This window comes from Gymnoscopelus braueri (assembly GCF_963280865.1).
Source record: "Gymnoscopelus braueri genome assembly, chromosome: 12".
Lineage (NCBI taxonomy): Eukaryota > Metazoa > Chordata > Actinopteri > Myctophiformes > Myctophidae > Gymnoscopelus > Gymnoscopelus braueri.
In genome coordinates, this window is record NC_137614.1 from 5,508,808 (window position 1) to 5,569,107 (window position 60,300).

The 60,300-nt window shown below is 41.4% G+C and overlaps 1 protein-coding gene across 4 annotated transcripts; it reads right to left on the reverse strand.

Moving 5' to 3' along the window:
* Window positions 1-15,262: 15,262 nt before the first annotated feature.
* Window positions 15,263-43,764, reverse strand: LOC308097463 (dystroglycan 1-like). 4 transcript variants are annotated; one of them, XM_080445222.1, is made up of 4 exons: window positions 43,473-43,764; window positions 28,526-28,681; window positions 27,450-27,916; window positions 15,263-17,987 (listed from the first exon to the last, which is right to left on the reverse strand). In XM_080445222.1, the coding sequence occupies exons 3-4, from the start codon at window positions 27,858-27,860 to the stop codon at window positions 15,732-15,734; spliced, it is 2,667 nt and encodes an 888-aa protein (XP_080301348.1). In that variant the 5' UTR covers window positions 27,861-27,916; window positions 28,526-28,681; window positions 43,473-43,764; the 3' UTR covers window positions 15,263-15,731. The 4 variants fall into 4 exon arrangements, with proteins under 4 accessions (XP_080301348.1, XP_080301351.1, XP_080301349.1 ...); XM_080445225.1 differs by having other exon boundaries at window positions 43,657-43,743; XM_080445223.1 differs by lacking the exon at window positions 43,473-43,764 and adding an exon at window positions 43,312-43,378.
* Between the last annotated feature and the right edge of the window lie 16,536 nt (window positions 43,765-60,300).

Genomic DNA, 60,300 nt, shown 5'->3' on the forward strand with positions numbered 1-60,300 from the left:
GTCATAGCAAGCAGAACCCAACTCCAAAGCAGACACACACAGGAATAATAATTTGACTAAAGAGCCACACTTTAACGCACGCACTCAAGGGGAAATATTTCATTATCAAGGGCACTATAACATGCACAACCAAACATGTTATATAAATGCTTAAGTGCCCTTGTGGTCTAGGATATTTTGGTAAGACCAACAGGGCACTAAAGACACGCATTTATGAACATAGAAGCAGCATTCGCAACCAAGATCTAAAGAGCCCAGTTGCAATGCACTTCATGTCCACCAAGCACAGTGTGGCCTCTCTCTGATATCAGGGGATTGAACATGTTAAATGCCCTAGACGAGTGGCTACCCAGCCCCTGGTGGACTGTAAATATCTGACCATTCACAGAGCTCCCGGCTTCAATTTCATTCCTTTTCCAGCCAACCAAAAAAATCCCCCTTCTTTTCCCTTCATTTTCTTTCCGCATTTCTAGCCAATGAAATCTTCCCCTCGTTTCCCTTTCGCATTTCTAGCCAATGAAATCTTCCTCTCGGCTCATTTACCTGTTAGCCAATGAAAACCCGACCCTCACCCCTTTCCCCAGCCAATCAATTTGATGTTTACCCGCCCCCTCCCTGCACTCTGAGCTCCTCAACGGCGGCCATTGTTGTTTACATGGAGGCTGAAACTCTAATATGCCACTAAATTAATTATAGGCACGGCAAGAAAATAATGACTCTTGGTGCCCGTTAGACCCCAATAACATTTAGATTTTATCTTTTAGATGACATTAAAGGTTTCATGACGTTCAGTTTTACCACACATTAAAAGTCTTTGTCATGGTCCTTCAAACGTGTATAGAAAGTTCTAACAAAAAATTCCGCTTCATTGATCCATGGCAGGTGTTTTTCTCTTACATTTCTAAAGCCTTTTCAACTGCAATGAAAAAAGAATTCTTTGCCTGCGGGTGTCGCTGGTGAGGGATTTTGCCTGTCAATCATCGCCTCTGCTCCGCCCCCCCTAAAGGAAAGGATAGGGGAGGGGAGGGGCGAGGAGGAGAGTGGGCGGGATTAATCGGCTGTGACCTCACTGTCGAAGGGCCAAGCTCAGATTACTTTTCAGCCTAATTATTCAGAAAACCCCAGACCACAGAAAATCCACTGAATGTTCAAAGTTCAGATTTTTTGGGTGTAATTGAGGTCATAAAACCCCCCAAAAAACATAAAAGATAAAAAAAAAGTGAAAATGAATGTCATAGAACCTTTAAGACCTGGATTTTTATCTGTCTCACTGACTGTGACAGCATAGGCCATTATGCTACAGTGGTCACACTGCAGCAGCAGCATAGGGGTAAAAGTGCCTTTTATTTTCCACATAAACGCCACTAAACACATGTAACATTGTGTGTTAAAACTACCTGATTTTTTTTTTGGTCAGCTTTGATCAAGGGAGGACCATGCTAACAAAATTTTGCGCGTTAGCATCGTCTATTTAAATAAGGGTTTAAAGGCTCTGTGAGGCAGTTTATAACATGGTAAAGCAAACGATGTTATGCTCAAATAACCTGGTGAGTTGGTGAATACAGTGGATTCGTTTTTAGATCGATCTGGGATTGTATAATTGTGTACTGGGCTGTCTGCAGCTTGGGCTTAAAGCTAACAACAGTCCATGTTAGACAAATGTAATGATTCATAAATATACTCACTGATCACTATCATGCTCCTTAGAGTGTTTAGCTTAGTTTAAGGGTCTGATTTGTTGAAAATAGCTGATCAACAAGCTTGTAGATCAGCTATTTTCAAATGGCTGATGTATAGGGTTTATAGTGGCTAGTTGATGCTATATAAAAAAGTCTGGGGCCCAGTCAGAGAATCACTGTGCTATTGTATAGTCTAGTGTGATTACAGGTCAATCAGTAAACACCGATGGAGAGCTGTGTTGATAAAGCCAGGTTATTCATATCTTTTCATACATTTCCATGCAAGTATGGACATAATGGTGTCAACATGGCAAAAAAAGCACTGGTAGTCGGTACTCCTGGTTTCTGCTGGGAACAGTGTTCGATTCCCTGCAGCTCTGTGCTTACTGTTTCACCTTTGTCCTGTTGTGTATGTTTACATTAAATGTTAGCACTCAATTAATTGATTCATAATACCTGAATGTACTTTTATTATAATATATCAAGCAGATAGCCCTGTGATTACCTGTGATTACATCTTTAGCACATGCTCCTATGTCATGGTGTATTAGTCGGCACAGTGGATTAATATTACGATCGATCTGGGATGTTAAAATTGTGCAAAACTGTGGTCAATGAATTGCCTCTTCAGCTAAATTAAACGGTAGTCACTTATAACTGTTCAGACTCCTAGAGCTTAAAGACGTGTTGACATGGATAGCTTAGTGTCTAATAACATCTCTGTGTTATAATGAATGGAGTATGAGAGTTATTATTTCTGAATGTACCGGTCGGGATTCGAACCCCAGTCTCCCGCATGGTAAGGGACACCTAAGGCCAAACCACTATTATATAGCCTCTCCCTTGAACAGGGGAGATATTTGAAGATGTAGTAGTACTTTGGACTGTCTTTGACACTGTAATGGGCTTTGGACTGATATAGACAGAGACAAAGCTGTTCATGTGAAAGATGGTTGCATACTGAGCAACACAGAATATTCACCACATGCTGACTGCATGTTTTAATTTCATTGTGGTTCAAGCTAGGCATAGGATGTTGCTGTGCATTTGATCGCTTGGATCTGGGTGTGCATGCTTTGTTTATTATATATTTTTATTTCTTGATGGAATAATAACCTCCTATCCGTGGCAGCAGACCAAAATGATGGCGATTTATAAAATACTTTGAATTAGATTCATTGTGTACATTTCACTGTAAATGATGTCCCACAGAAAGTAATGCTCACTCATGCACTTTGATGTCATTATTGAATGCACGTCATTCTGGCTTGAAACCTTGAAATGTAGGAACATTATTTCGTTTTTATTTATCATGTACAATTATTTCATTAATTTAGACCTATTTGTGTTTGCTATTAGCCTACAGCCTATATTATGTGTGCAGTGTGCTTGAGAGATACATAGGGTGTTAATTTTGTAATAACCTCATAACACAATATTTCTACAGCTGTAGCCTATTGACTTGTTCCTACTAAAACGATCTGTAAGAATAATGGAGTCAAGCAAAATGAAATGATGAGAAATGTGCATCAACAGAAGTAGCTATTACATGCAAGCAATCAAACTCATCTGTGTCACATATTAAGTGATATTTGAAAGATGTGTTAGGACTCATAACAATGAATTGGCACATCTAATGACGAGTTACCAAGAATGATAACTAACTAGAAAAAGTGCTCCTCGGAGCACAGGTCTCCGCCAGGTCAGGTAGGTTATTGTGGGGCAGCGATGTTCGGAATTAGCCAATCAGGATGGAATATGAAAAATTGGACGGAACCATCTTGATCACTTGACTATATGTGTACCGATTTGCATGATGTTTGAATTTGTAGGAGTAATACAAAAAAGAAAAGTGTTGCAAAATTGGCCTCCTGGTGGCGCTATAATAGGGCAATGTTAAAAGGGTGGTATTAGTTCTTCAATGTAGTGCGAATGTGCGTGCAAAGTGTCACCACAATCGGACGCTGCATTCATGATTTGTGGCATTTTGTTCAAAACGGGCCACTCCTGCAAACTTTAGATGTCAATGTTAGCCAATCAGGATGGAATATGAAAATTTTAAAAGATCCATCGTGATCACATGACTATAGAGATGTGCATGAAATTTGGATAAATTCTGAAATTCTGAATATCAAAAAAAATGTTTTACATAAGTCGGCCTCCTGGTGGCGCTATGAAAGGCAAATGTGAAAAATGCAGGGCAGTTGTTTTTCCTTGGCCTCTAGGGAGTGTGCGTGCAAAGTTTCATGCAGATCGGTGCAGTTATAGTTAAAAACACAAATCGTCCATTTATAGCGCCACCATGAGGCTGATTTGAACATTTTCAAGTGGCATTTCTTCCTCGGCCTAGTGGGAATGTGCGTGTGAAATCTCACGGAAATTGCAAGCTGCGTTCATGATTTGAGGCATTTTGTTGAAAACGGAGCAATCCTGCAAACTTTGGAAGCCAACCTTAGCCAATCAGGATGAAATATGGAAAATTGGACAGATCCGTGTTGATCACATGACTATAGAGATACTGTGTACTGATTTGCGTGATGTTTGGATAAAATCTGTAGGAGTACTGTCAAGAAATGTGTTTTGCAAAAAGCGGCCTCCTGGTGGCGCTATAAAAGGCTAATTTGAAAAATTTGGGGCAGAGGTTCTGCTTTGGCATCCAGGGAGTGTGTGTGCACAGTTTCGCTGCGATCAAGCCAACGGTGCCGGAGATTAGCTGTACACAAAATGACAGAATGACGGACACACGGACACACGGACACACGGACGGACACACGGACGGACGGACAGGGCGCAAAACATACACTCTCGCCATGCCTTTCGGCCTGGCGGGGGACAATGATGTGAGCAGGATGAATGATGACCTTCTGTAAACACATGGTGGTAGCCTATACTGATGCCCTGAAAATGCAGAAGGATTTTGATTGGCCATTTGCTTTTGCATTATTCATCAAATTACTCTGAAACTGATGCCAACAATTGTCGTTCACCACTGTCATTGTCTACTGTCATTACCATTAGTTGTGGTATAGACTCTATAGCCGTAGAACCCTTTACAGTTATCATTCTTGGTGTGGAGGGACAGCCCTCTACACTTATTTACATTTCACATCACATTTCTCATTGTGTAAAATGATCTAAAACACAGCATGAGCACTTGTTAGTTTCAGGTTACTTTTGGTCAAAGCGGGGATCGAACTGACGACCTTGGGATCCAGGCTCCCCCTTCTTAGAAATGCTAGTTTTAACATTTCAGTGCTTCTTGAAAATATTCGGATACATAATTGCTTGCAGTAGGATTTTGCATGAAGCTGAGTTAGAATTGCATCCATTCCCTTCCTTTTTCTCAAAATTTCTCTCCTTTTCCCTGCTTTCTTCTCTTTTTCTTCATCCCCCTTACAGTCCAAGGAAGAGCTCTTGACTTCAGACCTCAAGTTCATGGGATCGAATCCCAGCACAGGAAACACGGCATCTGAGCAATCTGGCTCCCATGGGTCTACTAACTTTTTTCGCCTTTATGGCCATTGCCATTGCCAATGCATTGGGCGCTTAAAGTTAAATATTTCAAAAACTACAAATTATTTCAAAGTAAAAAATCTCAAGCATACTGTAGCAGCAAACAGGAAACACTCAGACATCACTACAAAACAAAAGGTACACAAGTGTAAATTAAAACCAGAACTGAGAAGATATATTTCTAAAATATGTAAAGAAACACAACTGTATTGTAAAACACCAAGTATAAGAAACAAGGAACACAACAAGAAAAAACAACAGTTATTGTTAAAAAACATCTGTTGGAACATTTTTCTCTGCACCCAGATTTACTCTTTCATTGAGAGCAAACAGAGGGATGTTTAATGTCATCAAAATACAAATCCGTTATTGTCATATCTTATAGTCATTAAATAGAGTTGCATATCAGTGTGGCTCAGGAGATATACCAGGGATTTATAAGCTGAAGGTTTAGAGTTTGAAACTCCTTAATATAATTTTTCACTCTCAATCTAAAATCGAAGAGGTTGGTTAAGTATTGCATTCTTACGTGAGTATTCCATGTTAGTGTGGCTCGAGGTATTATTCAGGGTTTTATAAATAAAAGGTTCAGGGATCAAACCTCGTGAAGAACATTTTCATAATTTAGATAGATCTATCTAAATTCTAAAAGGTGGGTTAAATATTACATACTCGGTTGCATCTTCAATGCCAGTGTGGCTCAAACGTTAAATCAGTGGTTTATAAACAGAAAGTTTAAGGGCCAAAACTCCAGAAGGAAAAGCTTCACTCTCCGTCTAAATTCTCAAAGGTGGGTGAAGTATTACATTCTCAGCATGTTGCATGCTAGCATGGCACATGAGTCAGGAGTACAAACCATGGCTCAAATGATAAATCAGGGGTTCATAATCAGAATATTCTGGGTTCAAAACTCCCAAAGAACATTTTTCACTGTCCATCTGAATTGTGAAAGGTGATTTAAGTATTACATTTCCAATTTCATCTCCTATGTCAGTGTGGCTCAATAGATGAATCAGGGGTTTATAATCCAAAGGTTCTGTGTTCAAAGCTCTCAAAGAGCATTTTTCCCTTTCCATCTAAATTGTGAAAGGTGAGTTACTGTAACTATTACATTCCCGATTGCTTCTCCCATGCTAGCATGGCTCGAATGATGAATCAGGGTTTTAAAATCCAAAGGTTCTGGGTTCAAAACTCCCAAAGAGCATTTTTCACTTTCCATCTAAATTGTAAAAGGTAAGTTAAGTATTACATTCACAGTTCTATCTCCTATGTCAGTGTGGCTCAATAGATGAACCGGGGGTTTATAATCCAAAGATTGTGGATTCAAAGCTCCCAAAGAACAATTTTCACTTTCCATCTAAATTGTGAAAGGTGAGTTAACTATTACATTCCCAAATGCTTCTCCTATGTCAGTGTGGCTCAATAGATGAATCAGGGGTTTAAAATCCAAAGGTTCTGGGTTCAAAACTCCCAAAGAGCATTTTTCACTTTCCATCTAAATTGTAAAAGGTGAGTTAACTATTAGATTCCCGGTTGTATCTCCTATGTCAGTGTGGCTCAATAGATGAATCAGGGGTTTATAAACCAAAGGTTCAGGGATCAAAGCTCCCGAAGATCATTTTTCACTTTGCATTTAAATTGTAAAAGGTGAGTTAAGTATTACATTCCCGATTTCATCTTCTATGCCAGCGTGGCTCAATAGATGAATCAGGGGTTTATAAACTAAAGGTTCAGGGTTCAAAGCTCGATTAATACAAAAGACAACTCCAACAACTAATACAAAATATCTCACACAACCAAAACAACAATCAATACAGAACTTCAATAAAAAAACATAAAACAGTGGTCAAATAAGTCATCTATAATACCAATACTGTCAATGACATTCAACAAAAATTCCTTTGCTTAGTATGTAAATGTATTAAGCTCCTCCCACTGGAGGTGGGCTTTACCCATACTCCTCCCCCTCCTACCGGAGCTAAAAGAGGGCGTGAGGAGTGAGGCGCGCTGATTCCACGCTCCTCGCCTTAAAAAGAGCAAAGATAGAGATTTACCAGGACCAAGATTCAAACCCCCAACCTTCCACCTGCGAGGCCTCTCCTTTTCTCTTGCACCACCAGGCTTTTCACACAAGTTAAAAACTTGAGGTAATATTTGAAGTTTAAGGGAGAGGTGGCAGGTGAAAAGTTGAAAGTCTACAGCTAACACCTCTCCCCCTGACAGAATGACTGAATCTACTAGATTCACTGATGATCAGGGTTCATTATGACACAACCTTTTTGAGTTTTAGGTTATTGTTAAAAACCATCTGTTGAAAAAGAAAATGCAACAGATGGTTGGAGAGCACACAGAGGGATGTTTAATGTTATCAAAACACATATTCGTTAGTCATATCTTTAAGTCATTTATCAATTTCAGAAGACCAAAACTAGCAGTTTTAATCAAGAGTGTGAACCTGGCTCAGAGTTCAAACAAAATAAGAGCAATACACTTAAACACACAATTGATTAGGAATATAAAGACAAAGGCTAATTAACTCATTGTTTAGGGAGTGAGTTAGTCTGCAGAATTAGTGGATGTGTGTAAAGCAGTGGTTTTCAAAGTGGGGTCCAGGGGACCCTCATGGTTTCTTGAGGGGGGTTCTGAATGTCCCCTTACATTTCTGTAACTCCCGAGAGTGTACAAAATGGAACCAAATGGACCCCTAATGGTCCATTTGTACACTCTTAGAGATATGGGGGTCATTGAAATTAAAATGTCTTAGAAGTAAGGAGTTGGATGATGGGTGCAAACCAAAAGACAAACAAGCCAAAATGTGAGAGGGGAGAATGAGAGACTCCAAAAGTAATGAAGACTGCTGTCACTATGCGAGTCAGGAGGGAGTGCAGGACAGAAAGACCAAGGCAGACTAGTTCAGATACAAGGGGTTTTCTTTTTTTTATTATGACAAAAACCAGGGAACACAAGGAGCACGAGAAGGACTAGGAGGGCACTTGCAAGTTTCACTTGTAAAAGCACAAGAAGAAAGCCTACATACACCGAATCAAGGAGACAAGATCAAACCCTATGATACTCACAGACAACTACATACAACAAACAGACTGGCAGTGAAGGGCAAACAGAAACTCATTGGAGACACAGGTGCGTATGTATGGACAATCAACACACGATTGGCTAGGGCTAAACAAGACACAGGTGAACAACATTTGGAAATGACAGGGTGATACAAGACAGGTAGGTACAGTACATGTCCATAGTAAGGTGGAATTTTTAAATTTTGAATCAAGTTTATAGGTTAAAGTATGAAGGAACAGCGAGGTGCCAAAGTTTTCAGATGTACGTTTTAAAAGTGAAATATCTCAAAAACTACAAAATATTTCAAAGTAAAAAGTTCAAGCATTTGTGTCCACAGTAAGATGAATTATAAAAAGTGTGAATGGAGTTTCTAGGTGAAAGTGTTTCTTGAGGTGCCAAAACTTTTAAAGGAGTATATTTCTAAAACTATGAAACATTTCAAAGATTCGTTTTCAGGCAAACATGTTCACAGTAAGATGAACATTTTAAAGTTTGAATGGGCTTTCTAGGTCTAAGTATGTAGGACTAGTAGGTCAGGGGATCTAGAACCCCCATTCAAACTTTAAAATGTTCATCTTAATGTGGACATGTTTGCCTGAAAAGGAATCTTTGAAATGTTTCATAGTTTTAGAATTGAACTCCTTTAAAAGTTCAGAGATTTATAATGGAGGCCGATGGAAGATTTTGGGACCTAAAAAAAAACACTTTCACCTAGAAACTCCATTCACAGTTAAAAAATTCCACCTTACTGTGGACATGCATCCTTGAGATGTTTTACTTTGAAATGATGTGTAGTTTTTTGAAATATTTAACTTTAAGCGCCCAATGCATTGTCAATGGCAATTATTATAGTATATTTTTACTACATTATATAGTTATACTCTAAATTATAGTAGTTATACTCTATTATCTTTCCTCTCCCCTTATCTAACTCCACCCCTTCCTTCACCTAGCCTTCCCCTATCTAGCCCCACCCCTTTCTCCACATAGCCCCTCCCCTTCCTTCCTCCCTCTCACAATCTTTCTGTAATATTTCAGCTGCCCGTTTATATCTTCTCTATAACCCTTCTGCTTTATTGTCTGGAAACCACGGGGGACACAGCCCCCCGCGCCCACCCACACACACTTACTTATGGATGAGATGATCTTCTGTAGGCTACCTTGGGCTTCACTGGGATTTGAACCAGGTGCTGATGCCTGAGCTACAATTTACCAGGTATTCCTGCGCCACTAATCCTGTGACTAGTTCACTTTGCTTCTGAGGGAACGTACATAATCCTCATTGCTTTCCGGGCGGTGTAGTTCTTCTGAAAGCCAGTCTGTAAAGGAAAGTTGCAGGGTAAAGACTGAGTGGGGTTTGAACACACAACCTGGATCTTTAAACAGTTTCTCTACTCACTGAGCTACAGGCTGCCTTGCTATGACTAGGTCTTCAGTCCATCTTGACGAACAACACACAACAACACAACCGAAATAACACAAAAATGTAACAGCATATTCTTTTATTTATGGTTTGTTGTGCTGTGCTTGTCTAGATGTTTGAATGTTAATGAACCTCAATGGAAACAAGCCTTTGGCTTTTCTGTCATTATCTATTTGCCCTTCAATCCACAGTGGGATCCAGTGATGTGGCCCACTGCGTTTTTAAGCCTGCCTGAGAAACAGAATGTTATGTGTTGATTCTTAACCCTGACATTGTGTGAAATTCCAATACATTTGGAATAAATATATAGATATATTCTTTTTAAGTTTTGAATATAAATATTTTTCATGGGGGGCCCTGACACTACATATTTTCACATTGGGGTTCACTGTCAAATACATGTCAATTTGGGGGGTCCTTGACAACAAAAGGTTTTAGAACCACAGATTCCAAGGTGGCAGCTGTAGCTGAATGGATAGAGTGACTGACTAGTGAGCCAAAGGTAACAGGTTCTAGGTTCAACCACAGCAGAAAGTCAGGATTTCCCTGAGCAAGACATTTCTGAGGGCAGACATCAACTGGGTAAAAAAAGCTGCATTCAAATATGTAATATTAGGAGTGAAAAGTTTTTTCACTCCAACTGCACAGGACAGCAGTTTTATGTCTGTTTACATGTATGTTATTTTCAGCGATGGAGACAAACCGCACAGACATTCACTGTACTTTAGTACATTTTGTAAACATCTTCAGGAGCACGCATAATCCAAAACTGTTACTTTTCACGAAATGGAAGAAGAAATAAAAACTACCCGTGTTCCAATGGGTTCAATGTACCGTAGTTACTTAATCACAAACTTGTGTTAATACCTTTCATTGGTTAGAGCGGCACTATGTACCTATTTTTTATGAATAAAATGTAATTTTGTCCAATCTGTATGGTAGAGTATGTTAATACAATTGTGGTGGTTGTATTTTGTCTCCCTGCTATTCTATTGAGACATTTAGATCGTGTCAAAGGTCATGTCTCACCTAAACAAAAATGTCAGGACTTGCGCAGGAAACCGGGTTCAAGTCCAGGTTGGAAGAGGAAAGTTACATAGTGCAGCTTTAAATGATTTATAAAACCCACGAATAGACTTGATCAACTTGATAATAGAATAGATTTTTTTGTTTGCTATAAAAAAAAATAGATATACAAGCTCAAAGCACGAGCTTGTAGATCTGCTATTTTTCTCTTGAAAGTGATTTAGAAGGCATTTGTAGAAATCGGCCTCAGGTCTTCTAGTTCATGTCCCAGTTCACCAAATCCCTTTTGTAGAAAGAAAACACCAAGGAATATGCAAGCGATTTGAGGCTTTACAAATAGTAGTACATCTTTATTAATATATTTTCATAAAACAATTTAAGACTGTATCAAAAACTCAGTAAAAACATTAGATTTAACCATTTTTTCTTCTTATGGTGATATTATCAGATATGAAACGTACATTATTCACGTCCATTATTGTGGCCCCCCCCTGCCCACCCACCCCCCTCCTCAATCCCATCATATTCTTAACATGATGCATTGTTTTCAGTGATGGGCAAGTAAACGTTTTTATTTTTATTTTAATATCCCCCCCGCCCCCCGCCGACAAACTATATCAAGTTGTTTATTCCCCCCCATTACGTGAGATCAATAAATCTAGACAGACGATTTAAAAAATAAAATGATTTCCCCGCCCCTTTTTAACCACCTAACTAAGTGATGAGATCCTCGGGTTCCACAGGCAACGCCATTATGTACACACACACTGGTAGCATACAGTACAACTACGCCATCTGGAGGCAGAGCAGTGGTAATGAAATAGTACAGCTCCACACATACAGCCCCGATTTTCAACCACTTTCAATCAAGTCCCTACGTTGTGCATGTCGTTATAGACATTTTCAAAAACTTTTTGAATAGGACTTAAGGCAGGGGTCTTCAACAGGGGGTCCTCAGAGTTACTACAGGGAGTCCGCCAAATCTTTGTGTGATATGATTTTTTTTTTTTACATTCACCACTTGAACCCTAGCATCCTCTTTTGTGAGGAGAACTGGCAAAGAGTTATAGGTGTAGAGGGTAAAAAGAGCAGCAAATGTTTATCTGAAACACAATTTTATACAATATAGAGGGGGTCCCTGTTTCATCTCTCTCTCAGCTAGGGGGTCCTTGGCCTGAAAACGTTGAAGACCCCTGACTTAAGGGGTAAATCCAGTGTGTTTATTTCCTCTCTATCAAATGTAATGGTTGCTAGTTGAATGTTCTCAGATACAAACTTTAATTAAAAAAAAATTGATTAAAAGATTTTGCTCCAGACATCAGTAATCAGCTCTAGGACAATGTGGCATTGTTCAGCCTCTAGTACGCCATCTGGAGGCAGAGCAGTGCTAATGCAGCACTGTACCCAAAGTAAATGCAAAGAAATCTGTGCAAAATCAAATTAACTAAATTAGTATTTTTTTTAAAGAAAAAAAATCAGAATCAGAACACATTGTGAGCTTGTAGATCTGCTAGTTTTGAAAATTTTAGTACAATGGACCACAATGGAGCCTTTTGGGTCATCCTTTTTAAGCATAAACTGTGACTGTACTGCCTGTACTGTTAACAAATAAAGTATCTAATCAATCAAAAACTATTGAAAACAGTCACCTATAATGACAAGCAGAAAAATAGGGACGCCAGCCAGTTGAAAGTGGTTAAAAATCAAGGACACATAATTGCCAATATCGACGTAAAAGCAGAAATAAAACATGACATCGGTCTGGTTCCATACCGTACGTACCCCCACATCAAAACACAAACCGTGTGAATGTTAAGTTGATTGGTTTGGTCGTTGCCGCCCCTCCCCCCCCCCCTCATGACGCCTTTTCACAGCAGACATTTTGACAGGTAAAACACAGCCCAAGGCAGTAAGCGTTAATTGTGGAATGTGTTCTCATTCAGGGCAGCAGTGGGTACTCACAACATTTTCACGTCAAAAGGACTCAAATTGATATGCATTTGGCCGTTTTACTAAAGAGCTGGAGAGACAGAGAGACCCCCCCCCTGTTACTGAACAGTCTATAGCAGGGATCTTCAACGTTTTTTCAAGCCAAGGACCCCCTAGTTGATGAAAAAAGCCATATATGAGAGATGAAGCAGGGACCCCCACTAAATATTGTACAGAATTGTGTTGCAGACACATAGATAACATTCATGTTAATGTATTTTTGGACAGTTAACCACTTAAACCCTCAATATTTAGAAATACTTGGTCTGTTCTCCCCCCCCCCCCTCCGTCTACACCAAGCCTCTTTGCCGAAAATAGCAGATCCACCACCTCTCAACGCCTCGCAGTGCGAGGCGCTTGTAAATCTGCTATTTTCGCCTAATGTTCCCCTCAGAATAGGGATGCTAGGGGTCCAAGCGGTTAATGTAAAAAAAAAAAAAAAAATCCTATCACACAAAGATTTGCCCCCCCCTGTAGGGGGGGCAAATCCTAGGGGTTCCCGGTCCCGGACCCCCTGTTGAAGACCCCTGGTCTATAGCAATGACTATCAGAATAATATGAATTGTGGGCGTGTTTCATGTAGGGCTCACTGAGCGACAGCATGGACAGCTCCGGTGCAAGTTAACCCCTTGAACCCCAGCATCCATATTCTTGGGGGGGGGGGGGACATTCACCCCCAAAAAATGGCCGATTTACAAGGTTGAAGCTTGTAGCTTTTTTCCTAGAGACTAGAGGGTTTTAGTGGCACACGGAAACACCTAAATCGCACCCCGCAAATCAACAACCGTCGCCTTCAGCCGCTGTGGTGCGTTTCTTTTTTTTACCTTTCAAAATGGCCGCCGTGAAAAGGGTTCCACTGCGTGTCCCCTGCTGTGTTAAACCACGGCCGAGCCATCGACCCGACCCTCTCCCTCTCTCTCATTATGGCCGGTGTGTGTGTGTGTCACCCCACAATGTTTGTCTCGAACGCAACACTGATCGCCATGGTAACACCGCGGGCCACTCATATCGTTTCAAAGGCAGGATCAGTGGTACACACACGCACACGCACGCACACATAAAATAATGGGTCGTTATTATCTGTTTTGTAACTTAATTAGACTACATCTACAGGCATGATCAGTGTAACTTTTCTTTTTTTCGTTTTGATCAAGTAAAAGAGGAAACCTGTCAGTTGAGCAATGTTAAAAGGAAACCAACAAAAAAAAATTAGAAAATGATATCCTCCTCCTCCTTATTTGACTACCAGTTAATTTTCTCCCAAGACACTACTTAAATGTGCGAGGTTTAGCAAGAGTTTGCATACGTTATGTGCGCAAAGGTTTTGCAGGTGTTATCCAGAAGGGAGCAAAGCGTTGGAGAAACCAGAGAAAAACAACAAGATTGAAAGGTGAAAGAATGCGAGTAAAACATGGGTTTCATGCTTTTAGTTTGGCTTTTTGTGTATTCCATTCCCCCGCTAGTCTCTCGAGCCAGGCAGCTCCTTTCACAATCTTCAAATCGCTGTTGTCGGGCAGAAACCTCTTATCTCCATATTTTTCTTGATCATACTACAGCGTCACACAAAAGCATCAAAAGTAGCAGATCTAAAAGCGACGCAACACGTTTTGACCTCGTTGATTTACTACTTTTGCCATTTTTGAATAAGAATCCTGAAAAGTTACCGTTTTGGACATCATGAGGTTTCTACCCGACGAAATGCTGCACAGAAGTCCGTAACTACGCCTCCTGAACCGAGAACGGAAGCCGTCATCTGTTCCGTCTTCTCCCTTCACGAAAATATACTTTTAAAATATATTTTAGAATTTCCATTTCTGCTTATGGATAATGCCATTTGGTTTTACAGGAGAACACATTTACGTAACGGTGAGTGGGAGGGGAAGCGGTACTTCCGCCGGGTAGTTTATCGCATTTTCAGCGCTTCCGCTTGTACGACAGAAAGCGTTTGAAAACTGTGTGAAGCCAACGAGTCTGCCTCGAGAGACTGTACGTCCCCTCTAGAAATAACAGGTGCAAAGTAAGTCTTGGTAAACCTGGCTCCAAAAAAAAACCCTGTTATACTCGGTTGCATGTCGGCGTCGTGCGTCCGGAAATAGACAATGTTCAAGCTCACGCGAGCCAAATAGACCCTTACAGGTCTGTAACTCTGAGAGTGTACAAATGGAACCAAATGGACCCTTACAGGTCTGTAACTCTGAGAGTGTACAAATGGAACCATTTGTACACTCTCAGAGTTATGGTTGTCGTTGAAATTCTAACGTTTGAGAACCTCCGGCATTGTAATTGTATATCAGACGGAAACGGTTCCAAATGTGACGGAACCGATTCTGCTGGATCCGGTTCCTACGGTTCCCGGATCTCAACCCTACTTGTAGATCGGCTATTTCCCGGTCGTGTGAACAGGCGACACGCAAACCCGAGTATAAATCAAGCCTAAAAAAAAAAAAAAGAGTGGATGCCGAAACTGGTATAAAAGATTAACATTGTGAGGGAAGATCCTCGCAGTCTGTCGTCATGGTGATATTCTCTCCAAGGCCCCCCGTACATAAGCCTGCAGTCTTTTCCCTGCTTCCTTTTATAATTTTTCTATACAATAGAAACAGTACATCATCGATGAGAAAATGTGATTCTTCTTGGCAATAACAGATAAAAAAAGAAAAGATAAAGGAAAACAAACAAAAAAATGATGTATGCAAGAACTGGAAAGCGAGAACTGAAAGACGACAAAAAGAAAAAAAAGAAGAGCATTGGCGTCACAAACCGCTTGTCCTGTGTGTGTGTGTGTTCAAGTCCAGTAGTAAGAATTGTACAATACAAGTATCTTTATGATGGTCAGTCACGTATATGGGTAATGGTTTGCCTGCTCCTCTACAAAGTCAAAGCCGTCTCATCGAACGTTAATGTAAAATTACTCTTGTAATAGTTTTTTTTCTGTTCGTACAAACAAGCATCCCCCCCATTTAAGTGCTCCCCCACCTCCCCCCCCCCCCCCCCCCAAACCCCGGAAAAAAAAACCCGGGGGAGCGTTAGGGAGGCACGTAGGGAGGTGGTGACCGGTACGAGGTCATGTTCTTGGGCCGAGAGCCCTTGCCCTCGATGGGGACGGTGAAGGGAGGCGGGGGCTGGTAGGGGGGCGCGTTGGGGTCGTCGTCCTGGTAGATGGAGTACTCCTCCAGGAGGTCGGCGTTGAGGAGGGTGCTGTGCGGACCGCCCATGTTGGGGTACTCGGGCGGCGGCAGCGGGGGCTTCTCCTCCTGCAGGATGAGCGGGATGCTGGAGGAAGGCGGCGATTTGGAGTCGTCCAGCTCGTCGGCGAAGATGATGGGCACGCCCTTCTTGATGAAGGTGGCCTGCTCCTCGATGGTCATCTTGCCCTTGCGCTTCTTGCGGTAGCAGACCATGGCGATGACGCCGGCGATGAGCAGCAGCGCCGCCACCACCACGGCGGGGATGACGGTGTGCAGGTAGACGTCGTCCGTGCCCCGGGTGTCGTGCACGGGGATGGTGGTGGGCGTGGGGACGACGGGCGCGGGCACCTCTCCCGGCGGCACGAACGTGTAGCTCTGGCAGCGGTTGGCGCCGCGCACGGAGATGTTGATGGCCTTGAACTCGGGCTCCATGGCCTTGGTGAAGGCCAGCTTGGGCTTGCCCTGGGGGTCGGAGATCCTGTTGCTGAGAGCCATGATCTGGTCCTTGGGACAGGGACTCTGCTGCAGGCTGTTGTTGTACCACTCCACCACGATGGAGCCCTTGGTGATGCTCTTCAGGGTGACCGTGCTGGTGTTGCGGTCGCCCAGGGCGTACGCCAGCTTCTTGGTCAGGAGGATCTTCTTGTGGACGTCGTTGGCCAGGCTGTTGGGGTCGCCGTGGAAGCGGGCGGCGAACACGACCGAGGGCTTGTCGCTGGCCGACCAGCGGTTGACGCGGACCTCGAAGGCGTCCATGATGCTGCGGCCCCCCTTGTCGGTGGCCAGCATGAAGTACTCGTGCTTGCCCTCGTGCTGCTCCTCCGGCAGGCCGTACAGGAGCTGGATGGTGCTGTTGAACTGGATCCAGGACGTCTCGCTCACCGCTTCCTTCGGGGTCTTCTTCAGCGTCAGCCGCAGGTTGTCGGCGGTGCCGTCCTCCTTGTCGAAGAACGTGTCGGGGGGGATCTTGACCTCGAAGTAGGTGCCGACCCACGTGTTCACCTCGTCGATGGCGTTGCGTATCTGCGGCATGGTGTTCTCCGGAGCCGGGGTCAGGGTGGTGGTGCGCACGGTCGGCTTGGCCGTCGTGCTCTTGATCCGCGGCTTCTTGGTGGGCTTCTTGGTGGAGGCGGTCTTGGGCTTCCTCGTGGTGCTGGGCGGCGTCGGCACGGCCGTGGCCTCCACGAACGTGGGCCGGGTCGCGGTGGGCTGGATGGGGACGGAGCTGGTGGTCCCGAGCACTCTGGTGGGCTGGGGAGGCCCCAGCGCGGGCGTGTGGGCGATCTGATCCCTGAGCCTGATGGTCGGCTTCACCGGGAGAGGCAGAGGGCCGCGGACGGGGGTCGCGGAGCTGTCCGTTGCCGGGGCGATGGCGGGAGACGTAGGGGTGGGGACGACGCGCGTGGGGGGCGCGGGGTGAGTGGTCGGGGGGGGCAGGGAGGGAACGGGAGTCGGGGTGTTATACAACTGTCTCCTGAGCCGTTTCACCCCGTGGGGCTTTTTGTTGACGATGTGCCAGCCAACCACTGGATAGCCCAGCTTGGCCGACATGGTCCCATCCTTGGCCGGGGATTGGACGCTGCTGATGTCGGGTATGTTGCTCTGGTCCAGGGCGCAGCCCACCTTCCACGACAGCAGCGCCCCGTTCTCCACCACCTTTTTGGCGTTGCCGGGTCCGGCCATGAAGGCCGACATGTCGAACAGCCGGTTGTTGACGACCGGCACCACCCGCATGTGCTCCAGGGGGACGTGGGAGAAGCTTCGCATGACGCCCATCAGGTCGACCCTCTGCTCGGCCGCCATCTTGGTCAGGTCGGCGTCCAGGATGACGGTGAGGACGGTGACGGGCTCCTCAGTGCCGCAGGTGAACGGCTGCGGGCCGCCGCCCACGTCGGACTGCAGAGCCAGGAGGGCGGGCTCCGTGTCTGCCCGCTCCTCCGGGTAAACCTCCAGGGAGAAGAAGTCCGTTTCCTCTCCGGACACGGAGAGATGGTGCACGCCTTTGTCCTGCTCCAGGGCCACGCCCCGGAGGATGCAGCGCTCTCTGTCCCAGGACAGCCACGAGGGTAAGCTCTCCTTCCCCATCTCAGTGAGCTACAGGAGAAAAGAAGGGAGGGGGGGGGCAGGGACAGACAATAGTTTAAAGATCTGGACAGCAGGGCAAACCATTAAAATATTGTTAGTTGCTAAGGACAACAAGAGTAAGACACATTACATACTTTTTCGATTAATCAAATAATCGAGAAGTTTGTTTTCTTTATATAACCAATTTTCATTATATATCAATGAATCGATCAACCACATGCATTATTTTATACATTATACTTTGTCACACAACGTGTGTCATGCAAAAATAGTAAAAAATAGCAGATCTACATGCTTACAAGGTCTTAGGCAGATCGGCTATATTCACAATTTTTCTTTGTTTTCGCTTTTTAAACTGATGAGCCAAACATTAGGGCCCAGAAGAAGGCTTGTTTGTGTCGCTACCCAGCTCTGTTTTAACATGCCAACATTTACTAGACATGGGTTTCGCACTCGTTGTATTTTATACAAAAAGAAAAAAAACTTAGTCTTCTCCTGCCGTTCAAAGAAAGCAACACAGTCTGTCGTGTTTTTTTCTTTTACCCATTAAGACTAACATGGGTTAGTTTACAGCTTTTGGTATTGTAGGGGTGGGTGGCCTTTCTTTTGTTTCGGTATCCATTTGTTTATGTGTAAAGTTAGGTAAGAACTATGTATTTCTGTTTGGTACAGGTAAGCATAGGCTTTTGTTTTGAGGATGTTTTTATGTACAAGGGCCCACCCTGAGGTAATTTACCCATGTTTTAAACATTGTGTAATAAATCACTGTCTTTTGGACATTTGAAACTTGTGTTGACTGGTTGTGATTGGGGACTGGGAAGGAGGGAGGTCCATTTTGTGTTGTGACCATAGGCTCGGCTAGGCCTTCCACGAATGCCTCGCACGTTCCGGCCTGGCGGGGGATAAAAATAACAATTATTCTTATGGATGAATCAAAGTAATTGGGGCACTCGGGTGGCGCAGTGGTAAAGTCACTGCCCACCACCACGGAGGTTGTGGGTTCAAATCCAACGTGATGCATCCGGCGTTGTCGAGCGTCTACACGAACACAATTGGTTCGGGGGAGGAGGAGGGTTATATCGGTCATTGCACGTATTCCTACAGGCTGGGGCGGCACCTGTCAGCATGTAGTGTTGGGCGGGAGGAGTAGCAAAAAGGCTCTACATCCTCCCGGTGGGGGCTCCTCACTGGCAGGTGAGTCAGTAGGATACGACAGCAGTGACAACACAGGAATGTGTGTGGGGAGGAATCAAATTGGCATGACGACTAAATTGTGGAGAAAAAGGGGTAAAAAATAATTGGCAACTCTAAACTAACACATTGAGTGCCATACACTGGTTCGGACCGTTTTTGGCCCATTTTTTTGTATACGTGGGGCCCACGTGGGGCGCTCTAACGAAACTTTGGGATCATCCAAGGAGTCTCTGAGAAGGAGAGGCCGGATGTGGATCCATGTCAAAAATCCTTCCGGTCGGCCGCTCCAATGTTAACTCCTTGACTAAAAGCTTAATATCTCCATTTCTTTTTAACGTGGTGGAAGTGAGCCGTTTTCGATCGGCGATCACTCTGCAATGGAGTATCGCGTTAGAAATATTTTGTTCCAGTCTCGCACGCACGCTTTGTTTACATGCACTTCCGCGTCGGGGCTTCTACAGCACGAAACATATCAACGTAAGTGGATGGAAGATATGCAGGCACTGAACATACCCTATTTTAATAAACCTCTGGTACACAATGTGTAAAAAAATAATAATAATAATCTAAGTAATTGCTACAATAACCGCTAAGAAAGTAATCAATAGTTGCAGCCACACATTCCATACAAATACAGTTAGTTAAATCTGTGAACAGGAAGGACATGGGTGCATGCTCCCAGTCACAAACTGACAACCGTGAGTCACCCCCCCCCTCCCCCCCTTTTGAGTTATTACCATATGACAGGATATATGATTGTGCATCACACTACGGGCCAATCATAATTTCATTTCATTCATGAGTCGAGCCGGAAAAAATTGCACCACCGTCAGCTTCGATCAGCAGTGATGTGGTGATAACCTGAATGCTAAAATACTATGCATTAGTCTAAACATTCCTACTGTAACACTACAGCCACAGCAAAAGAAGGAAACAAGAGGTTCTTAACCCAGCAAGACCGGGAAAGCATCCATCATAATTTTAGATTTGAACCATTATCTTATACTTTGGGCTATTCAAAAATAGCAGATCTACAAGCTCATAGCGCGGCACTCGGTGCCGCGCTATGAGCTTGTAGATCTGCTATTTTTGAAAAATCATGAAAATGTGTGCAACTCTTTGAATACATGTTTTTTAAAGCGAACATTTGTAACTCAAATCTTTGCTTCTGGGGGATTCTACAAATGTCTTCTGAATCTTAACTGTTTTTTAAAAACATTTTGGTTGCTATAATCAGTGGTTCTCAAACTGTTTCATGTCAAGGAGCCCCAAAATGATATGTATTTGGCCGTGGACCCCCATCTCAAAATATGTTGTTACAGGGCCCACCCCCGGAAGCAAATATTTGAGTAAAAGAAACTCGGTGCCGCTCTATGAGCTTGTAGATCTGCTATTTTTGAATAGCTAAAGTATAAAATACTGGTTAAAGTGGTTACACACAGATGCGTTCCCGGTTTGAATGGGTTAAGATATAGAATGGCCATGTGGCCTAATTTAAGCAAAGAAACAAAAGGCTGACAAAATGTATTAGTTGCACAAATCTAAGCCTGGAGACATCTATCCAATGGTGCCTGAAAACGGTTTGTTTGATCGTTTCATCATCCATCCACCCACGCTCGTTGACAGACTTTGCAAGAGAAACGAGCGGTCAAGGTCTACGAAAACAAGCCCAAAAGAAGCGACTAAGCCACATGAGCGCACACGCACACACACACACACACACACACACACACAGCTAATGAAAATAGCAGATCTAGAAGCTGATGCGAGTACGCGTTGTGAGCTGCCAGGATGTCAGGCAGCTACTTTAAAAAAATAGATAAACTGCCCACAAAAAGTTAACTTAAAACTTTGGTCAATTATCCCCCCCCCCCCCAATTAATAATACAAATTGGTATTGTATATTTTTATCGTTGATTAGTCACCTTTACAACGAGGAAAACATGTAACATAACAATGAGGCATCAAATCATCCAGACTAATGAAGGATAAGTCTTAGCTCCATGTGTTCCACAACATGGTCTAGTCAGTTATGTAATGCACTTATATGGCCTTGAAAGAGATCTTGCTTAACTCATTGAGTGCCAGATTTTTTTTTTCTTTTTAAACGTTTTGTTGATTTGTTTTTGTTCTTTTACATACTCATAGGTAGTACAATTGAGAGCCATAATTGCCAGATTTTTTTCTATATTATGTTGTCCCAGTGCCAGAGTTTTTTTCAAAGTAAAAAAAAAGTGCTTAGGAAGCGAGATACAGCCTTTTTCAGTTATACGTTAAACAAGGAGTGGATGGAGCTGCAAATCTTCAGATAATGATATCTTGGGTTCTGAACATGTTTTTGAAAAAAAAACGTCATTGGCACGTTGCGCCATAGCGACAAAAAAGGTGAAACACGTTAATGGCACTCAATGAGTTAATCTATTAACTCATTCAGTGCCAATGAAATAAAAAAATAATTGCAAACTGTGCCAGCCATTTTTCAATTTTCTTATACCTTTTTCAAGTAGTCACGGAATATTTATCTCTGTGCGGTTTCACAAATGTCAACAAGGTCATTGGACCTTGTTGACATTAATTGTCTGCATTTTGAAAATAACATAATAACATTGAAAAATACATAGTAAAAAAAGAGTGCTCAGGAGCCGAGATACAGCCCTTTTCGGTAATAAGTTAAACAAGAAGTGGATGGAGCAGCAAATCTTCAAATGATGATATCTTGGGTTCTGAACGTTTTTCCCCCCCAAAAAAATTAATTTATATTTTTCAAAAATAGCAGATATACAAGCTCAAAGCGCGGCACGAGTGCTGCTCTATGAGCTTGTACATCTGCATATTTTTTTTTTAACGTGAACATTTGTGCAAATCTTTACAAATGTCTTCTAAAAAAAACAGTTTTCTGAAAAACTGATGTTGCAGTGGTTTCCAAACATTTTCATGTCAAGGACCCCCCAAAATTATATGTATTTGGCCACCGACCCAATAAAAATATGTTGTTCCAGTGACCCCCAGAAGCAAAGATTTGAGTTGTTTCAAAAAAATATTTGTATTCAAAGATTGTGCCGCGCTATGAGCTTGTAGATCTGCTATTTTTGAATAGCCAAAGTATAAAACTAGAAAAAGTGCTCCTCGGAGCACAGGTCTCCGCCAGGTCAGGTAGGATAGTGTGGGGCAGCAATGTTCGGAATTCGCCAATCAGGCTGGAATGTGAAAAATCTGGCGGATCGGACGGATCCGTCTTGATCAGTTGAATATAGAGATCATGTGTACCGATTTGCGTGATGTTTGGATAAAATCTGAAGGAGTAATAAAAAAAATAGTTTTATATAAGTCGCCCTCCTGGTGGCGCTATAATAGGGCAATGTTGAAAGGGTGGCATTTGTTCGTCAACGTAGAGCAAATGTGTGTGCGAAGTTTCTCCGCAAGCGTTCATGATTTGCAACATTTTGTTCAAAACGGCCACTCCTGCAAACTTTAGCTGTCAATCTTAGCCAATCAGGATGGAATATGAAAACAGATCCGTCTTGATCACATGACTATAGAGATCATGTCTACGGATTTGCGTGAAATTTTGATAAAATGTGAAGGAGTAATGTCAAAAAATTAGTTTTATATAAGTCGGCCTCCTGGTGGCGCTATAAAAGGCAGATGTGAAAAATGCAGGGCAAAGGTTTTTCCTGACCTCTAGGGAGTGCACATACAAAGTTTTACACAGATCGGTGCAGTTATAGGTAAAAACAGTAATCGGCATGCTATAGCGCCACCATGAGTCTGATTTGAAAATGTTGAAGTGGCATGTCTTCCTCGCCCTAATGGGAATGTGCGTGCAAAATTGCACGGAAATTGCAAGCTGTGTTCATGATTTGAGGTATTTTGTTCAAAACGGCGCACTCCTGCAAACTTTGGAAGCCATTTTTTGCCAATCAGGATGGAATCTGAAAAATCTGAAAGACCTGTTTTGTGTAATGACTATAGAGATACTGTGTACCGGTATTTGCGTGACGTTTGGACAAAATCTGTAGGAGTAGTCTCAAAAAGCGGCCACCTGGTGGCGCTATAACAGGCCCATGTGAAAAATTTGGGGCAAAAGTTCTGAATTGGCATCCAGGGAGTGTGTGTGTGCACAGCTTCGCTGCGATCAAGCCAACAGTGCCGGAGATAACCTGTTCACAGACGGACACACACACATACGGACGGACGGACGGACAGGGTGCAAAACATACTCTCTCGCCATGCCTTTCGGCCTGGTGGAGACAATAATGATTATAGCTTAAATCTAAAATGACACAGATGCGTACACTCGTTGCACAAGAAAACTTTCAGTGGCTGTCAAAGTGAACATTTTGGAATGGAACATAAGGAAATAGAGCCTCGAACAAAACTGGATTTTTTTTGGGGGGGCGACTTCAACGATCCCTCAAATGTGGTTATCAGACACTTTGTAACAAAGATATGTAGTGGAGGCAGGATTATTTTACAGTTTAACAATACACGCTATTGTCCAAAAAGTACATCCAGTGCAGCGAGACTGTAGAACTCACTGTGACTTTCTAATCTTCAGCTTAGATCTCTAAATGATCCATCCTGTTGCAGTGGTGGCCGAAAGTAAAAGTTTTTGTTTGAGTCATCCCAACGTTTGCAGAAAATGGCAGTTCAAAACGCGTTCCGTTGGGATGCGGTGCAAGATTGCAGATCAGCCATTTTCGGTTAGTTTACCAAGCCATTAGTAGTGTTAGTTTACCAAGTATAGAGGGTTTAACCTATTCAAACCGGGAAAGCATCATTTTTTTTTCTGACATTTGTGCAAATCTTTGAATACATGTTTTTTATAGTGAACATTTTTTACTCAAATCTTTGCTTCTGGGGATTTTACAAATATCTTCTAAATCCTAACTTATGTTGCTATACTATCAGTGGTTCTCAAACTTTTTCCATGTCAAGGACCCCCAAAATGATATGCATTTGTCAGATTCCCCCATTCTCAAAATATTTTGTTTCAGGGACCCCCAGAAGCAAAGATTTGAGTTAAAAATGTATATACATTCTAAGATTTGCACACGTTTTCACGATTTTCTTGTATAGCACAGAGTGCCGCGCTTATGAGCTTGTAGATCTGCTATTTTTGAATAGCCAAATAAATCTAAAGTGACAGAGATGCGTTCCTGGATTGAAATGGGCTAAGCAGTTAAGATGTTTTAAATAATGGCACTTTACAGGATTTTATTAACTGCTTAAGTGCCACTGGACGTCTAAGACGTCCGTTTTAACATAAGCCCTGAGTGCCACTGGACGTCTGGACGTTTTTTTTGGGGGGGGGGGGGGGGGAATGTTCAGAACCCAAGATATGATGATTTGAAAATGTTCTGCTTCATTCACTCTTTGTTTAACTTCTTACTGAAAAAGGCTGTATCTCGGCTCCTAAGCACTTTTTTTTTACAATGAATTTTGGCTGTGGCACTCAAGAGCCAAACTGCCATAAATAAGCCGGGCACTGAATGAGTTAAGATTATGGTGCCTGGCTGAGCAACGCAGCACCTCATGTGATCTCAGGTCATGTGACCACATGTGGAATGAGATGCAGTCAGTTAAACCCGCAGTGGTAATGGACCAATGGTTGCCATGTCTGGGAAGACACCTTATATAGACCTAGGGTTCCCAAACGTTTCAGGCCGCGACCCCTACCCCCCCCCCCCCCCGCCCAAAATAATCATATTTTAACTGGGTACCCCAGAGCTAGAGAAAACCTTAAGGTAGGTCTCCACCAGACCGAGTTTGGGCCAACTTGGCGTCGGGAAGCGTTCGATATAGTCGTCCAGTCGGTTAGGGGTCCGTCGGGTGGTCCGTCGGGACCTTTTCGGCCGACCCAGAGCCGACCGAACATGTTCAGTTCTTTGGCCGATTGGGGCCCGACTGGGAGTAGCCATGTTGCAGAGAAGCAGTGACAACAACAGCGCAACGAGGCTGTCGGTGTTGCCAGATTATGTGAGAGAAACAAGCGACCATGTCTATGAAAACCTACATTCACTGTTTCTCGTTGTTGCTCCCAGAGAGAGAGATTGATTGATTTGACCTACTTTTGCGCTGTGGTGATGTAATTTATTGGGAGCAGGTGTGTAAGATTCCAATAGTATAAACATTTTAATTGGCTTTCATATACTCTTAATATATATTTTTTAAATGAGATTTGGCCTTATAGATCGAAATGTGCTCAGTTTTGGCTATTTTCTGGGTGTTAATTTCAATAAATTAATTAATGTATTTATTTTTGATTATTCGAATAACCGTTTTCAATAATGTTGTGTACACGTCAGCAGTGGTGGAAAAAGTATTCAAATGTTTTACTTGAGTAAAAGTATCAATGCAATAGATGTACTCTGAGTCTGTAACAAGTAAAAGTCCGGAATTCAACATTTACTTGAGAAAAAGTACTAAAGTATTGATATAAAAATGTAATTAAAGTACCAAAAGTAAAAGTACTAAAATGTTTGATAATAGCAGATCTACAAGCTCAGAACGCGTGCATCGCAACACGTTGTGAGCTTGTAGATCTGCTATTTTCAAATAGCTTATAGGTATAAAATAGGGCTAAAGTGGTTAATGTATGTTTTATAATGATTTATATCTGCAAAGTAACTAGTAACTAAACATTTCAAATAATTGTTGTGGAGTCAAAGTATAGACAATTGGAAATACTCCAGTAAAGTAAAAGTACCTCAAAATTGTACTTAAGTACAGTACTTGAGTAAATGTACTAGTTACTTTACACCACTGCATGTCAGTGAAGAAAAAAAGAAAAAACGCTGGGAACATCCCTATATTTACAAGTGACTTTGCAGGGAAATAAGCCCAAAGTCGCTTATAATAAGCAGACCTGGCAACGCTGGCAGGGAGGTTGAAAGTAATCTCTCAAGAACAGCAGAGGGCGCTGTTTTTCCTTTTTATTTCCCAGATTGGGCTGGAAGTTATAACACATTATCATATCAATGGACAAGTCGGCTGACAGACTAAATGCCAACTTTTGCCAACCAAATACCAGTCTGTTGCAGTCTGAAGTAGGCTGAAATAGTCTGAACCAGTCTGTTTGATGGAGACTCACCTTTAGAGGACACATGACCGACTCCAGCATAAACATTTGTAGCTCTTCTGCGCTACTTTTCTATGGGGTTAAATGTGCAAGTTTCTCAGATGTTCAATAAGTCTCGTCAATTAGCCCACTTGTCCATGAGCGATTCATCGAAAACACCCGTCCTTGGTTCTGGTGACTCATACCGCCTAATTCGTGAGGGGGCCGTATTCTTTCCATTAATTCTTTCATTTATTTTTCATAATGTTTTGGGAAAATGAAAAGAATAAAGTACAATATTAAAAAAATATATGAATATTAATGAAAAAAGTAATTAAAAAAACATGCCCCCCTCACGTATCAGGAGGGCAGTATGAGTCACCAGAACCAAGGACGGGTGTTTTCGATGAATTTATCATGATAAAAATGGAGTTTGAAGTTACAATGGGTTTGTATAGGAAGGAGGGCGTGTCTGATACAATGAATCAAATATCTGAATACTGAATCAAGCAACTTAAAAAATGTCCGGGGTGCTCACAAAGGAGACGTTAAAATGACCCCAAACAAAAAAGTTAAAATATCCCTTTAACTAAGCACTCTCTTGCTCAAGGCCATTGTCTCTCTGTGCAAGATGACTCGGAAAGCTTCATTTACACTCGTGCACACAGATAAAACAGAGCAAGCAACCCAATTGCGTTTGTATACAGAAGCCCCGGCCAAGTCGGAAATCACAGTGGTGGATTCAAACCCCTAGACCCAGTGATGGTGGATAATATATCGTCTCTGTCGGGTGGAAACCTCATACTGTAAGTCCAAAACTGTTACTTTTCAGGATTCAAACAAAACATTTTTAGCAAAAGTAGCAGATATACAAGCTCAAAACACAAAAAGTTAGAATATGGAGAGATAAGAGGTTTCTGCTCGACAGTGAATATATAAACTGCCCAAAAAAAGTTCAGAAACGTAACTTTGGTCGATGATATCTCCCCTTGAGTTTTATATCATTTTTATCGTTGATTAGTCACCTTTACAACAAGGTACAGCTTGTAAGTTTCGGGCATTTGTGGAATGAGCAACACAGCTAAACGTGTGGGTAGCGCCTCCAAAGACTACTGTCACTACTACATTTACTGTAGTAGTGACAGTAAATGTACTTAGTTACTTTCCACCACTGGAACAGACCTTAGGGGACAATAAAGACTGTCACTACTACTCACATGGAGGTTACAGCTTCCATTGGCAGGTCTGGTGGGCGGAATCCGCAGCTGAAACACCTGTCCCACTACCGCCGACGAGTCAGGGATGCCGCCGTGCGCTCCGAGCACCGCCGTCGTCATCGCCGAGGAGGAGGAGGAATCCGGTACGAGTGCAGCAGCAGCAGCGGGCGGCCGCGGTCCCTCCGCGATCGCAGAGGCGGCGGCCCGCAGCTCCGAGAGAACCGAGGACTGCATGGAGGCCTCCAGCTCCACAGACATCAGCTCCACCACCACCAGCGGGAGGAGGGAGGTCTCCTGTTGCTGCGGCGGGACGGCGGCGTCAGTGAGCAGCCCCAGCAGCAGCACCACCGCCACCAGGGCCATAGTCCTGCTCCTCCCGCCACGGCTGGGCTCTCTGCGTTGGTAGTGCATGGTGACAGGCCGGTCCTCTGTGCTTCTTCACCCGCCCGCCACGTCAACCTAGGGGGCTGTCGCCGTGACAAAAGAGAAGTTGACGATTAATTGCCATTTTTTTTTGGCATTGAAACAGTGGAACATATGAATAAAAATGTGATTTCTCTTTGGCCTTGTTTAGGCTTCGTAAAAAAAAAATGCACAGGGCAGATTATGACAAATAAGTGAAATATTCAAAGAAATTACTGAAATATTTAATACATTTGTATTGTCATGTTGTAAGCTTGTAGATCTGCCATTTCCGCTATTTTTGGAAAATGCTTGAAAATGCAAACGAAATGGGAAACGATTATAATAATTAGAATTGCGATCAGATTGATCTACAAGCTTACAACATGTCACAAAAGAAATTACTGACATTTAATAATTTTATAGTTTCAAAGAAAAAAGTATTTAGTAAAGTACAAAAAAAAGCGAAAATAGCAGATCTACAAGCAGATCTAGATCAGCTATTGCCACTATTTTGGGAAAAATGCTTGAAAATGTATTTTTTTCAACATGGAAAACGATGACGATTATGATCAATTATAATTGCGATTATCTCAAATAACTGCGATTAGACGATTACGTAATAATTGTGACGGGCTTACGGCCACCTGCCCCAAAGTAGAGAACCCACTGACGTTTGATGAAGGGGGGCTCGTGGGGGTCAGATGACGATCCCGCCGGGTTTTACAGGCTTGTGCTCAGAAATGCCTGTTCTTCTTTCTTTGTTGTTGTCGTCCTCTGTTATCCATGAAGAGGTCTTTGGCAGATGGTTAGACAGCCATGTCTGTCAGCTGTTGGAAAAGAAGAAGAAAAGATTATAATGAGCGTTTTGTGTAATTTCTCCCGTTTGATCAAAACTAAACCCAAGTGCTGCAGGACCACAGTACAGCTATCTGTATGCATGCAGTGGTGGAAAAAGTCACGTTTTACTTAAGTAAAAGTATCAATACTGCGATGTAGAATTACTCTGTTACAAGTAAAGGTCCGGAATTAAAAATGTCTTGAGTAAAAGTACAAAAGTATTGGTATAAAAATGTACTTTAACACATTGGGTGCCAAAACCGTATATATACGGTTTTGCGCATACTAACGTTGAGTGCCAAAACCGTATATATACGGTTTTTGAAAGAAAAAAAAAAATATATATATATTTTTTTTTTTTTAATTTTTTTTTTTTTTTTTCTTCACAGCAACAGGAAATATCACTCCTACAAGATTTAGACTCCAATCCACCTCCTGGTTAACTTATGACTTCAAAAACCTGTATCTCGGCTCCTGTGCACTTTTTTTTTTTACAATGTTAATTTAACTATTTTCAACTGGCTGCAACTATGGAATGGATTTCCGAATGTTTTAAATTTTTTCCCCCCGATTGTACGAGACCTGTATGTGTGTAATGAGGGGATCACCGTGAGGACGGTGATCACTGAAAATATTTTGTGACTACTTGAAAAAGGTTCAAAATGTTTAAAAAGTCCTGGCACTCAAAGTATAATATTTTAATAAACCTCTGGCACCCAATGTGTTAAGTACCAAAAGTAAAAGTACAAAAATGTTTGAAAATAGCAGATCAAATAGCAATTTCAAATAGCTTAGGTATAAAATAGGGCTAAAGTGGTTAATGTATCTTTTATAATGGAGTAAAGTGGAGTACAAGTAAAAGTATAGACAATTGGAAATATTCTAGTAAAGTAAAAGTACCTCAAAATGTAGTACAGTACTTGAATAAATGTACCTGGTTACTTTACACCACTGAAAGCCATCTTTATGCGGTTTAGAATTATGCTGGGACATATTTCTGCCTGCGTTATCACATCGTTTTACATTTCTGCCTACAGAACAAAATGAACGAAAAGAAAATAGGGGTTCTACTTTAACTGTCAGAGTTAAGTACTTGTGTGCGGCCTAAATATTTGATTCAACCAGGACGAACCAGCCATCTAAACACTCTCACCCTGGCAACTCTGTTTTGGGGGCCGTAGGTGAAAATTTACAAGAAATGACAAGAAAGTTGCAATACCGAAAAAAGCAGATCTACAAGATCAAACACATGAGTGAGCTTGGAGATCGGTTATTTTCGCCATTTGTCGTATGACTTAAGTATATATATATATATATATAGGGGCTTAAGTGGATAATGAATCACAAATCCCAGCCATAATGTATGCCAGTCCTTTTTTTTAAAAAAAGTTGCACCGGGCAGATATAACAAAAACTGACTGACAGTGACCGATACCAATAATCAAAATAAATAATTAATTCTGGCCATTTCATACAACAACAAAAAAAGTGTTACAAAATACTGGAAATACCCGAACTACAAGCTCACAACACGCCGCACAGCGACACGTTGCGAGCTTGTAGATCTGCTATTTCCACAATACTTTTTTTTTTTTGGTTAAAAAAGTATGAACCTTTCTCAACATTATAGCGATTATGCTAAAATAATTGTGATTACCGTATCTCAAATAATAGCGATTAGGCGAAATAGCAATTGTGACAGGCCTAGACAAAATAAATTAACCCATTAAGGCCTGAGGTTCCGATTCTACAAAATGTCTTGTAACGCTACGTTTAAAAAAAAAAACATATGTTTCTATATCAGTGGTTCTCAAACTTTTTCATGTCAAGGACCCCCAAAATGATATGTATTTGGCCGCCGACCCCATCTCAAAATATTTTGTTCCAGGGACCCCCAGAAGCAAAGATTTGAGTTAAAAATGTTCGCTTTAAAAGAATATGAATACATTAATTTGCACACATTTTCTAAATTTTTCGAAAATAGCAGATCTACAAGCTCGTAGCTATGAGCTTGTATATCTGCTATTTTTGAATAGCCAAAGTGTAAAATAATGCTTTTTAGCTCAAATCAAAAAGTGACACAGATGCGTTCTAGGTCTTAATGGGTTAAAGGAATAGATTGGATAAATCGAAACATTTCCAAGGCAAAAAGGTAGGACTGCTAAAAGAAAAGGACAAGTTGATCCTCCAAACCTATTTTAAACACTTCCGCATGTCACATGCAGTGTTGCCAGATTCTGTGAGAGAAACAAGCAACCAGGTCTAGGAAAACCAGCCCAAAAGAAACGACTATGGGGCCACATGAGCACTTTAACATATATACATCAGCTACTTGAAAATAGCAGATCTACATCGCGACGCGTTGTGAGCTTGTAGATCGGCTATTTTCAAATAAAACATTGCGGGGAAATTATAATAAGCAGATCTGGCAACCCATGTCACAGGGTTTTTTTCCAGCGTTAGCCGGCTAAGTCTCATGAGACGGCACGAGGCGTCAGAGGTCATTTGTCTTGGTTGTACGTTTTAATTAGGTGCCCTGGGGGGGTGGGAATTCAGAATCTCCATTGTGCTGACCCGGCCAACCCCAATCCTGTAGCGTTGAGAGGCGGCCAGAGCCAGGGTCGGAACGATTGCCCCGGCATTCTAATACCAAGCGGAGCCAGGCGCTGATGTCGGTCGGCTAAAAGCCTCACTTATATACTTAGTTGTGTGCCGGTGTGTGTTGTCGTGCTCAGTAAATAGCAGATCTGCAAGCTCACAACGCGTCACGAACGTGACGCGTTGTGAGCTTGCATATCTGCTATTTACGGCGTGCAACACCAGCGTGCAAATCGAGCATTACCAGGACTGATGTTGTGACCAGCAACAACAGCTCTTTAACCTAATAAGACTGGGAAAGCATCTTGTCATTTTAGATTTCTTTGGCTATTGAAAAATAGCAGATCTACAAGCTCATAGTGCGGCACCGAGTGCGCTATGAGCTTGTAGATCTGCTATTTTTTTTTTTATCTTGGAAATTTGTGCAAATCTTGGAACATATATAAAGCAAACACTTGTAAAATATTAGGTCCAGGGACCCCCCAGAAGCAAAGATTTGAGTTACAAATTAAAAAATAAATATTTGCACAAATGTTCATGATTTTTCTAAAATAGCAGATCTACAAGCTCGTAGCGCGGCACTCGGTGCCACGGTATGAGCTTGTATATCTGCTTTTTTTGAATAGCCAAAGAAATCTTAAAATGACACCTCTTGGGACCTCAATGGAAACAAGACCATTGAAGAAAAATAACTTTTTTGGACCGACCTTTTAGACAAAGTATTTGAACTGTAATTGTGACGTTTTACAGTTTTGCCTCATAAAATATTCAAATCAATCAAAACACAGATGCGTTCCCGGTCTTAAAGGGTTTAAAAACACCTTTATTTCTTTGTCCCGTCTTTTCCCCGTGTGTTTTTCCTTCACAGAATAGTGGAGAAGTGGGAGACGTGATCAGATTCAAGCTTAATTTACTTGGAAGTGTTTGCTTTCTTACATAACCCTCTTTATAAGAAGGTAAACACAACATATAAAGGAACACAACATACAGGGTCAATTTGTACAAAGGACACAACAAGTACGTCTACGTAACTCCTGTCACTTTCAGTAAACTGACTTTTGTTGTCCATTGCATAACTGTTCATTGTACGCAATGATGAAGGTGAATAAAACATTTTGAAGGCTGAAAACCAGTTAATTCTATACTGTCTATTTTACCCTAATAAATGCCAACGGTATCACATAACAGTTTTAAAATTTCTAAGGTAGTGGGCCCCCCCCATTCACTGCCAAGGACATCATTTTACGTGTATTTTCAGACATTTAACCACTTAAACAAACACTCCATAGTTTGTAAACTTGACCGTTGACTCTGTACTTGGTCGCTGAACTCAATAACAGGCCGCTGTCTAATAAAAGGCTCAGAGCACCTGGCTCATATCAATCTGTGCTGCTTGATTTTGTGTCGTATCCAACATGACAGCCATGTAAACAAACACACCATGGCATTTACAGCTAAATATTATTTTCAAGAATGTTTTTGAAAACATTTGAAGTGAGAACACTTCATGCCGTTTCCCGAGGAAACGCGTTGCACTGGACGCACCCGGCATAAAATCAATTCAATACTTTCATTACCGTAAGCAATGAAATCCTTCGTTTTGTTGTTCATTTTGGGTCAATTTATATTTTTTTTCATTAAGTAGCTGCGTAATAAGCAGGATAATCAGTGGGGAGCAGGTCATTATTGAGAAATAAACCCCTTCAGGCCACGGTGATGAAGACCCCTCCACATTCAATGCAGAACGCTTTTGGAAAAGCCAGTGAAAAAAAACTACAGGGCCCAACACTATGTGTATGGCATTGGCTTGATTCATCTGTAGGGTGTTTGACATACCAATATTCCTGAGACAATATTTTCTATTGTAAAAATGGCTATTCATAAAATAGCAGATATACAAGCTCATAGCGCGGCAGCTAGGAGCTTGTAGATCTGCATTAAAAAAAATTAATCGTGATTTTTTTTTTGCAAATCTTTGAACATTTTAACCCAAATCTTTGCATCTGGGGATTCTACAAATGTCTTCTAAATCTTAACAGATTTTTTTGGAAGAAAAAAAAACCTACAGTATGTTGCTATAATCAGTGGTTCTCAAACTTTTTCATGTCAAGGACCACCCAAAATGATTTGATGTATTTGGCCAAGATATTTACATAATAGTCCATATCTAGACAGCAATATCGGCTGCTTTTAAAATATATCGTCTGTCAAGGTAAAAACCTCATTATGTCCAAAAGTGTTCACTTTTCAGGATTCAAAAACAGCAAAATGTAGCAGATCTACAAGCTCAAAACGAGACTGTGGATCTGCTGCTGTTGGTGCTTTTGTGTGACGCTGTAATATGATCAAATAGGGCATTAATTTACAAAAGAAAATGAATATAAGAGATATGAGGTTTCTGCCCACCAGTAACTATATATTTTATATGAAATGAAATGAGTTAAAAAGGAGAAGAGTTCTCCATGAAGTGCTGAAAAAGCAGCTGTCCCGGTATGAATAAATATGATGAGTGGCGTTAGTAGCTACTTGTACATACCCTATAAACTGTACTTATTATATTGGCCAATAAATGTGCATTGTAAATGTCTTGCATTCACCCATTCAATCCGGGAACGCATCTGTGCCAGTTTAGAATTGTTTGGCTATACAAGCTCGTAGCGCAGCACCGAGTGCCGCGCTACGAGCTTGTAGATCTGCATTTCTTGGGGAAAATCGTGGAAATGTATGCAAATCTTTGAATATATATATATATTTTTTAAAGCGAACATTTGTACTCAAATCTTTGCGTCTGGGGGTCCCTGGAACAAAACCTTTTGAGATGGGGGTCCACGGGCTGTTTTCTAAATCCTAACAGTATGTTGCTATATCAGTGGTGCTCCAACTTTTCCATGTCAGGGACCACCCAAAATGATATGTATTTGCCCCCCCCCCCCCCCATCTCAAAATATGTTGTTCCAGGGACCCCCAGAAGCACAGATCGGAGTTGTTGTTGTTAAAGGAGCGGGTGGGTCTACAGTACCAGTGTGGACTTCTTCCACTCCCTGACATGACAAAAACACCAATTTCCAAAGAGCATATCGTTGCTGTCCGGGCAGAAACCTCTTATCTCCATATTCTAACTCTAACGTCACACTAAAGCATAAAAAAAGTAGCAGATCCAAAAATGGCAAAAGTAGCAGATCTACAAGCTCGAAATGCGGCGCGAAGCGACGAGTTTCGAGCTTGTAGATCGGCTGCTTTTGACATTTTTGAATTTGAATCCTGAAAAGTAACAGTTTTGGACATATGAGGTTTCCACCATCTGAGGTTTCAAGTCCGACCCGAGGCCCTTAGCCGCATGTCCGTTCCCCAGGTCTCTCTCTCCTGCCATATCCCGTCTCTCTCCACTATCAGTATCAAATAAAGGCTTAAAAACACCCCCCCCACACACACACACACACACACACACACACTTGTAACAATGAACTTTCCACACCTTTTCCAAAGTATTTACCCCATTTCCAGGCCTATATAGCAATCATCCAGTGCAATAATGACGCTCTTACACCTGTAGGACTTTCATGGCCGTGGGAACCCTGTATAGAGTAATCCAGTGCATTGTCCGGACAAGCGATATTTCCATTAAATAAGGAACATGTCGAATCGTCACACCTTTGTGATTATTATTCAGACGGAAGTGAGTAATCCACAGACATGACATCCATCACTTACCAGGGAAATGAAGAGATAAGTGGAAATGACTCATTTGCTCAAAGTAAACTGACATTTATAACTTGGCCGGAGATTGCTGGGAAGAAGCCACGTCACATACTGGGTAAAATGGAATGATTAAGACCAGGAACGCATCCGTGTAACCACTTAAACTATTACTTTATACTTTGGCTATTCAAAAATAGCAGATATACAAGCAACGAATGCCGCGCTATGAGCTTGTAGATCTGCTATTTTTTGAAAAATCTTGATAATTTGTGCAAATCTTTAAATATATATTTTTAAAAATGTAAGGCATTAAAAAAAATAATAACTCAAATCTTTGCTTCTGGGGGCCCCTGGAACAACATATTTTACAAATGTACTGCTCCATTCACTTCCTGGTTAAAGTATTTGGGAAATATTCTGTATCTCGGCTCCTGTGTAACTTTGGCGAGACATGCTATTTTCAACAGCGTATAACAAGCGAACGGGAGGTCGCGTTGAAACCCTCCGTGATTAGCAACCATCAGGGCATCGATCATACTGAAGATAAATATTCTGTGACTACTTGAAAAGGTAAGAAAATCGTTAAAAATGCTGCCAGAGGCTGCAGCCTTTGGCAGTGAAAACCCCTAGCAGTGAATGTGTTAAAATGACAGAGATGCGTTCCCGGTCGATTAAATAATTCCCGGTGGCTTAAATAATCGTGGATTATTTAAGCCACGTCCACAGGGTTCCTCGTCTCTGCATCTAATCTGCAACGCTAGTGTATGCATAGCTCATTTCAAACGTACGCCATTTTTTAGAAGTATACTAGAGCAGGGGTCCTTGGCCCGTGTTTCAGGCCACGGACCCCTTAGCTGAGAGAGAGAGATGAAGCAGGGACCCCCCCACTACATATTGGATTCATGTTAAAGGTGTATGTTCAGACATTTAACCACTTAAAACCACTATCAATACTTAGTAAACTTGAGCTTTCGCTCTGTACTTGGTCTGCCATTTTTTCCCCTCTACAAACCTCTTTGCCGAAAATAGCCGATCTACAAGCTCACAACGCCTCGCAGTGCGAGACGCTGTGAGCTTGTAGATCGGCTATTTTTTGGCTAAAGTTCTCCTCAGAATAGGGATGCTAGGGTTCAATTTCTTTTTTTTTAAGAAAAAGAAATCCTATCACACAGATTTGGTGGACCCCCTGTAGTATCTCTGAGGACCCCCTGTTGAAGACCCCTGTATTAGAGGAGTGTCTATCAACCTTTTCAGGCCGTGAAAAAAAAAAAATCCTATCACAGATTTAGTGGACCCCCTGTAGTATCTCTTAGGACCCTCTAGGGGTCCTGGACCCCCTCTTGAAGACCCCTGTATTAGAGGAGCTCTCAACCTTTTCAGGCCGTGAGTGCCCCCCCCCATAATCATATTTTAACTGGGGACCCCCCACCCTGATAAGCACTTGGAATGTAGGAGGAGTTGAAGCATTACATTTAGTTTGACTCGGTTCCACAGATAAACTTTGTGAAAATAGCAGATCTACAAGCTTACAATGCCCGCTGTGAGCTTATAGATCGCCTATTTTTAATCACAATCTTTGCCTATTTCTTATATTATTTGAAAATTTGGCCAATGTTGGACCTGTTTTTAATAGTATGGTTTGTTGATGACTTTTGATACAGTAATGCTCTTTTTTTTTGTAGGTATTAAAAAAGTCTTAGAATTCCTATTCCTATAATTAATCATCACTTCACTCACTGTTATCTGGGGAGAACCACAGTACTAGAGCAGCGGTGAAGAACTGAGAACGGTGGCTAGTTTGAAAACATAAAATGAGTTATTGGGGAAAAAGTACTGGAATAACATTCTTAATCAGTCCATTTCACTACCTCCTTCTGGGTCAACTCTGACTGCCTGCCTGCCTGTGATGGAAGAAGTACTCAGATATTTTACTTAAGTTCCGTTACAAGGAAAAGGCCTGTGTTCAAAATGTTACTTGAGTAAAAGTACGAAAGCATTGGCATCAAAATATACTTAAAAGTACCAAAAGTAAAAGTACTGAAATGTTTGAAAATAGCAGATCTACAAGCTCACAACTTGTGAGCTTGTAGATTGGCTATTTTCAAATAGCTTATGTATAAAATAGGGCAAAATTGGTAAATGTATGTTTTATAAATATAATAATGTATGCATGCAAAGTAACTAAAGTTTTCAAATAATAGTGGAGTAAAGTACAATATTTGCCTCTGAGGTGTAGAAGTAAAAGTACTGAAAATTGGAAATACTCCAGTAAAGTAAAAAATACCTAATAATTGTACTTGAGTAGATGTACTTAGCTACTTTACACCACTGCCTGCCAGCCTGACCACACCAATGTGTTTTTTTTGTGAATCAGCCATCGCCAGCCCCCGCCCCAACGCTCCATGCATGCATCCACCTACAGGCAGGATCCCTGTGAATGGAATGACGCCGTGTGCGCGCCAGTAACCATGTTGAGACATGCAGCACCATCTGAGATCTCAGGCAAACACAGACAAAGGCATTCTCTGGGCCACATTCTCAAGTTTCCCTCCCCTCCTCCCTCTCTCTCTCTCTCCCTCACCGGTACAGCGCTTCTCTCTGACGCAAGATGATTGTGAATGGAATCCACTGCACTGTCACATTCTTCTAAAAGTTGCCTGTTTGAGGCACAAGGCCATGCAAAGCAAAGCACACAAACTGGCTGGGACTGGAGATGCTTCAATACACAAATAATAATGCTCTGCTGAAAGAATATAAGACGGGAGACAAAAAGTCTCACCTGGCAAAACCCCACCCATATCAGCAGTGGTGTAAAGTAACTAGGTACATTTACTCAAGTACTGTACTTAAGTACAATTTTAGGTATTTTTGAATTTGCTGGAGTATTTCCAATTTTCAATACTTTTAGTTCTACTCCACTACATCTTAGAGGCAAATATTTTACTTTTACTCCACTACAATTACCGGTATTTTAAAACTTAAGGTAGGGTAAGTGATATATTTTTGTAAAAAGGTTAAAGTACTATATTTTGATAGTAATCATTGCTACAGAGTGTTTGTTCAGTCACAGGGGTCTCTCCAGCTCTTTAGTAAACAGAATATAGTACATTTTCAGGTAGGTGACAACATTTGAGCCAATCAGAGAGCACTCAAAATGCATTTTCTGTTTAATAAAGAGCTGGAGAGACATTAGAGCTTATATGGACAGGACACTCGTAACGAGTACTATCAGAACATAGACCCATTTTGCAATTATTTGAATAATTGCAAATCACTTACCCTACCTTGAAGTTGCTAGTTACTTTGCAGATATAAATTATTATATTATAAAACATACATTAACCACTTTAGCCCTATTTTATACATAGGCTATTTGAAAATAGCCGATCTACAAGCTCACAACGCGTCGCGAGCTTGTAGATCGTCTATTTTCAAACATTTTAGTACTTTTACTTTCGGTACTTAAAAGTATATTTTTACGCCAATACTTTGGTACTAAGTATCATTTTGAACACAGGCCTTTTACTTGTAACAGTATTCTTATATTGTGGTATTGCTACTTCTACATCAGTAAAATATCTGAGTACCTCTTCCACCACTGCATATCAGTGTGTAGGATTTAAAATGCATAACAGAAATATGTTTTAAACATAAAACTAGGCCTATAGCTCATAAGCTTGATCTAATTAAAACAGAAGACTACATTAAAGTCTACCTCAGGCTCTCACAAGCACAAAAAACTAAAATAAAGTTGTGGTGCTTCAAAACAAGATTTCCCCAATGTAGCCAAGAAGATTCTACAATGCCATTGCCTCAAAACTAAACAGAAATTAGATTTCAAAGAATAATATCCTAAAAACCCATTCAAAGCGTGAAAGCATCATGTTAGATTGTTGCTATATACTGTATAGCACAGGGGTCTTCAACGTTTTCAGCCCAAGGACCCCCTAGTTGAGAGAGAGATGAAGCAGGGACCCCCTCTATATTGTATAAAATGTAGTAAGATTAAACTTTTTTTGTTTACTTGGTCTGCTCTTTTTTCCCCTCTACACCTGTACCTCTTTGCCAAAAATAGCAGATCTACAAGCTCGTTGTGAGCTTGTAGATCTGCTATTTTTGGCAAAAGTTCTCTTCAGAATAGGGATGCTAGGGTTCAAGTGGTTAATGTAAAAAATATATATATATCTCACAAACATTTTCGCTGACCGCTTGTAGTAACTCTGAGGACCCCCTAGGGGTCCCGGACCCCCTGTTGAAGACCCCTGGTATAGCCTATTGGTCGGCTATTCAAAAATAGCATATACAAGCTCGCATTAGATCTGCTATTTTTTAAATATCAGGAACACTTGTGCAAATCTTTGAATATATACATTCTTTAAAGCGGGGTTCGCGGCCAAATACACATAATTTTGGGGGTCCTCGACATGAAAAAGTTTGAGCGCCACTGATTTAGCAACATACGTTTTTCAGAAAACAGGTGGGGGCGTATAAGGCATTTATAGAATCGGCCTTGTGCAGGTCTTAATGGGTTAACTGTGTGTGGGACAATAACAGCTCATAGTTTGTGTGATAATAACTACTTTAGTGAAGGGTAAACACAACAGTTCCCAGGAGCAGAGCGTGGGTTTGTTTCACTGCCACCCTATCTCACCCTGAAGGTAGAGGGTTCACACTGCGGAGAGGTACTGGAACAATGGTGTCTGCACTTTTAAACAACGAAAGGGGAGAAAATAATAATGTTGGGAAAGGCACCGAAAATAATTAGGACTCAAAAGCACAATGGTATTCCGGGCCAATTGAATTGACGTGTATGGTTCTACCACAGGCCAACAGCAGTCTCTGGATAAGCACATCAGCTGAATAACAGACAGAGGTGGAAACAGTGCTCATATTTTTTACTTAAGTAAAAGTATCAATACTGCAATGTGGAAGTACTCTGTTACAAGTAAAAGTCCGGAATTAAAAATGTACTTGGGTAAAAGTACAAAAGTATTGGCATCAAAATGTATAAAAATGTACCAAAAGTAAAAGTACTCGTTATGCATAATGTCCCAGTTCAAGTTTATTATAAAAATCTTTTGAAAATAGCAGATCTACAAGCTCACAATGTGTTGCATCGCGGCACATTGTGAGCTTGCAGATCGGCCATTTTCAATTGGCCGAAATGTGTATGTGTGTATATATATATATATATATATATATATATATATATATATATATATATATATAGGGCTGAAGTGGTTAATGTATGTTTTGTAATAATAATCTAAATCTAAGTAACTCGTAACTTAAGTTTTCAAATAATTGTAGTGGAGTAAAAGTACAATATTTTCCTCCTAGATGTAATGGAGTAGAAGTAAAAGTATTGAAAATTGGGAAATACTCCATTAAAGTAAAAATACCTCAGAATTGTACTTGACTACATTACTTGAGTAAATGTACGTAGTTACTTTCCAACACTGATAACAAACATTATCCACTATCCTCCACAAGCTTTGCCTTGAGAAGTGGATGTTCCCAAAACATTGCTCCACTAAAAGAAAAGGAGGGGGGGGGGTAAAAAAAAAGGAAAAGGTACTGGCAAAACGTGTTGAGAGGGAAAAGACAAATTGTCCCAGCCTTGTTGCCTGTAACTTTGTGTTGACCTGTAGAAATGAACTTTGCTGTGGAAAGAATGCCATGCAAAATGCAAATCAATGCACAGCAACGTCTTCAGTGGCAACTCATCCATGTGCTTACTGAGAGAATACAAATGTAACCAAATGGACCCGTAAGGGTCCATTTGGTTACATTTGTATTCTCTCGGAATTAAATCAACACAGAATTTATAAGAAAAAACAGCATGCTTTTTTTTGCCATGGGTCAAAAACCTGTCATCTGAACTAGATTTTGTCTCTTAATGTCTTATTATATATGAATATATCTCCCTCTACATCATAACATGGTCTCCAATATAATCCCAACACTGTCCCAGACCGACAGATCACAAAAACATTGACAATAAACCGCCCAAAAACCAGTGGTGGACAGTAACTTAGTACATTTACTCAAGTACTGTACTTAAGTCTTAAGTACAATTTTTAGGTATTTTTTTTACTTCACTGGATTATTTCCAATGTTCTGTACTTTTACTTCTACTCCACTACATCTCAGAGGAAAGTATTGTACTTTCACTCCACTACAATTATCTGAAAACTTTAGTTACAAGTTACTTTGTAGATTGTGTAGGTTTTTGTAGACTTTGAAAATAGCCGATCTACAAGCTCACAATGCATGGCATTGTGAGCTTGTAGATCTATTTTCAAAAAGATTTTCATACATTTGAAAACTTGTGAAATGGGACATTCTGCATAATGAACTTTCTTACTTTAAGTACATTTGAATTCTGAACTTTCACTTGTAACAGAGCATTTCTACATTGCAGTATTGAAAAAAAATTGAGTACTTTTTCCACCACTGCCAAAAAAAAACTACAAAGTTAACATTCCACTAAAAAGCTGCATTGACTTGCTCTTCAGCTCCTGGAGGGGGGGACAACGTTATAACATTAACAGTGTAGTATAGCCAAGCCAAAAAAAAGCCTCATCAATTACAAAGCTGTTAACAATGATGATGATGAACCCCCCCTGCAGGCTGACAACAAAATCAATAAGAAAGGAAAACAACAATGGAGCGAAATTAACATGTTAAAACATTCCAGAGCAAATGATGGCTCCTATAAACCCACCAACAACAGCCACTTATCCTGTTAGCTAGCTAACTAAACCATGGCCCAGGCCCCGAGGCCTTCTTCTAGCACAAAATGACTACTTTTACCAAACGTTCTAACACACATATTAGCCTTACGGACACGTTTTAAACGCTGAGTTCCCACGACCTGCCGTTTAAACCTAAAGCTAAGAGAGAACGTGCGAAAAGGAGAACAAGCGATTAAACAGACCGTGGTGGTAGCGTCGGGAGGCCAGCGCATCCATCGCTAGGAGAGAGAGATGCACCTGTTCTATTTCTAGTAGCAGTAACACACACACACACACATACACGCACACACACTACAGGCTGCTATGAGCTGCTGCTGCCGCCTGGTGGCAGCGTCAACACACCGCTGATAGGGCCCTGGCTTCCGCTAGGAGGATTTCAAAGTAAACGTTTTTTTCTTTTCTTTTGAATTTCTTTTTTTATCCTAAGTTTTAACTTTAATTGGTTAACTGGTTTTATCCATACGTTATTTTTTTTTTACTTGACCCATTAAGACCTGAGAACGATTCTACAAATGCCTTCTACAGTTCACACACGTTCAAGATGTTTTTAAAAACTTTTAAAAAAAATAGCAGATATACAAGCTATAAAGGAATAGCGAACGCAAAAATATCAAATTACACAGATGCTTTCCTGGTTGTAAAAGTAGCACTACCACAATAAAAACAATACTAATAGTAATACTAATAATAATCTAAATCCTCAAAGTAACTCGTCGCATTGGTTCTCAAAGTGGGGTCCGGGGAACCCCAGGGGTCCTTGAGGGAGTTCCAGGCGGTCCCCAGCTAAATTATGGATAGTTAGGAACCAAATGGACACTTATGGGTCTGTAACTCTGAGAGTGTACAAATGGAACCAAACATTTGGTACTCTCAGAGTTAAATTAACCTTGATTTTACAATATAAATTGGGATCCCAGAGAAAGAAATGCCATTAAATGGGTGTCCGTAGTCTAATGCATGTCAAGCTGGGGGTCCTTGAAATTAAAATGGTTGAAAATCACTGCTAGAGCCGTTAGGATCTTCTCTTATGAGGGTCCCTGGCATATCTTTTCAAATGAGGGTCCGCGGGCTAATAAGTGTCAATTTGGGGGTCCTTGACATGAAAGTTTGAAAACCACTGCCATAAGGGACTGAACAAAAAAAGCGATGCATTTTATTTTGAAAAGCAGGATCACTCCATTTCCGCTGTAACTGCACCTCATTCCAGTTCATGTGACGCTGCTGCTGCTACAACAAACTGACACTGCATAGCTTTGGGTAAACAGTTATATGTTAGCTCCAGACATAGATGGGGAAAAAAACAACAAAAATGACGGATTGACAGCCGATAATTCTACACTATTATCACATATCCCAGGACAATAATAAACAACGTCTCCCAGTCCCAACGGAATAAAAACAAAAAACATGAACCCCATCCGCTCAAAATGTCGAACACGGAAAAAAAAACTCGATCGGGACACCACCATCAGACACCCTGCGTTAACGCTAATAACGCAAACCCGACCAACACTAAAAATAGAGGATGATGATGTATATTATCCTATAATAATTTGGGGTTATACCTGTCCAAAAGAGCCATATGATGCCAGCCTTTGCCCGTCATAAAGCCGACTAGAGATCCAAGCTTCCACCGGGTCACAATCGGACGTTTAAAAAAAAAAAATCAAAGCTGATCCGATCCGATCCGAGCTGCTCAAACACCAGCAAAGCAACTCAAACTGACCTTGTTAGCTGTAGCTTCCAGAGGCTAGCTGCTCCCCCACACAGCCCTAGTAATGTCTCCTCTCCTCTCCTCCTTCTCCTCTCCTCTTCTCTCTCCAAGAAGAAAAGAAAAGAATGACTCCTTCTCCAGTCCTTCCCATTCACAGCATGGGCCGATCTGATCTCTCCCACCACCACACAGTCACTCAGCAGGGGGGGAAGCAGGTGAATGTTGTTGAGAACATGATTCAACACATTCAGATGTCTTTTTATTTGGTGGATTTGTTTGCTCTGCTTGTCTTGTCCTCCTCCTCTCTCCCCGGCGCTGTGATTAGAATATCTCTCTCTCTCTACCTCTCTCTCTCTGCACAGGTCTACAGGTTGAGGCTCCTCCTCTCTCTCTCTCTCTATGTGGAAACATAATATCCAGGTGACATGATTCATGAACAACTTGTGCATACATACATGCAGTACTAACAGCCTAACTACAGCCAAACATGTTCATGTCAAGGACCCACAAATGTCTATGTTTTGTGCCAGGGACCCCCAGAAGAGAAGATTTGTTTTGAGAAATGTAAAATTATTCAACATTCAAGATTTTTTTCCACCAAAAAAAATCCAAAATAGCAGATCTACAAGCTCGCAGCGCAGCACCAAGTGACGCGCTGTCAGCTCGTAGATCTGCCATTTTGGATTTCTTTAGCCGAGATATAAATGGATAAAGTGGTTGAAATGATTGCGATGCTGTATTAACACATTTTTGCATCCCAAATGTAGCTATGTATTTGGCTGCGGACCCCCCATCTGAAAATATGTTGTGGAGCCCCCAGTTTTAAAACTATTCAAACTGTGTCTAAATATGTCAAGATAAAAAAAAAATATATATATATATATATATATATATATATATATATATATATATATATATATATATGTTTCGAATTTTCAACTAGCCGAAGTTGAATAAAACAGGGTTAAAGAGGTTGGGGACCCCCTGGAAACCCCCTCAAGTACCCCTGGGGGCCCCTGGACCCCACTTTTTGAGAACCAGTATAGTATACAGTACAAAAGCCTCCCATGTTACAGCTGCAATCCCTAAAGTTTCATGTCCTGTTAGGGATTCGGACCCAGCTAGGTTTCCCATGAGGGAGACCAAACTTTTACCGCTCATGCAAGAGGGGAACCCCCATATTAATAGCCAGAGGACGATATTGCGCTGTGAGCTTCAGGCAGAACTACCTGTCAACCAGTAGGCGCTGTACCCGTCACCATGTGACTAAACGATTCAATAGAAGAGTAGAGAGACCACCACCAACCACTGCACATGTACTAGTTACTGCAGGGGTCTTCAACATGTTTCATGGACCCCTTAGCTGAGAGAGAGATGAGTCAGGGACCCCCCCACTACTCATGTAGATTTGATAGATAACTTCATAGACTTGTTTAACATGCATTAATTATCTTTTCTATGAATATGATGGATTCATGTTAATGTCTATTTTCAGACATTTAAATGGATAGTTCACCCCCAAAATGACAAGACGAGACAAAAAAACTAAAAAATATCCATGAATTCAAGTCTCCATGGGGTGACTAATCCATAGGAAAAAAATCATTTTAGGGGTGAACTATCCCTTTAACCTTTTAAACCATACATGGGCAACTGGAGGCCCGGGGGCCACATGCGGCCCCCACCTTCACTTAATGCGGCCCGCAGGTTAATATCGGAATACTGATATATTATTGATTTCAGCTGTTTAAAATTCCAAACATGCAAACATGACCCGCTTTAATTACTTCAGTCTATATTAGTAGCTTAATGACTAGTATTAAAATTCTATTGTCTTTTTTACATCCAATGTATTTGTATTTATAAGTTCATAAAGTTAACATAAGTATAACTAAATGCATTTGAAATTGAATCAAAAAATATTTTTTGGGATTTCAATTCAAAAATAGCAAAAAAAGATCAGGATTCCAATTCAAAAATAGCAAATCTACTAGCTCAAAACGTGTCACACGCGTTTTGAGCTTGTAGATCGGCTACTTTTGCTACTATTGTGTGACATAGAATGGCAAAGTACGGCATTAATTTACGAAAAAGGTTAAAATGCGGAGATAAGAGGTGTCTGCCCGACAGTATATGCAATGTGTCCCTCTGGAGTGAGTGTGGAAATATAGTGGCCCTCTCCATCATCAAAGTTGCCCACCCCGGTTTTAAACCCTCAATATTTAGTCAACTTGACCGTTGGCTCTGTAGCCTACTTGGTCTGCTCTTTTTCCCTCTAAACCAACTCTCAGAAAATAGCAGATCTACAAGCCCACAACGCCTCGCAGCGTTGTGAGCTAGAATTAACATACTCTACCCTCAAGAATCCTCTACTCTACCATCAATAATTCCTCTTGACATTTTTAAACCTATTTTGCAAAGAGCAGGAGGAGGTTTTTCACTTGCAAGTTTTAATTTTGTTAGCACTTACACTTTAATTCTACGATGATCTGTTTTTACGGTATCTTATCTCTGTATTGAATATACTGTCTAATTGTTGATGGTTGAACTGTCTCTTGATCTCTTGAGAATGTGACCTCAGGTCTCAATGAGATTACCTGTATAAATAAAGGTTAAATAAAAAACAAATAAAACCAAGATACATTAGAAAGAGACTTATGCATTAGATAATGTTGTATTCATTCAAATATGTTGCCGCTTTCATTTAACTCAGAGTGTACAAATGGAACTAAATGGACCCTTACGGGTCTGTAACTGAGAATATACAAATGGAACCAAATGGACCCTTACGGGTCTGTAACTGAGAATATACAAATGGAACCAAAAGGACCCTTACAGGTCTGTAACTCTGAGAGTTAAATTAACACATGAAGATTTTACAATTCTATCAGATGGATGTCTGTGGCCTGAGACTTGGACTCCTACATTTCCAAAGGTTGAGGACCACTGTGGTACAGAAACAACAGGAAAGTAGACACGTCAAATTCAAAGAAAAGTGGATGAGAGATTAAGGTTGGTACATGGAAGTAAGAGAAGAGGTCATCATTACTTGGTTAAGACTGAGACATAATGCATTAACCACAGATTTTCAAAAAAAGATTCAACATTTTGAGTTAGGGTTTTTTAAGCTGTAGTATTTTCCGGAAAGACATTACAGACTAGACTGCCATCATCAGTGGTGGACAGTAACGGAGTAAATGTACTTTACTGTACTTGAGTACAGATTCTGAGGATCTGTACTTTACTTGAGTATTAGATTTTTTTTATACGTATTACTCTTACTTGAGTACATTTCCAAGACAAATATTTTACTTTTACTCAAGTATATTTCTAGGAAGGCTATAAAGTACTGAGTACTTTTAAGCCCACTCCACATCCACAACAATGTTTCGCCATGCATGTTGCAAGGAGTTGCAACATGCAACTACTTGCAACTACTTGCAACCATTAACCCCAATGGCAGTTGCAAGGAGTTGCAACATGTAACTACTTGCAACTACTTGCAACCATTACCCCAATGGCAGTTGCAAGGAGTTGCAACATGCAACTAGTTGCAACCATTACCCCAATGGCAGTTGCAAGGAGTTGCATCGGTGTGGTTGACCTTAAAACAGTTTTGTTGCAAGGAGTTGCGACTAGTTGCATTGGTGCGGTTTGGCCTTTAGGTTGGCTGTTTTTTTTCTTCCCTAAAATGCAATTGGCCTAACTTCTGCTCTCACACTAGCCGTGTTTCTGGCTTCCCCCTCCGCTTGCCTCTTTGTTACATCTTGTATGGGTGTATAGGAGAAAAAAGTATTTAGTTCTGGTTCCTCAGTCATTTCTATGTTTTTATAGGTGTTTCTGAAGGCTTTGTATAACATCTACAAGCAAGCACATCAGTGCATGCAGTGCAGGTGGTTTCAGAGAGTTACAGTACTTCTCTGAAACAAGAGTTACAAGGTCCTATAAATTAATTGTGAAAACATTACAGCAATTCATTGATATCAAAATTAAGAAATGTACTTCTACTTTTACTTGTACTTTAAGTATTTTTCAAAGCATGTACTTTGGAATACTTAAGTATATTTAAAAACAATTACAGTTTTACTCTTACTTGAGTAACATTTTGACTGAGCTACTTTTACTTATAGTGGAGTGAATTTGACCAAGGAGTATCTGTACTCTTACTCAAGTACTGGGGTCGAGTACTTCGTCCACCTCTGGCCATCATTATTATATTTACACGCATTATGCAAACAACTTGCTGCTACTGGTATAACGCTGTATGATACAGTGATAATTACAGCATCATGCTGCCCACTCCTTCCTGGAGTCTGGATGGTCATAATTAACAGAGAAAAAAGTCAAGTGGCTGTCCGCTTGTCTCAGATACAGTACACCAGCGTCGCCGCAGGGAAGGTTTCAGCTTGCGCACGCACGCACACACACACACACACACTTATTATTTCACTTCCGTTGTCACAAATCCACAGACCTGAGAAATTCCCCTGGTGAAACTGGCTTGGTTCCCCCTCTATGACATATTTTTGATCTTAATGGCCTAAAATTACAATATATTTTGGTGAATATGTATATATGTTTTTTTTGTTTTTGGGGGGGGGGGCTTTTATGACTGTATTGACAGGACAGTAAGCTGACAGGAGATGAGGAGAGAGAGATGGGGAGTGACACGCAGCAAAGGTCGCCGGGATCGGGACTCGAACCAGCGATACGCTGTCAGGTTACACTGAGCCTAGGTGCCTGGACCGCTACGCTAAGTTTACATTCCGGTCCGGAATTCAAAATTGACTTGAGTAAAAGTACAAAAGTATGGGTATCAAAATGTACTTAAAGTACCAAAAGTAGAAAGTACTCATTATGCAGAATGTCCCATTTCACAAAGTTTTCTAATGCATAAAATGCATAAAAATCTTTTGAAAATAGCAGATCTACATGCTCACAATGCGTCGCATCGCGACACATTGTGAGCTTGTAGATCGGCTATTTTCAAATGGCCTAAAAATGTATATAGGGCTGAAGTGGTTTTGTAATAATAATCAAAATCTACAATGTAACTATAGTAACTAAAGTTTTCAAATAATTGTAGTGGAGTAAAAGTACAATATTAGCTTCTGAGATGTAGTGGAGTAGAAGTGAAAGTACTGAAAATTGGAAATACTCCAGTAAAGTAAAAAATACCTCAAAATTGTACTTGGTACAGTAATTGAGTACATGTAATTAGTTACTTTACACCACTGGTCTATAGGTAAGTTGATGATCATCGAGTCCAAAGGTTGTATTTGTTTACAGACGGATGTTGAAAGATTTGTCACAGGAATGCGATCCTTTGTGCAAAGACAATATAGGTGTGAACGGCACATGTTTAGAAAAAGTGTGCATTGGCCAAAGAATGTTTTCAACAGACCTTTGTTATCTGTGAATAAATAGGGTTATTGGTATTGCCAGACACTCCTGCTTTAGTAATACAGTAGCCTATTGATTTAGCTGCTAATCAGGTTAAAATCAAACTTTAGAAGAAGCAGACTTTGCAGAAAGGTGACAGTAACATGCTGCACATAATATACAGCACAGTATATATGTTCTGCATACTTCATGCTTTTTTTATCGCGCGGGCATTTGTAGAATCGGCCTCAGGTCTTAATGGGTTAAAGGGATAGTTCACCCCCAAAATGCCTTTTTTTCCTATCCATTAGTCACCCCATGGAGATACTTTTTTTGTTTTATTCCTAGGCCAATAATTTGATGGGCCGGCAGCAGTTTCCGGTAGGAGACACAAAGAGTCTCCTTTGTGTCTCCTACCGGAACCGCTGCCTACCGGTCCGCCGGTCATCACATTATTGGCTTAGGAATGCGGCAATAAATATATCCATGAATTCAAGTCTCCATGGAGTGTCTAATCGATAGAAAAAATATTTGTTTGTTTTGGGTGAACTATCCCTTTAAGTGTCTTGCTCATGGACACTTTGACACATACTGTAGACAGGGGTCAGGAGGCGAACCGGTGACCTTTTGATTACCAGACGGCCTCTCTATAACACACTAAGCTATCTAGTCAGTCACACAGACACATGTATCACTTAAAGACATATTGATCAAAATGGCATCCAAGTGTAACCGGGTGTCGAGCAAGGAATTTACTCTTATTGATAATAAATGTACGACTACGCCACCTTGATGTTGTTTGTATCAAGGAATAGAATTAATAACCTTTATATAAATCGGGTTCCCCAAAAACACAGATAAGATCAATGAGACAGAAACGTGAGTGTCCCCGAACACATTCATTTATTTAGAACAATTAAGACACTGCATACACTAATAAAATGCAATGATGTAGTATTTATTAAAATCCTAATTAAAATCACAAGCTTTCAATAATAAGTTAGCAATGTACAGTTACCATTATGTAGCATAATTTAGAAACCAAAATATATAGATATACTACATGCTACACATATAAGCAGAGTCTTTTGGCCAGTGGGCGACAACCAGTAACAGGGGCAGCTAACCTAGGCTACTATTCTATACCCAGCCTAATATCACACAGCAAGAGCGCACACACAGCATGCAGGAAATAATCAAAAGCGCCACTGTGAAAACGGGTGTACACGATCACAACCAAACAAACCTTAGGGCTGTGGACTACAGAATGTGAGACCTAGTGAAACCCCTCGTCATAGGTTGCCTGCACCACTCGGCTCACTCAGACTCTGGGTGAAATACAGGGCTCAGTACATGTGGGGGAAAGGAAACAAACACTGATTAATAAACAAGAAATGGCTCAAATATAATACTAAAATCAAACTAAACAAAACAGCAGTGGCAAGATCTAAAGAGGAATATAAAACAAACACTTAGTACAATACAAACAATACATTAATTATTTCAACAAGTGGTTAGTTTGTGTACCTTAAATTGTCTGTGTTCTCATACCCTCTTGCAACATAAATGCAACTCGGCACAGGACATCAGTGAGGTATGGATCAACCTGAGTGATCATAAAATGATGTCATTATAAATATCAGCACAGAGAGAGAGAGAGAGAGAGAGAGAGAGAGAGAGAGAGAGAAAGAGAAGAATAAAAACAGAGAGGAGACCCAGGTCTAAGGACCCACAGCCAGTCACCACCAAGCAGCCTCTGTTTGGTATAGACTGCAGGGCATTTATACAATCTGCCTGATTGTCAATGAGGAAATGTGCAGCTGTCCTATGGTGGCCCTTGAGGATCAACTCTGACTGGCTACACAAGGTATGTAGATCTCAAAACTGCTTAAAAAGGTTCAAAGGTGAACTCCCACTTTATGGATGCCAAGGACCTCCTAAATGATATGTATTTGGCCGTGGACCCCCATCTCAAAATATTTAGTTCCGGGGACCCCCAGAAGCAAAGATTTGAGTTACAAATGTTCGCTTTAAAATGTATGTTTTTAAATGTAGATCTACAAGTTCATAGCGCGGCACTCGGTGCAGCGCTATGAGCTTGTATATCTGCTATTTTTGAATAGCCAAAGTATAAAAGGTTAGCATTATTGTGATGCTATATTAACACATTTTCCTGGGGACCTCCTGGAACCCCCACAAGGACCCCTGGGGGTCCCCGGACCCCACTTTGAGAACCAAAATGCACTAGACCATACCAGTCGGCCGTCGGGGGATATGAGCACTCACGCTTGTTTCACGCACATGATTTGGCAACCCGGGAGCCAGCAAACACAAAAACGCTAATAAACAGCTGCCATTTGGGGAAAGCGAAAAATGGGCTTCGCTATTCCGTGCACATGGTAATGGTCAATGGCTGTGTGCAAATGCAGAGCGATTGCTCGAGCCACCGAGGAGAACCGGGCAGAAGAGATTTTGGGCTTTTTGGGCTCACCGCACACACAGAGCTTTTTAGGAGGATAGGAGGATGTGCACACATACAGTAAATAGCCAATGTAGAGCAGACCTACAGTAACTAGTTCAAAAGCAGTGGTGGAAAAAGTACTCACATGTTTTACTTAATTACATGCTGTAATGTAGAAATACTTAAAAGTGAAAGTCCGGAATTCAAAATTTACTTGAGTAAAAGTACAAAAGTATTGGTAGCAAAATGTAGTTGAAGTACCAAAAGTAAAAGTACTCATTATGCAGTATGTCCCATTTCACAAGTTTTCAAATGTATAAAATGTCAAAGAATCTTTTGAAAATAGCAGATCTACAAGCTCACAATGCGTCACATCGTGACGCATTGTGAGCTTGTAGATCATCTATTTTCAAATGGCTGAAATATAAATATATAGGGCTGAAGTGGTTAATGTATGTTTTGTAATATTAATCAAAATCGACAAAGTAACTAGTAGTAACTAAAGTTGTCCAATAATTGTCGTGGAGTAAAAGTACAATATTTGCCTCTGAGATGTAGTGGAGTAGAAGTAAAAGTACTGAAAATTGGAAATACTCCAGTAAAGTAAAAGTAACTCAAAATTGTACTTAAAGGAGCATTTTGGACTAAGGTTTTCTTAACTTTTCTATGATGTTATGATATCTTAGGATGAATGGTACAGTAGAACATTTTCATAACTCCATCCTGGGTCCGCCACAGCTTAAAACGTGCGCGGGTAGGCCTTGCGTTAGATCGCGTATTTTTTTTTTTTTTTTTGATCTGACGTTCATAGTGACAGAACACTGTCAAAAAAGAAAAAGAAAAACAGAAGTCTCGCTAGACGAGATTTCAATCTCGAGATTTCAATCTCGTCTAGCGAGAACGTCAGATCTAAAAAAAAAAAAAAAAAAAAGCTATAAAAATATAGGCCTATCCGCGCACGTTTTAAGCTGTGGCAGACCCGGGATGGAGTTATGAAATTTTTCAACTGATTCATCCTAAGATATCATAACATCATAGAAAAGGTAAGAAAACCTTAGTCCAAAATTCTCCTTTAAGTACAGTACTTGAGTAAATGTAGGCTACTTAGTTACTTAACACCACTGGACATCGATGGTATTTTTGTCCCTATGCAGATACAGCTGTCTCTATCTGTAGGGGTGAGCAAAGAGTCAGGGATACCAGTTGATTGACGGCTATCTGAACTGTTACCGACAGTACTCAGAATCTGTTTCATGCCCATCAAGGGTTTCATTAGCCTTTGAAGAAAGAGCACATCGTCCACACTGCCACGGACTTGCGGTCAATCTTTTCCACTTAGTGCTAGTACTCATGTACTTTGGCGTGTATTGATTTTCATTTATGTTTTTTCCGCTGTTTTCTTTTTCTTTTTTGGCTCCAGACAGACACCATGAAATGATTTCTGTGTGCTGATACAAAAATATACTGTATGTCGCGAACCAGTGGTTCTCAGCCTTTTTAGGCTGCGACCCCCCCCCCCCCTAAATATTCATATTTGAACTGGGGACCCAGTTCAAATATGGGGACCCAGAAATATGGGGAGCCAGAAAATGACACAGATGCGTTCCCGTATTGAATGGGTTAGAATTGTTACATCTTTATATAACAATAAAAAAGGAACCGTTTTGGACGGGCGACGATTATGAGAAAGTGTAGACAAAAAGTGTGCCTAACATTCATAATATGCAAGGCTCACACCATTCCCCCACCAACACAAAAGGCAGGTAATTGGTATTTTCCAGCAGGTTCCATGGGCTTATTATGTTGTATTCATAAATATTTATCTTACTCTCACTGTAAGGCCTGTAATGAGGCCAGCTGAGGAAGAACACATGCACTGCATTTCCCATTCATTTTCATTAACATCTTCATTGTCCAATAGAAACGTGTGCATATATGCTGTACAAACACAGACACAAAGGGGGTCGCCTGGAGGGTTAACAGACCATAACATACATCCTGTAAAGTAACTAAGTACATGTACTCAAGTACTGTACTTAAGTACAATTTTGAGGTATGTTTTACTTTACTGGAGTATTTCCAATTTTCAATACTTTTACTTCTACTCCACTACATGGAGTTAAATGTTGTACTTTTTACTCCACTACAATTATTTGAAAAGTTTAGTTACTATAGTTACTTGTAGATTTGGATTATTATTACAAAACATGATTTAACCACTTCAGCCCTATACTTCGGCTATTTGAAAATAACCGATCTACAAGCTCACAACGCATCAATTAAACTATCAATCAATCAAACCTGTGTCACTAGGACTACAGCAGGGGTCTTCAATGTTTTTTTCAGGCGAAGGACCCCTTAGCTGAGAGAGATAAACCAGGGACCCCCACTACATATTGTATAACATTGTGTTATATTCTTGCAGATTCTTTTCATAGATTTCATGATCTTGTTTGACAGCACTGTCATCATTGTTGTGTAAAATCATGTTTTTCTTCTATTTTCGTACCTTTAACCATGCTTAGCAAACTTGACCGTTGGCTACTGTACTTCGTCTGCTCTTTTTTCCTCATACACCAAACCTCTTCGCCGAAAATAGATCTACAAGCTCACAACGCCTCGAGGCGTTGTGAGCTTGTAGATCTGCTATTTTCGGCTAATATTCCCTTCAGAATGGATGCTATAGAATTGAAGTGGTTAATGTAAAAATAATTAAATAAAATCACACACAGATTTGGAGCCCCCCCCCCCCCCCCCCCCATAGTAAATCTGAGAGCCCCGACCCCCTGTTGAAGACCCATGGACTATTAGAGGGCTTAAGTGGTTAAAAAGTTAAGAAATAGGAGTATAGGCCACTTCTCTGTGCAGTGAAAAGCACAGACATGAAGTAGGAGAGCACCTGGGAAGGTTCAGCAGAGCGGAACGTTACATCCTGTGGACCAGCGGCTTGACCATGTGATCACATCACACATCCATCTGACTGTGGATGTGTGGCCGCCGAGCGAGAGACACAGAGAGAGAGAGACATCGAGAGAGACAGAGACAGAGACAGAGACAGAGAGAGAGAGAGAGAGAGACACAGAGAGACACAGAGACAGAGAGAGAGGATTAGGAATCAGCTGACTAACCACATTTCTTCCAAGTGACTTATTAGAAGGGTTAGTTGGACGGCTGAGGGGCTGTGTGTGTGTGTGTGTGTGTGTGTGTGTGTGTGTGTGTGTGTGTGTGTGTGTGTGTGTGTGTGTGTGTGTGTGTGTGTGTGTGTGTGTGTGTGTGTGTGTGTGTGTGTGTGTGTGTGTGTGTGTGTGTGTGTGTGTGTGTGTGCGCGTGCGTGCGTGCGTGCGTGCGTGCGTGCGTGCGTGTATGTGTGTGTGTCTCTCTGTCTGTCTGTCTGTCTGTCTGTCTGTCTGTCTGTCTATCTGTGAGAGAGTGTGTCTGTCTGTCTGTCTGTCTGTCTGTCTGTCTGTCTGTCTGTCTGTCTGAGAGAGTGTGTGTGTGTGTGTGTGTGTGTGTGTGTGTGTGTGTGTCTCTGTCTGTCTGTCTGTCTGTGCGTGCGTGCGTGCGTGCGTGCGTGCGTGTGCGTGTGCGTGTGTGTATCACTATTCTTGTGAGGGCTTAATCTCACAAGTATGGTAGAATTTGAGAAATAGACAGACATTGTGAGGATTAAGTTTCATGGTCCTCACAAGAGAAATGGCTGTTTTCTGCAAAAAAATAAAAAGTTAAACACGTTTTTGGAGTTAGGCTTACAATTAGGAGAAGATTCAGGTTAGGGTCAGGATTAGACATCTAGAGGTTAGGTTAGGTTAGGAGGTTGGGGGTCAGAGGACTTATGTCTGATTCATACACATACCAAGAATAGCTTGTAGATCGTCAATTGTGGGCTTCGGGGTTACCGTTAGGAATGGTAAAAAATTGTAAAGAAAATGGCATTCATGAAATCGACGTCCTAAAATACAAATGTGTGTGTGTGTGTGTAAATTTGAGGATTTTTGGGCGGTGAAACCGCCCCTATATGTGAGGTTTGGACATCGACATTCGATTGCACCCCCCCAACCCTGCGCTGTGATTGGCCACCAGTGTACCCCCCTAACCCTGCACCGTGATTGGCCAATCACAGTCTATTCAGGACTGTGATTGGCTAGTGAAACATGACACATGTGCATAGCCTTATAAATAGGACTATGCACTTAAAAAAAACACATTTATGTTTTTTTTTAAGTTAGGGGTGTACAATGGTTGGTCCACAATATTACTTTTCTTTAAGTGAACTTCCATCACTGTGATGACCACTGTGACCACACCGCCCACTTCACACTGGGTGTGATTTTTTTACTTTACTGGAGTATTTCCATTTTTCTATACTTTTACTTCTACTCCACTACATGTCAGGGGCAAATATTGTACTTTTACTCCACTACAATTATTTGATTAGTTACTACTTTGTAGATTTGGATTATTATTACAAAACATACATTACCCACTTCAGCCCTGTATACATTTGAAAATAGCCGATCTACAAGCTCACAATGTGACGCATTGTGAGCTTGTAGATCGGCTATTTTAAAAAGATTTTTATACATTTGAAAACATGTGAAATGGGACATTCTGCATAATGAGTAGCTACTTTCTACTTTTTAGTAGCCTACTTTAAGTACATTTTGATACCAATACTTTTGTACTTTTACTCAAGTGGACTTTTAATTGTAACAGAGTATTTCTACATTGCAATATTGATACTATACTTAAGTAAAAAATGTGAGTAGTTTGTCCACCACTGTGTGTGTGTGTGTGTGTGTGTGTGTGTGTGTGTGTGTGTGTGTGTGTGTGTGTGTGTGTGTGTGTGTGTGTGTGTGTGTGTGTGTGTGTGTGTGTGTGTGTGTGTGTGTGTGTGTGTGCTTGTGTGTGTGTGTGTGTGTGTGTGTGTGTGTGAGAACCTCAATGAAGCTAATCCCCCTTTCCTCTCTTAAAGCAGTAGACAGAGAGAACTTCTTTAGCTTCAATCAACTGGATCAAATGAAGAGAGTCCAACAGTTCATCAGCACCTTTCGGCTTTCACTTAACCCCTTAAACCCCATACGTTGCTGACTGGAGTCCCACAGAGCTCTACACTGGTGTCTTTTCTGTTTATGCTCTACACAGTGGTGGGAAAAGTAATCAAATGTTTTACTTAAGTAAAAGTACTGTAGAAATACTCTGTTACAAGTACAAATCCGGAATTCAAAATGTACTTGAGTAAAAGTGCAAAAGTATAGGTATCAAAATGTACTTAAAGTACCAAAAGTAGAAAGTACTCATTATGCACAATGTCCCATTTCACAAGTTTTCAAATGTATAAAATCTCTTTGAAAATAGCAGATCTACAAGCTGCGACGCATTGGGAGCTTGTAGATCAGCTATTTTCTAATGGCCAAAGTTTTATTAATAGGGCGGAAGTTGTCAATGTATGTTTTGTAACAATAATCAAAACCTACAAAGTAACTAAAGTTTTCAAAGTAGTGGAGTAAAAGTACAATATTTGTCTCTGAGATGTAGTGGAGTAAAAGTAAAAGTATAGACATTTGGAAATACTCCAGTCAAGTAAAAACACCTCGAAATTACAGTACAGTAAAGTGCAGTATTTCAGTAATAAGTTACTTTACATCACTGATTTCAGATATAGACAGACCTTCGGGGAGGTTACACCGGTTCCAATGTGGAGACTGAAATGGAGGGAATGTTTTCATCAACAAAAAGAGAGTCGAATGAAATTCCTGTCTCTGTGTCTCATTTTCATCACGTCTGAAACGCTTAAGCAAGAATCATTCAGGATTACAATAGTATACTGATTCCTGTATGAGTTTTCTCTCCTGATCGGATGAAATTGGTATCCTGACCTGAAAATGCATATTCTGTTTACTAAAAGAGCTGGAGAGACAGCACAGGGAGAGCACTGTTACTGAACAAACACCACACTCTATAGCAATGATGACAATCAAAATAAGAACATGTCACTTACTGCGCCTTTAATAATTAACGTAAACGACGACTTCCCACATTTCTAAAACTTGTAGGCCTTTTCTTTTTAATTTGATTTATATTTAATGCCTGTTTATGGTGTTGGTTAATTGTGTTGAAGTGATAATAGCGCAGAGAGAGAAGGGGGATTTCCTCCTGACCACAGACAGCCCAGGCAGAGAGAGCTGCTTCTTGTTTGTACCCGTCTGTTTACTCTGAGAGTGCAGCAGTGTTTTCCTCTACGTCAGTGTGGTTCTCAACCTGTGGGTCGGGAGGGACTATGTATGTATATCAGTGGCAGGGTTGCCAGGTCTGCTTATTATAATAATAATAATAATAATACCTGAGATTTATATAGCGCTTTTCTAATACTCAAAGTCGCTTTACAAGTTAAACTAAGTAGAGCAAAATAAAAACAGAACAACTTTAATAATAGAATACAGAGAATAAAGTTAAAAAGTTAAAAAGGCTGCAGAAGGCCAGGGAATAAAACCAACAAAAGTTGAATGGCAGTTGAAAAGGTGGTAGGAGATCAGGCTAGGTGGGAAAAGCAATTCTGAAGAGGTGGGTTTTGAGGGAGGTTTTGAACACGGCAAGGGTGGGGGCGGTTTTGATGTGAGGTGGGAGTGGGTTCCAGAGGGTGGGTGCTGCAACGGAAAATGCCCTATCACCCCAGGTGTGCTTGGTTTTTTTGGTGGGGAATTTCAGGAGGTTGGCATCGCCGGATCTGAGGGAACGGGTGGGGACGTGGTTGTGAAGGAGGTCGGAGATGTATTGGGGTGCCTGGTGGTTGAGGGCTTTGTAGGTGATGATGAGGATTTTGAAGTTGATTCTGTGTTTGACCGGGAGCCAGTGGAGGTCACGGAGGACTGGTGTGATGTGGTCTCTGGAGCGGGTGTGAGTGAGCAGGCGGGCGGCTGAGTTCTGTACATATTGAAGTTTATTGAGGGTTTTGGCAGTGATACCGTGGAGGATGCTGTTGCAGTAGTCTATCCGGGATGAGATGAAGGCATGAATGAGGGTTTCGGCAGCGGAAGATGTCAGGGAGGGACGGAGACGGGCAATGTTCCGGAGGTGAAAAAAGGCTATTTTGGTGATGTTTTTTATATGCGGGAGAAATGACAGGGTGGGGTCAAAAATTACACCAAGGTTGCGGATGTGGGGGGAGGTTTTAATGAGGGAGCCGTCGATGTTGAGTGAGAAGTCCTGGGTGGAGCGGGTGAGGGAGTCGGGGCCGATGATGATTATTTCAGATTTATTGCAGTTGAGTTTTAAAAAGTTGTTTTGCATCCAGGTTTTTAGTTCTGTGAGGCATGCGGTGATGGTGGAATGGGTGGCTGCGGTGATGGTTTTGGTGGAAAGGTAGATCTGTGTGTCGTCAGCGTAGCAGTGAAATTGAAGTCCGTGGTTGCGAAGTATCTGTCCGAGGGGAAGGATGTAGATGGTGAAGAGCAGAGGACCGAGCACTGAGCCCTGGGGGACTCCGTGAGTGACTGGGGCAGTGGGGGAGGTGCAGTTGTTGATTGAGATGTATTGTTGGCGGTCTGAGAGGTATGATTTCATCCAGGAGAGGGCAGTGCCGGATAAGCCGAGGGAGGAGTGGAGGCGTGATATGAGGATGGAGTGACTGATGGTGTCGAATGCGGCGCTGAGGTCAAGGAGGATGAGGATGGAGAGGAGACCATTGTCGGCGGAGCGGAGGATATCGTTGGTGACTTTAAGGAGTGTGGTTTCGGTGCTATGGAGTGAACGGAAGCCGGATTGGAAGGTTTCATACAGGTTATTGGAGTGTAGGTGGGATTTGATTTGTGATGCAACTGTGCGTTCAAGTATTTTTGAGAGGAAGGGGAGGTTGGAGATGGGTAGTTATTGGAGATGTTGGGGTCGAGACCGGGTTTCTTGAGGATGGGGGTGATGGCAGCCAGCTTGAGGGCAGGAGGGACAGAGCCAGTGGACAGGGAGGAGTTTATTATGTTAGTGATTAGTGGTGTGAGTGAGGGGAGACAGGCTATGACGAAGGTGGATGGTATTGGGTCGAGGGTGCAGGAGGAGGCTTTCATGCCAGCGGTTATGGAGGATAGGTCGGATGCGGTGATTTCGGTGAAGACAGAGAGTGGGTGTTTGGAAAGTAGAGGAGAGGCATGATCGGGGGCAGGGGGGGTGGTAGGGGAGGAGGTGGCCAGTTCGGAGTGGATGGTGTCGATTTTGGATTGAAAAAATGATAAAAAAGCTTCACATTTACTGGTGGTGAATGAGGTGGTGGTGGTGTCAAGGGGTTTGAGAAGTTTGCTTATGGTGGAGAAAAGTGTCTTTGGGTTGTTGCTGCCGGATTGTATGATGGAGGAGTAGTGGGAGCTGCGTGCGGTGTTGAGAGCATCCCTGTATTGCTGTTGGTGTGATTTGTAGATGTCAGAGTGGATGGTGAGACCGGTTTTCTTGGAGAGCCGTTCGAGTTGCCTGCCTTTGGCTTTGAGGTGACGGAGGTGATCAGTGAACCAGGGGGCGGAGTGGGTGTAGGAGACAGATTTTGTTTTGATGGGGGCGAGCTGATTGAGACAGGAGGAGAGTGCACTGTTGTAGCTGGATACCAGTTCAGTGGGGGAGGGGTTCTGGGTGAGAGAGTGGTCGAAGGTGGTGTCAGTCAATAGGGCGGAGAGAGATGAGGGGTGGATGGATTTTAGGTTCCGGAATGATATGGAGCGCTGCTGTTTGATGAGTGGTGTGGGGATGTCGATGTCCAGGGTGAGGGCCAGGTGGTCTGAGATGGCGGAGGTGAGGTTGTAGCTGGTGAGGTTGCTAATGGTAATTCCGGTGGTGCAGATCAGATCCAGGGTGTGTCCTTTTTTATGGGTAGGGAAGTCGACGTGTTGAGTGATATTGAACGAGTTCAGAATGTCCAGGAAGTCTGTGGCAGTTTTACAGGTGGAGGAATCCAAATGCAAATTAAAGTCCCCCAGAAGTAAAACAGAAGGAGATATGGCGCAGAGTTGAGTGAGAAAT

Coding starts and splice junctions, on each gene's coding strand:
- LOC308097463 (XM_080445222.1), bottom strand. CDS start 27,860: ATGCACTACCAACGCAGAGAGCCCAGCCGTGGCGGGAGGAGCAGGACT. Junction 17,988..27,449: donor ATGGAAGCTGTAACCTCCAT/GTGAGTAGTAGT, acceptor TTTCTCCTGTAG/CTCACTGAGATGGGGAAGGA.